Genomic DNA, 72,089 nt, shown 5'->3' with positions numbered 1-72,089 from the left:
CATGAAATTGGCATAGTCTACTGCAGTAACTGTTGCGGACAGCAGCAGTGAGATGAGATTGAAAAATCACTAAAAATAGTAGAAGTAGAATTAAATAGTGGGTAAATTATGAAATTGAACCTTGATGAATCTATTTTCATATGGATGAAACGAAACGACCATATGAGCAGTATACTGAGAAATATTAAAGTTCTCGTGAGACAGGGCCAGAACGGTTTCTGGGTCCCCTGACGCGACTTTGAAAATTTACCATAAATTATCCAGAAAGAATTAGGAGTCATGCCTTATATGTACAGATTCCATTTTGAGTCTAGTTTCATTAGAAACAAACGGCACCAGTATTAAAGCCCTGTACAGAGAGATATTCAAGTTGTAACGCGCAAAGGTCAGAGCAGTCGATCCCTGTAACATGGGTGACTTTAACTAATAAACTGTACTAATTGGCCCAACCAAAATTCTAGAAATAAATCCATGGATGGTTATGTGAGTCTAAATTCAGGTAAAATTTACGAAACCAGTTTCCGAGTTTTGAAACTCGAGATATGATTTTTAAGGCGACGGTGACGCAGTTTTCCAGCCTGACTGGAAATGACAAATTGGTTGGTACCCGAGAGGATTTGGCGTTAACCTCTCGTGTCCGACACGGCGGACGGTCACGAGTTAGGGGTGTTACAATTTTATTGGTATCGAGCTATGGTTTAGTCGGTTCTAGGACTACCATAGCGGCGTGTGAGTCTAGCTATACATGCCAAATTGTTAGTCTTGAATAATGTGATGACTTCGACGGTTGAAATTTTTGTTTTAAATAGCAATGGAACCCGGGATAGAGACCCTTGGCGGATGACGTTGAAGGTGTAGCTGCTGCTCCGCACAAGGGACACCGCCTGTTGAGCCTCGATCATCGCGAATAATCAAAATGAAGGGGCGAAACAAGCCTTCTTCACCATGATGAATGAGTGGGTCGCGAATATGCGAACCGACCCGGCTGTCCAACCATTCAATTTAAATACTCCACCCCAAGAGCCCGTAATGCCATGCCATTCGATTACGTGAGGCTGAGTAAACCACCGTGGACTTGATTAGGAAGCGTGGGGCCGAGGAGTTTAAGGCCATAGTTACCGACGATGCTTGAAAAGTAGGTTCGGCTTGATAACACCATTAGAGTGTTTGATGAATTGTCATGCACACCGATGAATGTCTTAAGTGTGCTATATCTTTGTTAAGTAGACTCAGCCTACTATTGGTGGAGGACCTTGATTTCCATAGTCCCAAAGGAACAAGTTACTTGGGATTTCTTTCAAATGGAATTTCGGAAGAAATATATTAGTCAACGGTTCATTGATCAGAAGCGTAAGGAGTTCTTGGAACTCAAGCAAGGCCGTATGACCGTATCTGAATACGAACATGAGTTCGTAAGACTTAGTCGGTATGCTCGGGAGTGTGTGGCTGATGAGGTTGCGATGTGCAAAAGATTTGAAGAAGGATTGAATGAAGAGTTAAAGTTACTAGTGGGAATTTTAGAGATAAAGGAGTTCGTGACACTAGTCGAACGAGCCTGCAAGGCGGAAGAACTTGGGAAGGAGAAGAAGAAGGCTGAATTTGAAGCAAGAGATTACCGTAAAAGATCGACGAGTAAAGCTCCGTTCTCGGCTGTAAAGAGGTTCGAGGAGGACACCGATGAAGTCGAGGACGATTGATGGGAATTTCCATTAGAGCTGACCATTGACGGACTCGAGCTACTTCAGTAGCTAGTGTGGGCAATAATCGTCAAGAGAGACTGAATGCCCCAATGTGGAAGACGACACCTAGGTGAATGTTGGGGTAAGTCATTAATAGGGCTGTTATGGATGCGGTTCGAAGGACCACTTCATTAGAGATTGCACGAGCTAGATGAGAGGAATAAGGCGCAAGGTGCAAGACCTAGTGGAATGACGGTGGAGGTAGGCCCCGAGAATCTCTGGAGGTAGGGGTGGTAATCGAAAGGAGCCTCTAATACTGCTTGTCCGATCCGAGACCCGTACTCTGCTAGAGCATATGCCATCCGCGCACGAGAGGAGGCATCCTCCCCGACGTTATCCTTTGGTACTTTTACTCTCTTTGATACTAGTGTGATTGCATTGATTGACCCGGCTCTACTCATTCATATGTATGTGAAACCTTAGCATCGATAAGACTCTACTGTTGAGTCTCTTGAGTTCATAATTCGAGTGTCAAACCCTTTGGGTCGATCACGCATTGTTGATAAAGTGTGCAAGAGATGCCCCTAATAATTCGAGAATCTGTTTTCCTACCGATCTGATGCTTCTACCATTTAATGAATTCGATGTTATTCTTGGTATGGATTGGTGACCGTACATGATGCGATGGTGGATCGCAAAGGAAAACCATTGATTTGAGGAGTGCAAATAATGAGGTAGTCCGAGTCGAGTCTCTTGATTTAAAGGAGGCGCCGGCGATAATATCTTCTATGATCGCTCGGAGGTATGTGAAAAAGGTGTGAAACATACCTTGCGTATGTGTTTGGAAGTAAAGAGATGGAAAGGAAACTCGAATCGGTACCGATGGTTTGTGAGTATTGGATGTTTTTCTGAGGAGTTCTGGGATTGCCACCGGTTCGAGAAGTGGAATTGACATCGAAGTTGTCCGGGTACTACGCCGATTTCAATAGCCCCGTGTCGTATGGCATTAACTAATTAAAGGAATTGAAGGTTCAATTGCAAGAATTGACGGATAGAGGTTTCGCCGACCGAGTTTTTCTCCATGGGCACTTTGTATTGTTTGTGAAGAAGAAGGACGGAACCATGAGGTTGTGCATCGACTATCGTCAACTCAATAAAGTGACGATAAAGAATAAATATCCATTGCCACGAATTGACGATTTGTTTGATCAATTAAAGGGAGCCTCGGTGTTTTCAAAGATAGATTTGAGGTCGGGTACTATCGGTTGAGGGTCGAGAATCGGACATACCAAAACCGCTTTTAGAACGAGGTACGGTCATTACGAATTCTTGGTGATGCCGTTTGGGCTCACTAATGCCCTGCGGTGTTTATGGATTTAATGAATAAAATTTTGAGCCATACTTGGATCGGTTCAGTAGTTGTATTTATCGATGACATTTTGGTCTATTCAAGAGATGAAACTAAGCATCTTGAACACTTGAGGCTAGTGTTGCAAATCTTACGAGATAAGCGCTTATCGCAAAGTTCATAAATGTGAATTTTGGTTGAAAGAGGTTAGCTTTTTGGGGCGCGTGGTGTCCGTGACGGATATCGTGGTGGACCCGAACAAAATTCAGCCATAGTCGATTGGAAACCACCAAGGAATGTTACCAAGTTAGGAGCTTTTGGGGCTTGCCGGTTATTACCAACGATTTGTAAAGGTTTTCGACGATAGCCACGCCAATGACGAAGCTACTCCAAAAGGATGTTAAGTTGAATGGACGGAGAAATGTCGAGAAAAGTTTCGATCAAGCTGAAAGCTTATTTGGTGAAGCCCCAATTCTAGTGCAACCCGAATCGGGCAAAGAGTTGTCATTTATAGTGACGCATCCCTACTTGGGTTGGGTTGCGTATTGATGCAAGAAAGGCGAGTTGTGGCCTATCGTCGAGGCAATTAAAGCCACATGAGAAAAATTATCCGACCCATGATCTCGAATTGGTTGCCATCGTATTCGCCTTAAAGATATGGCGACATTACTTATTTAGTGAGAAGTGCCATGTGTATTCGGATCACAAAAGTCTCAAATATTTGATGACCCAAAGAGACTTAAATCTGCGACAAAAGCGATGACTCGAGTTGTTAAAAGATTATGAGCTCGTCATTGATTATCACCGGGAAGGGCTAATGTGGTTGCGGATGCCTTAAGCCGAAATCACTATTTGCTTTATGGCGATGAATGTACACTTGTCTATCCTACCGACAATGTGTTAGTAGCTGAATTGAAAGCCAAACCATTATTGATACGTCAAATTCGTGAAGCTCGAGAAAGTCGACGATGAGTTGGTTACAAAGCGGGATGAGTGTGTTCGAACAAGGACTCGAATTTCAAATCGATGATGACGATTGTTTGAGGTTGAAGTCGTCTGTGTGTCCCAAAGAATTGAACTTATTCCAATAATTTTGAGCGAAGCCCTTTGTAGCCGAATGGCAATCCACCCGGAGTACGAAGATGTACAACGATTTGAAAGCGTCGGTTTTGGTGGCATGGTATGAAGCGGGACATCTCGACTTTGTTTGAGATGTTTAATATGTCAACAAGTGAAAGCGGAACATCAAGTGCCTTGAGATTGCTTCACCGATCACGATACCCAGTGGAAATGGGATCGAGTCACAATGGACTTTGTGTCCGGCCGCCATTGTCACTAATAAGAAGGATGCGATTTGGGTTGTTGTTGATAGACCGACTAAGCGGCTCACTTTATCCCGTCGCGACGGATTTTTCATTGGATAAACTAGCCGAAGGTTATGCGTTTCTCAGATTGTGAGATTACGGAGTCGGGTACCGATTTCTATTGTGTCGGATAGAGATCCGAGATTTACCTCGCGATTTTGGAAGAAATTTCAAGAAGCTTTGGGTACCAAGTTGCATTTCAAAGACCGCCTTCACCCCCAAACCGATGGTCAATCCGAGCGGATAATTCAAATACTCGAGGATATGTTGAGATGTTGTATCCTTGAGTTTAGTGGTTCATGGGAGCAGTATCGCCTTTGATTGAATTCGCCACAACAATAGCTTTCAATCAAGTATTAAGATGGCGCCTTACGAGGCTTTATACGATGCGTAAATGCCGTACCCCATTATTCTGGTGAACTTAGTGAAGGTAAATTCTTGAGGTTGATTTGGTTAAGGATGCCGAGCAAAAGTTCGAGTGATTCGTGAAAGTTTGAAGGTACTACGGATCGCCAAAAGTCGTATCGCGGATTTGAAAAGGAAAGACATTGAATATCGGGTTGGAGACAAGGTATTTCTCAAAGTCTCACCCGGAAGAAGGTGCTTAGATTTGGCCATAAGGGCAAATTGAGTCCGAGGTTCATCGGTCCGTATGAAGTATCCGAGCGAGTTGGGCGATGGCATCGATTAATTTTACCCCCGAGCTCGAAAAGATTCACAGCGTTTTCCATGTTTGATGCTTGACGATATAGGTCGACCCGGACGCGTAATTACTCCATCCGAGGTCGAGGTTGACCTAATTTGAGTTATGAAGAAGAAAATGGGTTCAAGCATTCGATGCGTGAAGTAAAAGAACTACGAAACAAGAAAATCCCATTAGTGAAGGTGTTGTGGCATAAACACGGAATTGAAGAAGCCACTTGGGAACTTGAGGACTCTATGAGAGAGCGATACCGAGCCTATTTACTGGGTAAGATTTTTGGGACGAAAAAATTTCTAAGTGGGGAGAGTTGTGACATCCCAAAATTTACCCTAGTCGGGATGTGGTTTGGGACCACAAAAGCGAGGCATAAAAATAATTTATAATTTATTTTGATGCCTATAATATGTGTTAATTCATGTGTGACATTTTGATATTTCGATTTAGAGTTATAAATGTGAATTTCACTAGAAAGGGCCTAGTAGTAAACATTGAAAGTATGATGGGGAAATGTGGGATGACTAGTTGATAATACATGCAAAAATAAAGGATTTGCATGTCAAATTTCCCCTAACATGAAGTGGCCGGCCATGACAAGGAATCATGGGCTAAACATGTCATGAAACATGTTTTGTTGGTGCACTAGGGAGAAACAATAAACAAATGAGTATGGGTAATAAAGAAAAAAAAAAATGTGTGTGTGTGAGTGAAACCCCCCTTGCCGTGCATTGTGGAAGAGAAAAGAAAAATTTTGTTCATCCATTTTCTCTTCTTTGGCTAAAAATACTAAGGAAAAAGGGAGGATTTTTGCTTCATGCTTGGTTTAGAAGAGAACTAGAAGGGATTTGGCTATACTTGCATCAAGATTAAGGTATGTTTGAGGTTGTGTCATGAGATTCATGCTTGTTTTGGTTGCTAACTTGATGTGCATGTTAGCCATGGTTCAAATCCTTGTTATGCCATGGAAATGGTATTTGGCCAAGGTGGATTTTGTGTTAATGCCATTGCATGTTAAATATGAAGCTTGTTAATGGTGTACGTGATGGGGATTGATGGCTCTTGGACTTTCTTTTTAGTATTTTGAGTGAGACATTAAGTTCTTTGCTTAATCATGACCAAAATGATGGTGTTGTGATGTATTCGGTCATGGTATATCCACAAGTATGATTCATGCATGTTGCATGGTAGGTAAGATTTGAGCTTTGAATATGTGTTTGCACATGATGAATTGGTATGACATATATACTATTTCAAGGTATATATTTGCTTGGGATGATGTTTTCGGTTATGTAGTACATGAGAGATGTGTATTGAGCTACAATATGTAATCGTTAGTTAGTAAAATGCATGCTGTTTTGTGTGGTATTAAGTGCATAATTGGCCTCAACATGGACATGCATATTCGCCACATGAGGGGAAATTGGTGTGCATGCATTTGGTTAGAGGCAAGCATATTGATGCCTATTCTTGGCTTAGAAAATTCGCTAAGAGGAATACTAACTAAGGTGTTGAGTTCGATTCATGATTTTGTACATATCGACTTTGATGCCTAATGAGTAGATATTTATATATTGGCTAGGCATCTTGAATTCCTCTTCCGATGCTCAAATGATAAAACCAATTTATTTGTTAAATTTAGCTCAAGAAGCTAGAAGTGGAGAATCAAGCAAAGGCAAAGGAAAGATAATCGAGTAGTCGATTGGAAATCGTTTCATCAATATAAGGTAAGTCATTAAGCATATATTTGGTGTTGATGTAAATGACCATAATATATACACAATTGTGTTTAAATGAATTGATGTGTAAATGGAAATGTATGTGTATGGAATGATGCCATTGTTGAATGTATAAAGGCAGCAAAATGCATAAGGTATTGGTCTCGGCACTAAGTGTGCGGGTATAAATGGACACGGTGACAAGATTGGCACTAAGTGTGCGGGTTTAAATTGTACAGCACTAAGTGTGCGAGTTTGATTATATAGCACTAAGTGTGCGAGCTGAAAATTATATAGCACTAAGTGTGCGAGCTGAAAATATATAGCACTAAGTGTGCGGATTCACTATATGCTCTTGTATTACAATTGGCACGAAGCGTGCGACATTATCGAGTTAATCCGGACAGCGGATCGGGTAAGTACCTCGAGCTCATGATGAATAGAGAATACGTTCATGCTTGGGGTTGAATTGGTAAGCCTTAAATCTATGTGATGATTGAAATTGTATGGTTGTGCTGGAAAATGAGTTAATGTGTAAAAATGCTTGATTATCTTGTTGTGTAGAATATGAAATGTGGATGTATGACTTGGTGCGAGATTGGACCGAAAGGTCCGAGGTATTATGGTATAGATTCGATATGGATGAGTACCTAGCCTCGTTTCTTTGTACATGTTGTAGTGATGTCGATGGATTGATGAATGCTTATGACTTACTGAGTTGTAAACTCACTCGGTGTTTTTTCTTGTCACCCATTTTAGGTCTCTCGGATTCGTATTGCTTGCGTGATCGGGACCGTCGTTGAAGTCATCACACGGCTGAAATCTTGTGGTATTGTTTTCGTTGTTGAAGAACATTTGGCATGTATAGGCTATTATATTTTGTCGAATTGTGGGTTGTAAACTTTAAGCCATGTGAAAATGACCTATGTGGTCGTCGAGTGGGATGCTAGAACCTATAGCCACGAGTCTTAGAAACTCTAATTTTGATAAGGTGGCCACAATTTGTGTCATGTATGATGGATGATTAAGGCCAAGGAAAGATTCATGAAATTGGCATAGTCTACTGCAGTAACTGTTGCGGACAGCAGCAGTGAGATGAGATTGAAAAATCACTAAAAATAGTAGAAGTAGAATTAAATAGTGGGTAAATTATGAAATTGAACCTTGATGAATCTATTTTCATATGGATGAAACGAAACGACCATATGAGCAGTATACTGAGAAATATTAAAGTTCTCGTGAGACAGGGCCAGAACGGTTTCTGGGTCCCCTGACGCGACTTTGAAAATTTACCATAAATTATCCAGAAAGAATTAGGAGTCATGCCTTATATGTACAGATTCCATTTTGAGTCTAGTTTCATTAGAAACAAACGGCACCAGTATTAAAGCCCTGTACAGAGAGATATTCAAGTTGTAACGCGCAAAGGTCAGAGCAGTCGATCCCTGTAACATGGGTGACTTTAACTAATAAACTGTACTAATTGGCCCAACCAAAAATTCTAGAAATAAATCCATGGATGGTTATGTGAGTCTAAATTCAGGTAAAATTTACGAAACCAGTTTCCGAGTTTTGAAACTCGAGATATGATTTTAAGGCGACGGTGACGCAGTTTTCCAGCCTGACTGGAAATGACAAATTGGTTGGTACCACGAGAGGATTTGGCCGTTAACCTCTCGTGTCCGACATCGCGACGGTCACGAGTTAGGGTGTTACAATTTTATTGGTATCAGAGCTATGGTTTAGTCGGTTCTAGGACTACCATAGCGCGTGTGAGTCTAGCTATACATGCCAAATTGTTAGTGCTTTGAATAATGTGATGACTTCGACGGTTGAAATTTTTGTTTTAAATAGCAATGGAACCGGGATAGAGAGACCCTTGGCGGATGACGTTGAAGGTGTAGCGGCTGCTCCGCACAAAGGACACCGCTGTTGAGCCTCGATCATCGCGAATAATCAAAATGAAGGGGCGAAACAAGCCTTCTTCACCATGATGAATGAGTGGGTCGCATAATATGCCCGAACCGACCCTACTGTCCAACCATTCCAATTTAAATACTCCACCCCAAGAGCCCGTAATGCCATCGATTCTTGATTACGTGAGGCTGAGTAAACCACTGTGGACTTGATTAGGAAGCGTGGGGCGAGGAGTTTAAGGCCATAGTTACCGACGATGCCGAAGGGTAGAGTTTCGGCTTGATAACACCATTAGAGTGTTTGATGAATTGTCATGCACACCGATGAATGTCTTAAGTGTGCTATATCTTTGTTGCGAGACTCACCTACTATTGGTGGAGGACCTTGATTTCCATAGTCCCAAAGGAACAAGTTACTTGGGATTTCTTTCAAATGGAATTTCGGAAGAAATATATTAGTCAACAGTTCATTGATCGAAGCGTAAGGAGTTCTTGGAACTCAAGCAAGGCCGTATGATCAGATCTGAATCTGAACATGAGTTCGTAAGACTTAGTCGGTATGCTCGGAGTGTGTGGCTGATGAGGTTGCGATGTGCAAAAGATTTGAAGAAGGATTGAATGAAGAGTTAAAGTTACTAGTGGGAATTTTAGAGATAAAGGAGTTCGTGACACTAGTCGAGCGAGCCTGCAAAGCGGAAGAACTTGGGAAGGAGAAGAAGAAGGCTGAATTTGAAGCAAGAGATTACCGTAAAAGATCGACGAGTAAAGCTCCGTTCTCTACTGTAAAGAGGTTCGTGGAGGACACCGAAGAAGTCGAGGACGATGCGGGAATTTCCATTAGAGCGACCATTGACGGACTCGAGCTACTTGAGTAGCTAGTGTGGGCAATAATCGTCAAGAGAGACTGAATGCCCCCAATGTGGAAGACGACACCTAGGTGAATGTTGGGGTAAGTCATTAATAGGGCTGTTATGGATGCGGTTCGAAGGACCACTTCATTAGAGATTGCACGGAGCTAGATGAGAGGAATAAGACGCAAGGTGCAAGACCTAGTGGAACGACGGTGGAGGTAGGCCCCGAGAATCTCTGGAGGTAGGGGTGGTAATCGAAAGGAGCCTCTAATCGGCTGTCCGATCCGAGACCGTACTCTGCTAGAGCATATGCCATCCGCGCACGAGAGGAGGCATCCTCCCCGACGTTATCTTTGGTACTTTTACTCTCTTTGATACTAGTGTGATTGCATTGATTGACCCGGCTCTACTCATTCATATGTATGTGAAACCTTAGCATCCGAGAAGACTCTACCGTTGAGTCTCTGAGTTCATAATTCGAGTGTCAAACCCTTTGGGTCGATCGCACTCGTTGATAAAGTGTGCAAGAGATGCCCCTAATAATTCGAGAATCTGTTTTCCTACCGATCGATGCTTCTACCATTTAATGAATTCGATGTTATTCTTGGTATGGATTGGTGACCAGTACATGATGCGGTGGTGGATCGCAAAAGGAAAACCATTGATTTGAGGAGTGCAAATAATGAGGTAGTCCGAGTCGAGTCTCATCGATTTAAAGGAGCGCCGGTGATAATATCTTCTATGATCGCTCGGAGGTATGTGAAAAGGGTGTGAAACATACCTTGCGTATGTGTTTGGAAGTAAAGAGATGGAAAGGAAACTCGAATCGGTACCAGTGGTTTGTGAGTATTCAGATGTTTTTCTGAGGAGTTCTGGGATTGCCACGGTTCGAGAAGTGGAATTCGCATCGAAGTTGTACCGGGTACTACGCCGATTTCAATAGCCCCGTGTCGTATGGCATTAACGGAATTAAAGGAATTGAAGGTTCAATTGCAAGAATTGACGGATAGAGGTTTCGCTCGACCGAGTTTTTCTCCATGGGCGCTTTGTATTGTTTGTGAAGAAGAAGGACGGAACCATGAGGTTGTGCATCGACTATCGTCAACTCAATAAAGTGACGATAAAGAATAAATATCCATTGCCACGAATTGACGATTTGTTTGATCAATTAAAGGGAGCCTCGGTGTTTTCAAAGATAGATTTGAGGTCGGGTACTATCGGTTGAGGTCGAGAATCGGACATACCCAAAACCGCTTTTAGAGCGAGGTACGGTCATTACGAATTCTTGGTGATGCCGTTTGGGCTCACTAATGCCCCTGCGGTGTTTATGGATTTAATGAATAAAATTTTCAGGCCATACTTGGATCGGTTCGTAGTTGTATTTATCGATGACATTTTGGTCTATTCAAGAGATGAAACTAAGCATGCTGAACACTTGAGGCTAGTGTTGCAAATCTTACGAGATAAGCAGTTATACGCAAAGTTCAGTAAATGTGAATTTTGGTTGAAAGAGGTTAGCTTTTTGGGGCACGTGGTGTCCGCATCGGTATCGAGGTGGACGAACAAAATTCGCCATAGTCGATTGGAAACCACCAAGGAATGTTACCGAAGTTAGGAGCTTTTGGGGCTTGCGGTTATTACCGACGATTTGTAAAGGTTTTCGACGATAGCCACGCCAATGACGAAGCTACTCCAAAAGGATGTTAAGTTGAATGGACGGAGAAATGTCGAAAAGTTTCGATCAACTGAAAGCTTATTTGGTGAAGCCCCAATTCTAGTGCAACCCGAATCGGGCAAAGAGTTGTCATTTATAGTGACGCATCCCTACTTGGGTTGGGTTGCGTATTGATGCAAGAAGGGCGAGTTGTGGCCTATCGTCGAGGCAATTAAAGCCACATGAGAAAAATTATCCGACCCATGATCTCGAATTGGTCGCCATCGTATTCGCCTTAAAGATATGGCGACATTACTTATTTAGTGAGAAGTGCCATGTGTATTCGGATCACAAAAGTCTCAAATATTTGATGACCCAAAGAGACTTAAATCTGCGACAAAAGCGATGACTCGAGTTGTTAAAAGATTATGAGCTCGTCATTGATTATCACCGGGAAGGGCTAATGTGGTTGCGGATGCCTTAAGCCGGAAATCACTATTTGCTTTATGACGATGAATGTACACTTGTCTATCCTACCCGACAATGTGTTAGTAGCTGAATTGAAAGCCAAACCATTATTGATCGTCAAATTCGTGAAGCTCGAGAAAGTCGACGATGAGTTGGTTACAAAGCGGGATGAGTGTGTTCGAACAAGGACTCGGAATTTCAAATCGATGATGACGATTGTTTGAGGTTGAAGTCGTCTGTGTGTCCCAAAGAATTGAACTTATTCCAATAATTTTGAACGAAGCCCTTTGTAGCCGAATGGCAATCCACCGGGAGTACGAAGATGTACAACGATTTGAAAGCGTCGGTTTTGGTGGCATGGTATGAAGCAGGACATCTCCGACTTTGTTTCGAGATGTTTAATATGTCAACAAGTGAAAGCGGAACATCAAGTGCCTTGAGTTGCTTGACCGATCACGATACCCGAGTGGAAATGGGATCGAGTCACAATGGACTTTGTGTCCGGCCGCCATTGTCGACTAATAAGAAGGATGCGATTTGGGTTGTTGTTGATAGGTGACTAAGCGGCTCACTTTATCCCCGTGCGTCACGGATTTTCATTGGATAAACTAGCCGAGTTATGCGTTTCTCAGTTGTGAGATTACACGGGTACCGATTTCTATTGTGTCGGATAGAGATCCGAGATTTACCTCGCGATTTTGGAAGAAATTTCAAGAAGCTTTGGGTACCAAGTTGCATTTCAAAGACCGCCTTCACCCCAAACCGATGGTCAATCCGAACGGATAATTCAAATACTCGAGGATATGTTGAGATGTTGTATCCTTGAGTTTAGTGGTTCATGGGAGCAGTATCGCCTTTGATTGAATTAAACACAACAATAGCTTTCAATCAAGTATTAAGATGGCGCCTTACGAGGCTTTATACGATTCGTAAATGCCGTACCCCATTATTCTCGGTGAACTTAGTGAAGGTAAATTCTTGAGGTTGATTTGGTTAAGGATGCCGAGCAAAAGTTCGAGTGATTCGTGAAAGTTTGAAGGTCGCTACGGATCGCCAAAAGTCGTATCTTGATTTGAAAAAGGAAAGACATTGAATATCAGGTTGGAGACAAGGTATTTCTCAAAGTCTCACCCTGGAAGAAGGTGCTTAGATTTGGCCATAAGGGCAAATTGAGTCCGAGGTTCATCGGTCCGTATGAAGTATCTGAACGAGTTGGGCGATGGCGCATCGATTAATTTTACCCCCCGAGCTCGAAAAGATTCTAACGTTTTCCATGTTTGATGCTTGACGATATAGGTCTGACCCGACGCACGTAATTACTCCATCTGAGGTCGAGGTTCAGCCTAATTTGAGTTATGAAGAAGAGCCGGTTCGCATTCTGATGCGTGAAGTAAAAGAGCTACGAAACAAGAAAATCCCATTAGTGAAGGTGTTGTGGCATAAACACGGAATTGAAGAAGCCACTTGGGAACTTGAGGACTCTATGAGAGAGCGATACCGAGCCTATTTACCGGTAAGATTTTCGGGGACGAAAAATTTCTAAGTGGGGGAGAGTTGTGACATCCCAAAATTTACCCTAGTCGGGATGTGGTTTCGGGACCACAAAACTGAGGCATAAAAATAATTTATAATTTATTTTGATGCCTATAATATGTGTTAATTCATGTGTGACATTTTTGATATTTCGATTTAGAGTTATAAATGTGAATTTCACTAGAAAGGGCCTAGTAGTAAACATTGAAAGTATGATGGGGAAATGTGGGATGACTAGTTGATAATACATGCAAAAATAAGGGATTTGCATGTCAAATTTCCCCCCCCCTAACATGAAGTGGCCGGCCATGACAAGGAATCATGGGCTAAACATGTCATGAAACATGTTTTGTTGGTGCACTAGGGAGAAACAATAAACAAATGAGTATGGGTAATAAAGAAAGAAAAAAAAAATGTGTGTGTGTGAGTGAAACCCCCCCTTGCCGTGCATTGTGGAAGAGAAAAAGAAAAATTTTGTTCATCCATTTTCTCTTCTTTGGCCGAAAATACTAAGGAAAAAGGAGGATTTTTGCTTCATGCTTGGTTTAGAAGAGAACTAGAAGGGATTTGGCTATACTTGCATCAAGATTAAGGTATGTTTGAGGTTGTGTCATGAGATTCATGCTTGTTTTGGTTGCTAACTTGATGTGCATGTTAGCCATGGTTCAAATCCTTGTTATGCCATGGAAATGGTATTTGGCCAAAGTGGATTTTGTGTTAATGCCATTGCATGTTAAATATGAAGCTTGTTAATGGTGTACGTGATGGGGATTGATGGCTCTTGGACTTTCTTTTTAGTATTTTTGAGTGAGACATTAAGTTCTTTGCTTAATCATGACCAAAATGATGGTGTTGTGATGTATTCGGTCATGGTATATCCACAAGTATGATTCATGCATGTTGCATGGTAGGTAAGATTTGAGCTTTGAATATGTGTTTGCACATGATGAATTGGTATGACATATATACTATTTCAAGGTATATATTTGCTTGGGATGATGTTTTCGGTTATGTAGTACATGAGAGATGTGTATTGAGCTACAATATGTAATCGTTAGTTAGTAAAATGCATGCTGTTTTGTGTGGTATTAAGTGCATAATTGGCCTCAACATGGACATGCATATTCGGCCACATGAGGGAAATTGGTGTGCATGCATTCGGTTAGAGGCAAGCATATTGATGCCTATTCTTGGCTTAGAAAATTCGCTAAGAGGAATACTAACTAAGGTGTTGAGTTCGATTCATGATTTTGTACATATGCGACTTTGATGCCTAATGAGTAGATATTTATATATTGGCTAGGCATCTTGAATTCCTCTTCCGATGCTCAAATGATAAAACCAATTTATTTGTTAAATTTAGCTCAAGAAGCTAGAAGTGGAGAATCAAGCAAAGGCAAAGGAAAGATAATCGAGTAGTCGATTGGAAATCGTTTCATCAATATAAGGTAAGTCATTAAGCATATATTTGGTGTTGATGTAAATGACCATAATATATACACAATTGTGTTTAAATGAATTGATGTGTAAATGGAAATGTATGTGTATGGAATGATGCCATTGTTGAATGTATAAAGGCAGCAAAATGCATAAGGTATTGGTCTCGGCACTAAGTGTGCGGGTATAAATGGACACGGTGACAAGATTGGCACTAAGTGTGCGGGTTTAAAATTGTACAGCACTAAGTGTGCGAGTTTGATTATATAGCACTAAGTGTGCGAGCTGAAAATTATATAGCACTAAGTGTGCGAGCTGAAAATATATAGCACTAAGTGTGCGGATTCACTATATGCTCTTGTATTACAATTGGCACTGGCGTGCGACATTATCGAGTTAATCCGGACAGCGGATCGGGTAAGTACCTCGAGCTCATGATGAATAGAGAATACGTTCATGCTTGGGGTTGAATTGGTAAGCCTTAAATCTATGTGATGATTGAAATTGTATGGTTGTGCTGGAAAATGAGTTAATGTGTAAAAATGCTTGATTATCTTGTTGTGTAGAATATGAAATGTGGATGTATGACTTGGTACGAGATTGGACCGAAAGGTCCGAGGTATTATGGTATAGATTCGATATGGATGAGTACCTAGCCTCGTTTTTGTACATGTTGTAGTGGTATATCGGTGGATTGATGAATGCTTATGACTTACTGAGTTGTAAACTCACTCGGTGTTTTTTCTTGTCACCCATTTTAGGTCTCTCGGATTCGTATTGCTTGCGTGATCGGGACCGTCGTTGAAGTCATCACACCGGCTGAAATCTTGTGGTATTGTTTTCGTTGTTGAAGAACATTTGGCATGTATAGGCTATTATATTTTGTCGAATTGTGGGTTGTAAACTTTAAGCCATGTGAAAATGACCTATGTGGTCGTCGAGTGGGATGCTAGAACCTATAGCCACGAGTCTTAGAAACTCTAATTTTGATAAGGTGGCCACAATTTGTGTCATGTATGATGGATGATTAAGGCCAAGGAAAGATTCATGAAATTGGCATAGTCTACTGCAGTAACTGTTGCGGACAGCAGCAGTGAGATGAGATTGAAAAATCACTAAAAATAGTAGAAGTAGAATTAAATAGTGGGTAAATTATGAAATTGAACCTTGATGAATCTATTTTCATATGGATGAAACGAAACGACCATATGAGCAGTATACTGAGAAATATTAAAGTTCTCGTGAGACAGGGCCAGAACGGTTTCTGGGTCCCCTGACGCGACTTTGAAAATTTACCATAAATTATCCAGAAAGAATTAGGAGTCATGCCTTATATGTACAGATTCCATTTTGAGTCTAGTTTCATTAGAAACAAACGGCACCAGTATTAAAGCCCTGTACAGAGAGATATTCAAGTTGTAACGCGCAAAGGTCAGAGCAGTCGATCCCTGTAACATGGGTGACTTTAACTAATAAACTGTACTAATTGGCCCAACCAAAAATTCTAGAAATAAATCCATGGATGGTTATGTGAGTCTAAATTCAGGTAAAATTTACGAAACCAGTTTCCGAGTTTTGAAACTCGAGATATGATTTTTAAGGCGACGGTGACGCAGTTTTCCAGCCTGACTGGAAATGACAAATTGGTTGGTACCACGAGAGGATTTGGCGTTAACCTCTCGTGTCCGACACGGCGACGGTCACGAGTTAGGGTGTTACAATTTTATTGGTATCAGAGCTATGGTTTAGTCGGTTCTAGGACTACCATAGCGCGTGTGAGTCTAGCTATACATGCCAAATTGTTAGTTGAATAATGTGATGACTTCGACGGTTGAAATTTTTGTTTTAAATAGCAATGGAACCCGGATAGAGAGACCCTTGGCGGATGACGTTGAAGGTGTAGCGGCTGCTCCGCACAAGGGACACCGCTGTTGAGCCTCATCATCCGCATGAATAATCAAAATGAAGGGGCGAAACAAGCCTTCTTCACCATGATGAATGAGTGGGTCGCGTAATATATGCGAACCGACCCGCTGTCCAACCATTCCCGAATTTAAATACTCCACCCCAAGAGCCCGTAATGCCATCGATTCTCGATTACGTGAGGCTGAGTAAACCACCATGTGGACTTGATTAGGAAGCGTGGGGCCGAGGAGTTTAAGGCCATAGTTACCAAGCGATGCCGAAAGGGCCGAGTTTCGCTTGATAACACCATTAGAGTGTTTGATGAATTGTCATGCACACCGATGAATGTCTTAAGTGTGCTATATCTTTGTTCGTAGACTCACCTACTATTGGTGGAGGACCTTGATTTCCATAGTCCCAAAGGAACAAGTTACTTGGGATTTCTTTCAAATGGAATTTCGGAAGAAATATATTAGTCAACGGTTCATTGATCAGAAGCGTAAGGAGTTCTTGGAACTCAAGCAAGGCCGTATGACCGTATCTGAATACGAACATGAGTTCGTAAGACTTAGTCGGTATGCTCGGGAGTGTGTGGCTGATGAGGTTGCGATGTGCAAAAGATTTGAAGAAGGATTGAATGAAGAGTTAAAGTTACTAGTGGGAATTTTAGAGATAAAGGAGTTCGTGACACTAGTCGAACGAGCCTGCAAGGCGGAAGAACTTGGGAAGGAGAAGAAGAAGGCTGAATTTGAAGCAAGAGATTACCGTAAAAGATCGACGAGTAAAGCTCCGTTCTCGGCTGTAAAGAGGTTCAGGGAGGACACCAGTAAGTCGAGGACGACTGCGGGAATTTCCATTAGAGCGACCATTGACGGACTCCGAGCTACTTGATAGCTAGTGTGGGCAATAATCGTCAAGAGAGACTGAATGCCCCCAATGTGGAAGACGACACCTAGGTGAATGTTGGGGTAAGTCTGTTAATAGGGCTGTTATGGATGCGGTTCGAAGGACCACTTCATTAGAGATTGCACGAGCTAGATGAGAGGAATAAGGCGCAAGGTGCAAGACCTAGTGGAACGACGGTGGAGGTAGGCCCCGAGAATCTCGGAGGTAGGGGTGGTAATCGAAAGGAGCCTCTAATACGGCTGTCCGATCCGAGACCCGTACTCTGCTAGAGCATATGCCATCCGCGCACGAGAGGAGGCATCCTCCCCGACGTTATCCTTTGGTACTTTTACTCTCTTTGATACTAGTGTGATTGCATTGATTGACCCGGCTCTACTCATTCATATGTATGTGAAACCTTAGCATCCAAGAAGACTCTACTGTTGAGTCTCATCGAGTTCATAATTCGAGTGTCAAACCCTTTGGGTCGACGTACTCGTTGATAAAGTGTGCAAGAGATGCCCCTAATAATTCGAGAATCGCTTTCCTACCGATCGATGCTTCTACCATTTAATGAATTCGATGTTATTCTTGGTATGGATTGGTGACCGTACATGATGCAAATGGTGGATCGCAAAAGGAAAACCATTGATTTGAGGAGTGCAAATAATGAGGTAGTCCGAGTCGAGTCTCTTGATTTAAAAGGAGCGCCAACGATAATATCTTCTATGATCGCTCGGAGGTATGTGAAAAGGGTGTGAAACATACCTTGCGTATGTGTTTGGAAGTAAAGAGATGGAAAGGAAACTCGAATCGGTACAGTGGTTTGTGAGTATTGGATGTTTTTCCGAGGAGTTCTGGGATTGCCACCGGTTCGAGAAGTGGAATTCGCATCGGTTGTACCGGGTACTACGCCGATTTCAATAGCCCCGTATCGTATGGCATTAACGGAATTAAAGGAATTGAAGGTTCAATTGCAAGAATTGACGGATAGAGGTTTCGCTCGACCGAGTTTTTCTCCATGGGGCGCTTTGTATTGTTTGTGAAGAAGAAGGACGGAACCATGAGGTTGTGCATCGACTATCGTCAACTCAATAAAGTGACGATAAAGAATAAATATCCATTGCCACGAATTGACGATTTGTTTGATCAATTAAAGGGAGCCTCGGTGTTTTCAAAGATAGATTTGAGGTCGGGTACTATCGGTTGAGGGTCCGAGAATCGGACATACCCAAAACCGCTTTTAGAACGAGGTGCGGTCATTACGAATTCTTGGTGATGCCGTTTGGGCTCACTAATGCCCTGCGGTGTTTATGGATTTAATGAATAAAATTTTCAGGCCATACTTGGATCGGTTCGTAGTTGTATTTATCGATGACATTTTGGTCTATTCAAGAGATGAAACTAAGCATCTTTGAACACTTGAGGCTAGTGTTGCAAATCTTACGAGATAAGCGATTATCATAAAGTTCAATAAATGTGAATTTTGGTTGAAAGAGGTTAGCTTTTGGGGCACGTGGTGTCGCGATCGGTATCGAGGTGGACCCGAACAAAATTTCGCCATAGTCGATTGGAAACCACCAAGGAATGTTACCGAAGTTAGGAGCTTTTTGGGGCTTGCGGTTATTACCGACGATTTGTAAAGGTTTCTCGACGATAGCCACGCCAATGACGGCTACTCCAAAAGGATGTTAAGTTCGAATGGACGGAGAAATGTCAGAAAAGTTTCGATCAACTGAAAGCTTATTTGACTGAAGCCCCAATTCTAGTGCAACCCGAATCGGGCAAAGAGTTGTCATTTATAGTGACGCATCCCTACTTGGGTTGGGTTGCGTATTGATGCAAGAAGGGCGAGTTGTGGCCTATGCGTCGAGGCAATTAAAGCCACATGAGAAAAATTATCCGACCCATGATCTCGAATTGGCTGCCATCGTATTCGCCTTAAAGATATGGCGACATTACTTATTTAGTGAGAAGTGCCATGTGTATTCGGATCACAAAAGTCTCAAATATTTGATGACCCAAAGAGACTTAAATCTGCGACAAAGGCGATGACTCGAGTTGTTAAAAGATTATGAGCTCGTCATTGATTATCACCCGGGAAGGGCTAATGTGGTTGCGGATGCCTTAAGCGGAAATCACTATTTGCTTTATGAGCGATGAATGTACACTTGTCTATCCTACCCGACAATGTGTTAGTAGCTGAATTGAAAGCCAAACCATTATTGATACGTCAAATTCGTGAAGCTCGAGAAAGTCGACGATGAGTTGGTTACAAAGCGGGATGAGTGTGTTCGAACAAGGACTCGGAATTTCAAATCGATGATGACGATTGTTTGAGGTTGAAGTCGTCTGTGTGTCCCAAAGAATTGAACTTATTCCAATAATTTTGAACGAAGCCCTTTGTAGCCGAATGGCAATCCACCCGGAGTACGAAGATGTACAACGATTTGAAACGTCGGTTTTGGTGGCATGGTATGAAACGGGACATCTCCGACTTTGTTTGAGATGTTTAATATGTCAACAAGTGAAAGCGGAACATCAAGTGCCTTGAGATTGCTTCACCGATCACGATACCCGAGTGGAAATGGGATCGAGTCACAATGGACTTTGTGTCCGGCCGCCATTGTCACTAATAAGAAGGATGCGATTTGGGTTGTTGTTGATAGACCGACTAAGCCGGCTCACTTTATCCCGTGCGTCGGATTTTCATTGGATAAACTAGCCGAGTTTATGCGTTTCTCGATTGTGAGATTACACGGGTACCGATTTCTATTGTGTCGGATAGAGATCCGAGATTTACCTCGCGATTTTGGAAGAAATTTCAAGAAGCTTTGGGTACCAAGTTGCATTTCAAAGACCGCCTTCACCCCCAAACCGATGGTCAATCCGAACGGATAATTCAAATACTCGAGGATATGTTGAGATGTTGTATCCTTGAGTTTAGTGGTTCATGGGAGCGGTATCGCCTTTGATTGAATTAAACACAACAATAGCTTTCAATCAAGTATTAAGATGGCGCCTTACGAGGCTTTATACGATCGTAAATGCCGTACCCCATTATTCTGGTGAACTTAGTGAAGGTAAATTCTTGAGGTTGATTTGGTTAAGGATGCCGAGCAAAAGTTCGAGTGATTCGTGAAAGTTTGAAGGTCGCTACGGATCGCCAAAAGTCGTATCTTGATTTGAAAAAGGAAAGACATTGAATATCGGGTTGGAGACAAGGTATTTCTCAAAGTCTCACCGGAAGAAGGTGCTTAGATTTGGCCATAAGGGCAAATTGAGTCCGAGGTTCATCGGTCCGTATGAAGTATCTGAACGAGTTGGGCGATGGCGTCGATTAATTTTACCCCGAGCTCGAAAAGATTCACAACGTTTTCCATGTTTCGATGCTTGACGATATAGGTCGACCCGACGCATGCGTAATTACTCCATCCGAGGTCGAGGTTCACCTAATTTGAGTTATGAAGAAGAGCCGGTTCGCATTTCGATGCGTGAAGTAAAAGAGCTACTGAAACAAGAAAATCCCATTAGTGAAGGTGTTGTGGCATAAACACGGAATTGAAGAAGCCACTTGGGAACTTGAGGACTCTATGAGAGAGCGATACCGAGCCTATTTACCAGTAAGATTTTAGGGGACGAAAAATTTCTAAGTGGGGAGAGTTGTGACATCCCAAAATTTACCCTAGTCGGGATGTGGTTTGGGACCACAAAAGCGAGGCATAAAAATAATTTATAATTTATTTTGATGCCTATAATATGTGTTAATTCATGTGTGACATTTTGATATTTCGATTTAGAGTTATAAATGTGAATTTCACTAGAAAGGGCCTAGTAGTAAACATTGAAAGTATGATGGGGAAATGTGGGATGACTAGTTGATAATACATGCAAAAATAAGGGATTTGCATGTCAAATTTCCCCTAACATGAAGTGGCCGCCATGACAAGGAATCATGGGCTAAACATGTCATGAAACATGTTTTGTTGGTGCACTAGGAGAAACAATAAACAAATGAGTATGGGTAATAAAGAAAGAAAAAAAAAATGTGTGTGTGAGTGAAACCCCCCTTGCCGTGCATTGTGGAAGAGAAAAGAAAAATTTTGTTCATCCATTTTCTCTTCTTTGGCCGAAAATACTAAGGAAAAGGGAGGATTTTTGCTTCATGCTTGGTTTAGAAGAGAACTAGAAGGGATTTGGCTATACTTGCATCAAGATTAAGGTATGTTTGAGGTTGTGTCATGAGATTCATGCTTGTTTTGGTTGCTAACTTGATGTGCATGTTAGCCATGGTTCAAATCCTTGTTATGCCATGGAAATGGTATTTGGCCAAGGTGGATTTTGTGTTAATGCCATTGCATGTTAAATATGAAGCTTGTTAATGGTGTATGCGTGATGGGGATTGATGGCTCTTGGACTTTCTTTTTAGTATTTTTGAGTGAGACATTAAGTTCTTTGCTTAATCATGACCAAAATGATGGTGTTGTGATGTATTCGGTCATGGTATATCCACAAGTATGATTCATGCATGTTGCATGGTAGGTAAGATTTGAGCTTTGAATATGTGTTTGCACATGATGAATTGGTATGACATATATACTATTTCAAGGTATATATTTGCTTGGGATGATGTTTTCGGTTATGTAGTACATGAGAGATGTGTATTGAGCTACAATATGTAATCGTTAGTTAGTAAAATGCATGCTGTTTTTGTGTGGTATTAAGTGCATAATTGGCCTCAACATGGACATGCATATTCGCCACATGAGGGGAAATTGGTGTGCATGCATTCGGTTAGAGGCAAGCATATTGATGCCTATTCTTGGCTTAGAAAATTCGCTAAGAGGAATACTAACTAAGGTGTTGAGTTCGATTCATGATTTTGTACATATGCGACTTTGATGCCTAATGAGTAGATATTTATATATTGGCTAGGCATCTTGAATTCCTCTTCCGATGCTCAAATGATAAAACCAATTTATTTGTTAAATTTAGCTCAAGAAGCTAGAAGTGGAGAATCAAGCAAAGGCAAAGGAAAGATAATCGAGTAGTCGATTGGAAATCGTTTCATCAATATAAGGTAAGTCATTAAGCATATATTTGGTGTTGATGTAAATGACCATAATATATACACAATTGTGTTTAAATGAATTGATGTGTAAATGGAAATGTATGTGTATGGAATGATGCCATTGTTGAATGTATAAAGGCAGCAAAATGCATAAGGTATTGGTCTCGGCACTAAGTGTGCGGGTATAAATGGACACGGTGACAAGATTGGCACTAAGTGTGCGGGTTTAAAATTGTACAGCACTAAGTGTGCGAGTTTGATTATATAGCACTAAGTGTGCGAGCTGAAAATTATATAGCACTAAGTGTGCGAGCTGAAAATATATAGCACTAAGTGTGCGGATTCACTATATGCTCTTGTATTACAATTGGCACTGAGCGTGCGACATTATCGAGTTAATCCCGGACAGCGGATCGGGTAAGTACCTCGAGCTCATGATGAATAGAGAATACGTTCATGCTTGGGGTTGAATTGGTAAGCCTTAAATCTATGTGATGATTGAAATTGTATGGTTGTGCTGGAAAATGAGTTAATGTGTAAAATGCTTGATTATCTTGTTGTGTAGAATATGAAATGTGGATGTATGACTTGGTGCGAGATTGGACCGAAAGGTCCGAGGTATTATGGTATAGATTCGATATGGATGAGTACCTAGCCTCGTTTCTTGTACATGTTGTAGTGATCATGTCGGTGGATTGATGAATGCTTATGACTTACTGAGTTGTAAACTCACTCGGTGTTTTTTCTTGTCACCCATTTTAGGTCTCTCGGATTCGTATTGCTTGCGTGATCGGGACCGTCGTTGAAGTCATCACACCGCTGAAATCTTGTGGTATTGTTTTCGTTGTTGAAGAACATTTGGCATGTATAGGCTATTATATTTTGTCGAATTGTGGGTTGTAAACTTTAAGCCATGTGAAAATGACCTATGTGGTCGCCGAGTGGGATGCTAGAACCTATAGCCACGAGTCTTAGAAACTCTAATTTTGATAAGGTGGCCACAATTTGTGTCATGTATGATGGATGATTAAGGCCAAGGAAAGATTCATGAAATTGGCATAGTCTACTGCAGTAACTGTTGCGGACAGCAGCAGTGAGATGAGATTGAAAAATCACTAAAAATAGTAGAAGTAGAATTAAATAGTGGGTAAATTATGAAATTGAACCTTGATGAATCTATTTTCATATGGATGAAACGAAACGACCATATGAGCAGTATACTGAGAAATATTAAAGTTCTCGTGAGACAGGGCCAGAACGGTTTCTGGGTCCCCTGACGCGACTTTGAAAATTTACCATAAATTATCCAGAAAGAATTAGGAGTCATGCCTTATATGTACAGATTCCATTTTGAGTCTAGTTTCATTAGAAACAAACGGCACCAGTATTAAAGCCCTGTACAGAGAGATATTCAAGTTGTAACGCGCAAAGGTCAGAGCAGTCGATCCCTGTAACATGGGTGACTTTAACTAATAAACTGTACTAATTGGCCCAACCAAAAATTCTAGAAATAAATCCATGGATGGTTATGTGAGTCTAAATTCAGGTAAAATTTACGAAACCAGTTTCCGAGTTTTGAAACTCGAGATATGATTTTTAAGGCGACGGTGACGCAGTTTTCCAGCCTGACTGGAAATGACAAATTGGTTGGTACCACGAGAGGATTTGGCGTTAACCTCTCGTGTCCGACACGGCGACGGTCACGAGTTAGGGTGTTACAATTTTATTGGTATCAGAGCTATGGTTTAGTCGGTTCTAGGACTACCATAGCGCGTGTGAGTCTAGCTATACATGCCAAATTGTTAGTCTTGAATAATGTGATGACTTGACGGTTGAAATTTTTGTTTTAAATAGCAATGGAACCCGGGATAGAGAGACCCTTGGCGGATGACGTTGAAGGTGTAGCGGCTGCTCCGCACAAGGACACCGCCTGTTGAGCCTCATCATCCGCGAATAATCAAAATGAAGGGGCGAAACAAGCCTTCTTCACCATGATGAATGAGTGGGTCGCATAATATGCACGAACCAAACCCGGCTGTCCAACCATTCGAATTTAAATACTCCACCCCAAGAGCCCGTAATGCCATCGATTCTCGATTCTCGTGAGGCTGAGTAAACCACGTGGACTTGATTAGGAAGCGTGGGGCGAGGAGTTTAAGGCCATAGTTACCGAACGATGCGAAAGGGCCGAAGTTCGCTTGATAACACCATTAGAGTGTTTGATGAATTGTCATGCACACCGATGAATGTCTTAAGTGTGCTATATCTTTGTTGCGAGACTCAGCCTACTATTGGTGGAGGACCTTGATTTCCATAGTCCCAAAGGAACAAGTTACTTGGGATTTCTTTCAAATGGAATTTCGGAAGAAATATATTAGTCAACGGTTCATTGATCAGAAGCGTAAGGAGTTCTTGGAACTCAAGCAAGGCCGTATGACCAGATCTCGAATCTGAACATGAGTTCATAAGACTTAGTCGGTATGCTCGGAGTGTGTGGCTGATGAGGTTGCGATGTGCAAAAGATTTGAAGAAGGATTGAATGAAGAGTTAAAGTTACTAGTGGGAATTTTAGAGATAAAGGAGTTCGTGACACTAGTCGAACGAGCACGCAAAGCGGAAGAACTTGGGAAGGAGAAGAAGAAGGCTGAATTTGAAGCAAGAGATTACCGTAAAAGATCGTGAGTAAAGCTCCGTTCTCTACTGTAAAGAGGTTCGTGGAGGACACCAAGAAGTCGAGGACGATGCGGGAATTTCCATTAGAGCGACCATTGGCGGACTCCGAGCTACTTGATAGCTAGTGTGGGCAATAATCGTCAAGAGAGACCGAATGCCCCCAATGTGGAAGACGACACCTAGGTGAATGTTGGGGTAAGTCTGCATTAATAGGGCTCATTATGGATGCGGTTGAAGGACCACTTCATTAGAGATTGCACGGAGCTAGATGAGAGGAATAAGACGCAAGGTGCAAGACCTAGTGGAACGACGGTGGAGGTAGGCCCCGAGAATCTCTGGAGGTAGGGGTGGTAATCGAAAGGAGCCTCTAATACTACTGTCCGATCCGAGACCGTACTCTGCTAGAGCATATGCCATCCGCGCACGAGAGGAGGCATCCTCCCCGACGTTATCACTGGTACTTTTACTCTCTTTGATACTAGTGTGATTGCATTGATTGACCCGGCTCTACTCATTCATATGTATGTGAAACCTTAGCATCCGAAGAAGACTCTACCGTTGAGTCTCTCGAGTTCATAATTCGAGTGTCAAACCCTTTGGGTCGATCGTACTCGTTGATAAAGTGTGCAAGAGATGCCCCTAATAATTCGAGAATCTGTTTTCCTACCGATCCGATGCTTCTACCATTTAATGAATTCGATGTTATTCTTGGTATGGATTGGTGACCGTACATGATGCATGGTGGATCGCAAAAGGAAAACCATTGATTTGAGGAGTGCAAATAATGAGGTAGTCCGAGTCGAGTCTCATCGATTTAAAAGGAGCGCCAATGATAATATCTTCTATGATCGCTCGGAGGTATGTGAAAAGGGGTGTGAAACATACCTTGCGTATGTGTTTGGAAGTAAAGAGATGGAAAGGAAACTCGAATCGGTACGATGGTTTGTGAGTATTCAGATGTTTTTCCGAGGAGTTACCGGATTGCCACCGGTTCGAGAAGTGGAATTCGACATCGGTTGTACCGGTACTACGCCGATTTCAATAGCCCGTATCGTATGGCATTAACGGAATTAAAGGAATTGAAGGTTCAATTGCAAGAATTGACGGATAGAGGTTTCGCTCGACCGAAGTTTTTCTCCATGGGGCGACTGTATTGTTTGTGAAGAAGAAGGACGGAACCATGAGGTTGTGCATCGACTATCGTCAACTCAATAAAGTGACGATAAAGAATAAATATCCATTGCCACGAATTGACGATTTGTTTGATCAATTAAAGGGAGCCTCGGTGTTTTCAAAGATAGATTTGAGGTCGGGGTACTATCAGTTGAGGGTCCGAGAATCGGACATACCCAAAACCGCTTTTAGAACGAGGTACGGTCATTACGAATTCTTGGTGATGCCGTTTGGGCTCACTAATGCCCCTGCGGTGTTTATGGATTTAATGAATAAAATTTTCAGGCCATACTTGGATCGGTTCGTAGTTGTATTTATCGATGACATTTTGGTCTATTCAAGAGATGAAACTAAGCATGCTGAACACTTGAGGCTAGTGTTGCAAATCTTACGAGATAAGCAGTTATACGCAAAGTTCAGTAAATGTGAATTTTGGTTGAAAGAGGTTAGCTTTTTGGGGCGCGTGGTGTCCGCGACGGTATCGTCGGTGGACCGAACAAAATTTCGCCATAGTCGATTGGAAACCACCAAGGAATGTTACCGAAGTTAGGAGCTTTTGGGGCTTGCGGTTATTACCGACGATTTGTAAAGGTTTCTCGACGATAGCCACGCCAATGACGGCTACTCCAAAAGGATGTTAAGTTCGAATGGACGGAGAAATGTCGAGAAAAGTTTCGATCAATGAAAGCTTATTTGATGAAGCCCCAATTCTAGTGCAACCCGAATCGGGCAAAGAGTTGTCATTTATAGTGACGCATCCCTACTTGGGTTGGGTTGCGTATTGATGCAAGAAGGGCGAGTTGTGGCCTATGCGTCGAGGCAATTAAAGCCACATGAGAAAAATTATCCGACCCATGATCTCGAATTGGTCGCCATCGATTCGCCTTAAAGATATGGCGACATTACTTATTTAGTGAGAAGTGCCATGTGTATTCGGATCACAAAAGTCTCAAATATTTGATGACCCAAAGAGACTTAAATCTGCGACAAAGGCGATGACTCGAGTTGTTAAAAGATTATGAGCTCGTCATTGATTATCACCCGGGAAGGGCTAATGTGGTTGCGGATGCCTTAAGCCGGAAATCACTATTTGCTTTGCGAGCGATGAATGTACACTTGTCTATCCTACCCGACAATGTGTTAGTAGCTGAATTGAAAGCCAAACCATTATTGATACGTCAAATTCGTGAAGCTCAGAAAGTCGACGATGAGTTGGTTACAAAACAGGATGAGTGTGTTCCGAACAAGGACTCGAATTTCAAATCGATGATGACGATTGTTTGAGGTTCGAAGTCGTCGTGTGTCCCAAAGAATTTGAACTTATTCCAATAATTTTGAACGAAGCCCTTTGTAGCCGAATGGCAATCCACCCGGGAGTACGAAGATGTACAACGATTTGAAACGTCGGTTTTGGTGGCATGGTATGAAGCGGGACATCTCCGACTTTGTTTCGAGATGTTTAATATGTCAACAAGTGAAAGCGGAACATCAAGTGCCTTGAGATTGCTTGACCGATCACGATACCCGAGTGGAAATGGGATCGAGTCACAATGGACTTTGTGTCCGGCCGCCATTGTCGACTAATAAGAAGGATGCGATTTGGGTTGTTGTTGATAGGTCGACTAAGCCGGCTCACTTTATCCCGTCGTCACGGATTTTCATTGGATAAACTAGCCGAGTTATGCGTTTCTCGGTTGTGAGATTACACGGGTACCGATTTCTATTGTGTCGGATAGAGATCCGAGATTTACCTCGCGATTTTGGAAGAAATTTCAAGAAGCTTTGGGTACCAAGTTGCATTTCAAAGACCGCCTTCACCCCCAAACCGATGGTCAATCCGAACGGATAATTCAAATACTCGAGGATATGTTGAGATGTTGTATCCTTGAGTTTAGTGGTTCATGGAAGCAGTATCGCCTTTGATTGAATTAAACACAACAATAGCTTTCAATCAAGTATTAAGATGGCGCCTTACGAGGCTTTATACGGTCGTAAATGCCGTACCCATTATTCGGGTGAACTTAGTGAAGGTAAATTCTTGAGGTTGATTTGGTTAAGGATGCCGAGCAAAAGTTCGAGTGATTCGTGAAAGTTTGAAGGTCGCTACGGATCGCCAAAAGTCGTATCTGGATTTGAAAAGGAAAGACATTGAATATCGGGTTGGAGACAAGGTATTTCTCAAAGTCTCACCCGGAAGAAGGTGCTTAGATTTGGCCATAAGGGCAAATTGAGTCCGAGGTTCATCGGTCCGTATGAAGTATCTGAACGAGTTGGGCGATGGCGCATCGATTAATTTTACCCCCGAGCTCGAAAAGATTCACAACGTTTTCCATGTTTCGATGCTTGACGATATAGGTCGACCGACGCGCGTAATTACTCCATCCGAGGTCGAGGTTCACCTAATTTGAGTTATGAAGAAGAGCGGTTCGCATTCGATGCGTGAAGTAAAAGAGCTACGAAACAAGAAAATCCCATTAGTGAAGGTGTTGTGGCATAAACACGAATTGAAGAAGCCACTTGGGAACTTGAGGACTCTATGAGAGAGCGATACGAGCCTATTTACTAGGTAAGATTTTCGGGACGAAAAATTTCTAAGTGGGGAGAGTTGTGACATCCCAAAATTTACCCTAGTCGGGATGTGGTTTGGGACCACAAAACCGAGGCATAAAATAATTTATAATTTATTTTGATGCCTATAATATGTGTTAATTCATGTGTGACATTTTGATATTTCGATTTAGAGTTATAAATGTGAATTTCACTAGAAAGGGCCTAGTAGTAAACATTGAAAGTATGATGGGGAAATGTGGGATGACTAGTTGATAATACATGCAAAAATAAGGGATTTGCATGTCAAATTTCCCCCTAACATGAAGTGGCCGCCATGACAAGGAATCATGGGCTAAACATGTCATGAAACATGTTTTGTTGGTGCACTAGGGAGAAACAATAAACAAATGAGTATGGGTAATAAAGAAAAAAAAAAAATGTGTGTGTGTGAGTGAAACCCCCTTGCCGTGCATTGTGGAAGAGAAAAGAAAAATTTTGTTCATCCATTTTCTCTTCTTTGGCCGAAAATACTAAGGAAAAGGGAGGATTTTTGCTTCATGCTTGGTTTAGAAGAGAACTAGAAGGGATTTGGCTATACTTGCATCAAGATTAAGGTATGTTTGAGGTTGTGTCATGAGATTCATGCTTGTTTTGGTTGCTAACTTGATGTGCATGTTAGCCATGGTTCAAATCCTTGTTATGCCATGGAAATGGTATTTGGCCAAGGTGGATTTTGTGTTAATGCCATTGCATGTTAAATATGAAGCTTGTTAATGGTGTACGTGATGGGGATTGATGGCTCTTGGACTTTCTTTTTAGTATTTTTGAGTGAGACATTAAGTTCTTTGCTTAATCATGACCAAAATGATGGTGTTGTGATGTATTCGGTCATGGTATATCCACAAGTATGATTCATGCATGTTGCATGGTAGGTAAGATTTGAGCTTTGAATATGTGTTTGCACATGATGAATTGGTATGACATATATACTATTTCAAGGTATATATTTGCTTGGGATGATGTTTTCGGTTATGTAGTACATGAGAGATGTGTATTGAGCTACAATATGTAATCGTTAGTTAGTAAAATGCATGCTGTTTTGTGTGGTATTAAGTGCATAATTGGCCTCAACATGGACATGCATATTCGGCCACATGAGGGGAAATTGGTGTGCATGCATTCGGTTAGAGGCAAGCATATTGATGCCTATTCTTGGCTTAGAAAATTGGCTAAGAGGAATACTAACTAAGGTGTTGAGTTCGATTCATGATTTTGTACATATGCGACTTTGATGCCTAATGAGTAGATATTTATATATTGGCTAGGCATCTTGAATTCCTCTTCCGATGCTCAAATGATAAAACCAATTTATTTGTTAAATTTAGCTCAAGAAGCTAGAAGTGGAGAATCAAGCAAAGGCAAAGGAAAGATAATCGAGTAGTCGATTGGAAATCGTTTCATCAATATAAGGTAAGTCATTAAGCATATATTTGGTGTTGATGTAAATGACCATAATATATACACAATTGTGTTTAAATGAATTGATGTGTAAATGGAAATGTATGTGTATGGAATGATGCCATTGTTGAATGTATAAAGGCAGCAAAATGCATAAGGTATTGGTCTCGGCACTAAGTGTGCGGGTATAAATGGACACGGTGACAAGATTGGCACTAAGTGTGCGGGTTTAAAATTGTACAGCACTAAGTGTGCGAGTTTGATTATATAGCACTAAGTGTGCGAGCTGAAAATTATATAGCACTAAGTGTGCGAGCTGAAAATATATAGCACTAAGTGTGCGGATTCACTATATGCTCTTGTATTACAATTGGCACTGGCGTGCGACATTATCGAGTTAATCCGGACAGCGGATCGGGTAAGTACCTCGAGCTCATGATGAATAGAGAATACGTTCATGCTTGGGGTTGAATTGGTAAGCCTTAAATCTATGTGATGATTGAAATTGTATGGTTGTGCTGGAAAATGAGTTAATGTGTAAAATGCTTGATTATCTTGTTGTGTAGAATATGAAATGTGGATGTATGACTTGGTGCGAGATTGGACCGAAAGGTCCGAGGTATTATGGTATAGATTCGATATGGATGAGTACCTAGCCTCGTTCTTTGTACATGTTGTAGTGATATGTCGGTGGATTGATGAATGCTTATGACTTACTGAGTTGTAAACTCACTCGGTTTTTTCTTGTCACCCATTTTAGGTCTCTCGGATTCGTATTGCTTGCGTGATCGGGACCGTCGTTGAAGTCATCACACCGGCTGAAATCTTGTGGTATTGTTTTCGTTGTTGAAGAACATTTGGCATGTATAGGCTATTATATTTTGTCGAATTGTGGGTTGTAAACTTTAAGCCATGTGAAAATGACCTATGTGGTCGTCGAGTGGGATGCTAGAACCTATAGCCACGAGTCTTAGAAACTCTAATTTTGATAAGGTGGCCACAATTTGTGTCATGTATGATGGATGATTAAGGCCAAGGAAAGATTCATGAAATTGGCATAGTCTACTGCAGTAACTGTTGCGGACAGCAGCAGTGAGATGAGATTGAAAATCACTAAAAATAGTAGAAGTAGAATTAAATAGTGGGTAAATTATGAAATTGAACCTTGATGAATCTATTTTCATATGGATGAAACGAAACGACCATATGAGCAGTATACTGAGAAATATTAAAGTTCTCGTGAGACAGGGCCAGAACGGTTTCTGGGTCCCCTGACGCGACTTTGAAAATTTACCATAAATTATCCAGAAAGAATTAGGAGTCATTACTTATATGTACAGATTCCATTTTGAGTCTAGTTTCATTAGAAACAAACGGCACCAGTATTAAAGCCCTGTACAGAGAGATATTCAAGTTGTAACGCGCAAAGGTCAGAGCAGTCAATCCCTGTAACATGGGTGACTTTAACTAATAAACTGTACCAATTGGCCCAACCAAAAATTCTAGAAATAAATCCATGGATGGGTATGTGAGTCTAAATTCAGGTAAAATTTACGAAACCAGTTTCCGAGTTTTGAAACTCGAGATATAATTTTTAAGGCGACGGTGACGCAGTTTTCCAGCCTGACTGGAAATGACAAATTGGTTGGTACCCTGAGAGGATTTGGCCGTTAACCTCTCGTGTCCGACACCGGCGACGGTCACGAGTTAGGGGTGTTACACTCATATTATCAAAACATTAACGTTTGACATCACTTTCTCATACACAATATCACTAACATATAACTCAATTCAATCTTAGAAAGATAAGTTTCAAATATATTAGCAATAATACGGATAACATGCTTAAATTTGTCACATGGACTTACCTCGAATGCAATTTTGGCGAATTACGCCATTTTAGTCCATAACCTTGTACTTTCTGATTTAAGCCCAAATCTCGATTTTCTTGATCTATCATGATGAAATTCACTCATTTAATCATTACATTAATTAAAGTATTCTAAAATTCACAATTTGGCAAAATGACCGTTTTACCCTTATACTGTAAAAAAATTACGATTTTACCCTTAAGCTCATCAATTGATTTTTATCGAATTTCCTCCTTTACCAACCTAGCTGAATTCTTTTTATAACTATAGAAACTCATAATTTCAATTATTACACACATTTACTCTCTATTTTACAACCTTTATAAAATGGTACTTTTAGGTGTTTTCATGTTAACACCTTTCACAAAAGTTGTTTATTTCACAACTAAGATTCATTTTCTTCCATAAAAATACAGGAAAAAATATGAATATTCTCATGGTAAAACCTAGATTTTCAACCGTTTTGTAAAATAATCCCCCATTAGCTAAATTAAGCTATAAGGGTTCCAAAAATACAAAAAATATCAAAAATAAGCATCTAAATCACTTACTTGCAAGGGATAATAATGGCTGATATTTTTGAGTCTTCAAAACCTCTTCTTTTCTGGTAATTTCGGTGGGGAGAAGATGAGGAAAAAGATGATATCTTTTTCTCTGTCTTTTATTTCTATTTTATTCAATTTTAAGTCACCAACCCACCTAACATTGACAGCTTGGTCAAATCTTGTCCCTATGGCCAGCCAAGCTTCTTTTAAGGGCCTATTTGCACTTTAAACACCTCCAATTTTGGTTCTCTAGCAATTTAACACCTCTGGCTAGTAAAACAAAACTTTTTCCCTTTATGCGATTTAATCCTTTTTCGAAATTAAGCTCATAAACGCTAAAATTAATTCACCAAAATTTTCATGCACTCGTATAATCATACTATAACACATAAAATAATATTAAAAATAATTTCTCCAGCCTCAAAAAAGTGATTTTGAAACCAATGTTCTGATTAGGCCCAAAATCGGGATGTTACAATTTCCTTTCCACTTGAGGTGGCCTAGAGAACTTAGCCTTGTTTCCCTTAGCGTACTTTCCCTTTCCTTTAGAGGAAGAAGAAATACCTAAGTTTGCTTCTTCTTTATGGATCGGTTGATCGCCATTCAACATCAACTCGTAGGATTGTAGTTCCTTCATGAGTTGTGTAAGGGTTAAATTCTTGTTCCCAATGTTATATGCGACTCGAAATCCTGTAAAATCCTTGGACAAGCTTTTGAACACCATTCCAATTTGTGTGTTTTAGTCCATATTGACCTCATTATTTTTGGCCTCGGTAATGTATCCCATAAGAGTAATCATATTATCTTTAATCAGAGTGTTGGGCTTTTGTTGGATATTCATAAAACTAGTAATAGTCGGATGTCGAGCCAAGGCAGCTCGGCGTCCGAACATGTCTTCTAGATTTTTTAGAATTGCTTTGGCAGTCTTACATCTCTCTAGCTGCTTATAAAGGGTACTAGTCACGCTTGTCAGCATATAGCAACAAGCTATCTCATCAGACTCCTCCTAACATTTTTTAGCCTAAACTTTAGTAGCCAGAGGGCATTTATTATCAAGGACTTTTTTAGTTTCTCACAGCTTAAGATAATCATCAAGTTCCTTTTCCATTCCTTATAGTTATTTCCATTAAGTTTGTTCTCAGTGAGTATATTTAATAAGGGAGTAGGTTCCATTTTCGAACTAAAAATAAAATATTCATTCATTAATATCTTGGTATTAAGCAAATATTTGAAAACATTTTGTAACTTACGATACACTTTAAGATGATGCATGCGTCTTACATTAAACCTTGAAAAATTTTGAAAGTCATTGTAATGATAATTCCTAAACCCATTGAATCAAGTCATCTTAGGGCAACCTTGACCAATGAGTAAGAACGTGAATTTCCATCCAATTAGTAAATTAACCTAATTCCTTAGGCATTCACACATACTAATAATCGTTTAACATTTGACCATCATTCTAGCTTAAGCATAACTTATTGGGAAGTTACTTAACTAGAATACCTTGAGTGTATAACCATTAACTGAACACCCATCACATTATGCACCATAAATGAGGCATCTTTGTAACAACTCATTTTCAGTAGTGTCAAAAAAAGGTGGTTTCAGACCACAATTCTGACGAGTGAGCTAATATTGTGATGTTTATTTAATGGCTATAGCATTACATTGAAATTGTATTAATGTTTAACTTAGAAATTTTGAAGTTTAGATGGTTAATAAACTTAAAAGGATTAAATCATAAAAATTGTAAATGTTAGTTTTGGAACGACGAAAATGTGCAAGTGTACATGATAAACGCCAAATTATACATATCTATACACCAAATACTTAGCATATTTATGGATGTTTATTACTAGATTTGTGGATTTTGGTGCTCTTAATTCAGTTATTTCATGTTTTGTACTCAGGAGAGCACCAAGAGTCGAAAGGAGCCAAAAACGAGCTAAAAAGGGATAAAAACAGACCAAATCGAGAAGATGACACGGTCTAAGCCTTGCCACACAGGCATCTCACACGCCCGTGGCCTTCGGGAGTGTCGACCAAGGTTTTCACGATTCACATGGCCTGGCCATTGAGCCCACATGGCCGCGTGCAATTCAACGGATCAAACACAGCTTGGTAATCACGTCACACGGCCGTGGCACACGGGTGTGTCCCATTTTCAAAGAGTTGTATTTTACACGGAAAAGGTTACTTAGGGAGGAAGAAAGCCAATCCAAAGCCTATATAAACACCCTAAGTGTGACCTAGAAGAAGGCCGTTCTTTCTAGAACTTTTCTGGAATACAGAACCACACGCAAGGAATTACTTGAAGAAAGCCAGACGATCCATATCAAAAGCTGGAGCTACTCTAAGACTGAAGATCTCTCTCAGAATTCCTTCAGGGGTTTTAGAGTTTTCTTTATGTTTTGTTATTTTCATACTCTTGAGATGTACTCTTATTTTATTATGAACTAAACCCCTTAGATACCTAAGGGGGATAAAACCTATAATAGATCTTGTTATTATTATCTGAACTATATGATAAATACTTGATTTGTTCTTAATTATGTGTTCTTAATGCTTGAGTTAATATTTCGAGTATTAATTCATGATTTGATGTGCTTATACAGAGGAGGAATAGACCCTACCTAAGAGTAGATTTGACATAATTAGTTGATCGAATGCCTAGAAATAGGGTTACGAGATTTTTCCGGATTAGGATGAAACCTAATATTGGAGTCCATAGAGTGATTTACTGCTTCCCTAGGGGTTTTAATTAAGAAAGAAATTTTGATTAATTCAACAGAGGGTTAGACGTTATTAGTCTCGAAAGGGATAATAACATAGGTTAGAGAGTCTTACGGATCAAGTCAAGTGAATAAATCGTTCGGTTCAGAGTCAGATAACAAGTGAAATCTAGGTGGATTCCTCTTTGGGTGTCGTCTTCATCAATTGCTTTTCTTCAAGTCTTTTTCCAAATTTTCTCTTTGCTTTATTTAAATTAGTTAATTAGTTTAGATAATTAGTTTAATAAACAAACCCTTTTATTTTTAGGTTAGATAATAAAAAGATAGTTATTACTAGTACTTTTGGTTCCCTTGGGTACGATATCTCGGTCTTGCCATTACTATACTATTGTTCGATAGGTGCGCTTGCCTTTTCGTCGTGATAATAGTTAGTCTAGGTTTGATCTTCATTATAAATATTTATTACTTGTTACGAATCATACGATCAAGTTTTTGGCGTCGTTGCTGGGGAACTAAAATATTAGGAATACTAAATTTTTATTACTTTAGCCATTTATTTTTTTTGCAATTTTATTTTATTTTATTATTTATTAATTTACTTTTTCTCTCTCTTGGCAGGTTTTTATAGTTTATGACTAGAAGAAACCCGTCAGGACCATTACTCTTTGATGAAGAAATCGATCGTACAATTCACAAAAATCAAAGAGAAATAAGGCATAGTTTACGATACACGGAGAACGAGCGAGAAGACGATACTCAACCCCCAACCGAAGAGATGACTGAAAACTCAGGCGATCAGCTGCCTCCTGCAATTGCAGCTAATCAAAATCCTGCTCCACGTACTATGTATGATTATGCTAAACCTTCTTTAACAGGAACCGAGTCTAGTATAGTTAGACCTCCTATTGCTGCGAATAATTTCGAACTAAAACCTAACACAATTCAGATGATAGAGTAGTTTGTTCAGTTTGATAGTTTGCAGGATGAAGTCCCAACACGCACTTGGCAAATTTTCTTGAATTTTACGATACATTAAAATCAATGGTGTTTCTGATGATGCCATCCGTCTTCAGTTATTTCCCTTTTCACTGAGAAACAAAGCTAAACAGTGGTTGAACTCGTTACCACGAGGGTCTACCACTACTTGGGAACAAATGACCGAGAAATTTTTACTAAAATATTTTTCGCCAGCTAAAATGGCTAAATTGCATAATGATATCTCTTCTTTTGTGCAGATGGATTTAGAAACACTTTACGATGCATGGGAGAGATACAAGGACTTACTGAGAAGGTGCCCTCACCATGAGTTACCGCTTTGGCTGCAAGTTCAAACGTTCTATAATGGTGTGAATCCCTGAACAAGACAAATGATTGACGCAGCTGCTGGCGGAACCATCAACAATAAAACACCGAAAGATGCCTATGAATTTATAGAGGAGATGTCACTGAATAACTATCACTGGCAAGTTATGAGGACAAAGCCAATGAAAACAACCGGCATCTATAACATCGATTCAGTCACCATGCTCTCAAATCAGGTAGAACTTCTCAATAAAAAGATTGATAGTTTTCTTGGTTCTACACAGGTACATCTAGTAATGAGGTGTGACTCAAGCGGAGGAGGTGTGCATACAAAATATCAATCCTTCAATCCCACAACCGAAGAGGAACAAGTCAACTATATAGGTAACAATAACTTTAGATCTCAAAATAACCCATATAGTAATACTTATAATGCAGGTTGGAGGAACCACCCAAATTTTTCCTATGGAGGTCAAGGAAATCCAAAGCCACAAAATCCTTAAGGTTTTCAACAGCCACTTTATCAACAGGAGAAAAAAGCAAACCTTGAAGAGATGCTTTCTAAATTCATCTTGATAACAGAAACCCATTTCCAAAATACCGAGACAGCACTTAAGAATCAAAAAGCATTGATCCAAGGACTCGAAACTCAGATAGGCCAGCTGTCCAAACTAATCTCCGAACAACCACAAGGTAGCCTACCAAGAAATACTGAACCTAATCCGAGGGAACACCTCAATGCAATTAGCACTCAAGATACGGAAGGGTTCATTACACCTGAGCCAGAAATACAGCAAGACAACGCGATGAACAAAGGACGAGAAGAGGTAAACAATAATGATCCCAAATAGGTAAGTAAGAATCATGAACCTCGTGTGCCATATCCTAAAGTGATGACGAAAGACAGAACAGAAGAACAATTCGGTAAGTTTGTCAAACTCTTAAAGAAATTACATATTAACTTACCCTTTATAGAAGTTCTTTCGCAGATTCCCAACTCAGCAAAATTCTTAAAGGAACTTCTGAGCAATAAAAGGAAATTAGACGCTACATCGCATGTGGAACTCAATACAGTTTGCTCAACTATTCTAAAGAATGAGCTACCTAATAAATTGAAAGATCCAGGGAGTTTTACAATTCCTTGCTTAATTGGTAGTTTATCTGTGAATAATGCTTTAGCTGATCTAGGGGCATGTACAAATGTTAAGCCATATAAAATGTTTAAATGACTAGGTCTCGGTAAACCCAAACAGACTAGGATGAGCATACAATTGGCTGACAAAACAGTTAGATTTCCTAAGGGTATTATTGAAGACGTTCTCGTTAAAATTGATAAATTTATTTACCCAGTAGACTTCGTTGTCTTAGATATAGATGAGGATAACGAGGTACCTTTAATTTTAGGACAACCATTTTTAGCAACTGCCAGAACCATTATTAATGTAGGCATAGGAGAGCTAACACTTCGTACAGGTGACGATGCAGTAACACTCCAAGCACGCGACTCAGTCAAAACCTCTAAGACTCAAGATAATGCTATAAAAACTGTTGATGATAAAACTAATATTTAATCGTCCTTACAGGAACTTCCTCGAACAAAGACAACAGAGACAGTGCGCTACTATAATGAAGAGAACAAAGACGTCCATGAAGAACGAAGACTATGGAGAGAGGAGCTAGACGAATGGCGAGAACATAAACCGAGCACACATGATAAATCGAAACTACACAAAAACAAGCCCGATACCTCTCCTAATCGACTTCAGGTCGGTGATACATTCTTACTAGATACCGTTGATCCTCACATTGTCACTACCACACCAAATGAGAAAATTCCTCTTACGGTACTTAGTATTTTTCCATTTGGTACAGTGGAGGTGAGTCATCCCAAGTTCGACACTTTCAAGGTAAACAACACCCGTTTAAAACCTTATTTTAAAATTGACAACAGGAATGAGGAGTATGAACTCCTCGAACCACCATGATCATTCAACAAAGAGGTAAGTCGAGCTTAGACTATAAATAAGCGCTTCTCGAGAGGCAACCTGAGCACTAACATATTTTGATTTCTTTATTTTTATTTTCTCACACTTCGAATCAATTAACTTAATCTTTGAATTGCAAAGTTTTTCAGCACACACGGCTAGGCAAACGGGCATGCCTAAAGCCGTGGCCAAATAGGGGAAGAGACACGGCCATACGATACGGTCGTGTTGAAGCAAGACATGAATTCCCCAAAACACGGGCGTGGGAATGAAAACCCACAGGCGTGCTAGGGACAAGGCTCGATTCTATTTCTTCGACATGAGCGTGCCGTGTACAACAACCAACGGGCGTGCTACCATAACACACGGGCGTGGGAGAAGCAAAAAAAGCTAGGCACGGCCGTGCGACATGGCAATATGCCACACATGCCCAAGACACATGGGCGTGGGACAGTAGCCGGACACAACCTAAATTGAAAAATTCGAAAAAAACAGGCTCACCGTCAAAGTACATGGGCATGGCCCTAGGCTGTGTGACCCTCTGCTATATAAACAAACCACTGTTCATCTTCTTCCCCCTTTCAAAACCCTAGCCGAAAACTCCTCTTCCCCACTCCCTAATCCTTATTTCGACCACCATTCCCAAGATTCTCACTTCCCCAACCCTCAAACCACCCTAAAATCCATTCCCCTTGCATTAATCGCCACTTTCCCCTCTCTATACCCTCCATTTTTCCTCCACACGGCTATACCCCCACGTCACACGCCCGTGCTCGACATCAACACGCCCGTGCGCCACCATACAGAAGTCTTTGGTTCACTTTCTCAACTTTAATTTTCCAATTTGTATTGCTACATTAGTGTTCTACATGCTGTACATAGATATTGTAATATTTTGCTTTAGACAAGTAAAGAATTTGCCTTAGAATTTTCTATATTTGAATTATTTAAGCCACTTAATAGCATATACTAGTTTTGGGGCCTTTTGCTTAACTATCGATGTATCTTGGATTCTATCAATGCTCATATATTTTCAGGTACATTATGTCGTCATCAAGAGGAAAGAACGTTGCGGTCCTATCCCCAAAGAGATGCAGGGGACCGTGTTCTTCCTCGGTGTGTGCTACAGCTGAAGTTCGACACCCAATCCTTGAATTTCTACAAGCTTCGTAGGAGGAGCTATTTCAGATACTACGTGCACGACCCATCACCACAGGTCACTGCATCGACTGGGCTACCGTAGAGCAAGTCCAACTCGTTGACGCCATCTGTGACCTCCTATCCATAGACCCATGGGAACGATTCTTCGCTATTACTGAGCCCACTTATTTAGAGCTAACTTTAGAATTATGCTCTACTTTTCATTTACAGGTGGTGATGATGAACAATGACGACCCAGGCACCATTCACTTCCGATTAGGCAGTCTAGTTCGTTCGATGAGTGTCTTAGAGTTTGGAGTTGCTCTAGGACTTTACACTGATGAGTTTCTAGAGGAGGAGGACATGAATGCACTACCACGCAATAACCACATCTCCCCCTCCTTGTGCTGGAAGGCTTTGGCACCACTCTCTTCCACCTATAACCCCAGCCGCTCGAAGGCCTCAGCTCTCCCCCATTCTCTATGATATCTCCATGCCATATTGGCACACACCTTGATCCGAAGGAGAGAGAGCACCGGTGTCGTTATCACCCATGACGCCTACTATTAATGGTGCTAGGCGAATGCACATGTGACCGACTTAGCATACTTCATTGCTTTCGCCATTCGCCATCAGACCGAGCGGCATAGGAAGGGAGTGATCTCCATCGGCCCTTATGTGATGCTCCTTGCCAGACACTTCGGCCTCCTCAACACTGCGGCCCAATCATCAGCGCTTACCTTGATAGGTCAGATGTCCCTACTGGGCATCACGACTATGTTACACATGAGAATGATCGAGCACTGACGTGGGATCGATCCTCCTCAGTATTGTCTCTCGCATGCCATTGACGAGGAGGATCTTGAGGACATCCCTGATGATGTTCCCCCACAGCATGAGGAGCCTTCTACCGCGCCACCTAGGGAATGACCAGCTCATGCGGTTGCTTCATTGGCACACCTTTCTGACCGACTCGCCCATTTCGAGCAGTATTGCACTACACAATTCGAGATGATCCACGAGCGAGATCGGCGACGGGACCGATAGATGGACGATATGCAGGCCATGATGCAGCAACTGTGCCAACACTTTCACATTGCCACTCCAGCACCACCACCTGAGGGTCCCACTGACGAGGATCATTGACTCCTCCTATTTTTTTAATTATTTATTCTTATTTTTATTTTATTTTATTTTTATTTTTATTTTCCTTTTGATTTTTATTTTCATTTCAATTTTATTATTTTATTTTGAAAGACATATCTATATTAGTAAATTTTACTTTTTCCATTTTCCGGTATTTCTAACAAGTAATTCCACTACGCTCTCTTCCACACCAACTCTTAATAAACTCTTCATGATTTTACAGACTTCCAAGCAAAGTTGCTAGGAATATTTTACGGAGTGAAGAAACAAAAGGGAAATAATACCTCACGAGTGCCATGTTCAACGACCCAAATTCTTCATCTAGCTAAGAACAATGGCAGCCACCACTTTCCCCGAACACTCCATCCTCAAAATCAGGCTCCACATCTATATAACAGGGAGTTTCACCTCCTTTCCTCTTATGATTTTCTTTATTTTGAATAATATATCTTTGTACATTGAGGGCAATGTACATCTTAAGTGTGTGTGGGGGGTGAACATGAAACCTAACTTTTTGCATTATTCTCAAATCCCTGAAGTTGGTCTTGTGCTTAAGTGGTTTTCTCATAATCTTGTTCGAATAAATTTTGATTGATCTATAATTATTGTTGGTTTGTCATGAATTAGACCATGGGAATTATGCATGATTATTTGATTATAGGACATTAGAGAATCGAGCATGATAAGTTGATATTTTGAGAACTAAAATTTTTTAGATTATTTTCCTAAATTGAGGTATTATCTTGAAATCTTAAGTATACAGGAATGACATCCAAAACCCAAATTTTTGGTGAGATTTTTGAGCCTTTTGAGCATATAGCTTTCTTTCTTGCTTACTTCTTTTGTGGTTTGAGTGAGTCAACATTGAACTGTTATTCTAGAACTTGCTTCGATTATACATATCGAGATCACACGTATGATTTGATATACTGATATGATAAAGGCACCTAGGATTTAACCCATTTACTCCAAAAAAAGCCTTCCCACATAATTAAACCCTTAGTGAAACCCCTTGAGCCTACTAACCCTTTTTCATTGATTAACCCTCATCATTAACCCATTAACCCATTATTGTTGAAATCCTCCTACTAAATTTGACCCTTTTTATCGAGATTGAATTTAATATTGTTCCTCGCTATGTTTACCATATTTTTTGTTACTGAATCATGAAGTATGATTTCTATATTGTATCGACTTGAGTTAAAAAAAAATCAGTATTATATTGTAATTCTCAGCAAGCTAAAGTTGTCATGAACTCATGTAAAATAGTTCTAGATATTTGTTTGTGGTTCAGTAATTAAGTTTTTGATAGTGGGGTAATATATTGAAATTATCTCGATTTTAACCTTTATCTCTTCAGCTTGTATCCATACCTGTAACCTAAACCCCGTTACAACCATGCAAAGACCTTTTGATTAGTGTATCATATCATTTACAAGTCGTGGATATTTGATTTTCATGCAAGCCTATGGTAATAACTTTCCATGTTAGATAATCGAGTGCTTAATCTTTAACCTTAAACACTTTGAGTGATTTGAGTGAATCTTTAGTGAGGATGTCATCTCTTGTATATTTAGGACTAAAGTTAATTGCTTAGAGGAAAGAGATTACCTATGATTTTATTATCAAAATATTCGATTTAGATTGTTTGAGGCTTTTAATGCCCCTATAGTTGAATTCTCACTGAATGATTTTCTGTGGAATAACTTGTAACATTATTAGTAATGATTATGTGATTGAGAAGAATGAATTCTAGAAGTAAATGAGATATTTGCTTGAGGAAAAGCAAATGCTTAAGTGTGGGGGTATTTGATAAACGCCAAATTATACATATCTATACCCTAAATACTTAGCATATTTATGGATGTTTATTACTAGATTTGTGGATTTTGGTGCTCTTAATATGGTTATTTCATATTTTGTACTCAGGAGAGCACCAAGAGTCAAAAAGAGTAAAAAACGAGCTAAAAAGGGACAAAAATGAACCAAATCGAGAAGATGACACGGCCTAAGCCTTGCCACACGGGCATCTCACATGCCCGTGGCCTTCGGTGGTGTCGACCAAGGTTTTCACGATTCACACGACCTAGCCATTGAGCCTACATGGCCGTGTGCAATGCAACGGATCGAACACAGCCTGGTAATCACGTCACACGGTCATGGCACAAGGGCGTGTCCCTTTTTCAAAGAGTTGTATTTTACACGGAAAAGGGTACTTAGGGAGGAAGAAAGCCAATCCAAAGCCTATCTAAACACCCTAAGTGTGACCTAGAAGGAGGCTGCTCTTTCCAGAACTTTTCTGGAATACAGAACCACACACTAGGAATTACTTGAAGAAAGCCAGACGATCCATCTCAAAAGCCGGAGCTACTCAAAGACTGAAGATATCTCTCAGAATTCCTTCAGAGGTTTTAGAGTTTTCTTTATGTTTTGTTATTTTCATACTCTTGAGATGTACTCTTATTTTATTATGAACTAAACCCCTTAGATACCTAAGGGGAATAAAACCTATGATGAATCTTGTTATTATTATCTGAACTGTATGATAAAACTTGATTTGTTCTTAATTATGTGTTCTTAATGCTTGAGTTAAAATTTCGGGTATTAATTCATGATTTAATGTGCTTATGCAAAGGAGGAATAGACCCTGCCTAAGAGTAGACTTAGCATAATTAAGCGGAGTTGATCAAATGCCTAGAAATAGGGTTATGAAATTTTGCCGGATTGGGGTGAAACCTCATATGGGAGTCCATAGAGTAGTTTACTGCTTCCCTAGGGGTTTTAATTATGAAAGAAATTTCGATTAATTCAACAGAGGGTTAGACGTTATTAGTCTCGAAAGGGATAATAACATAGGTTAGAGAGTCTAACAGATCAAGTTAAGTGATTAAATCGTCCGGTTCAGAGTCAGATAACAAGTGAAATCTAGGTGGATTCCTCCTTGGGTGTCGTCTTCATCAATTGCTTTTCTTCAAGTCTTTTTCCAAATTTTCTCTTTGTTTTAATTAATTAGTTAATTAGTTTAGATAATTAGTTTAATAAACACACCCTTTTATTTTTAGGTTAGATAATAAAAAGATAGTTATTACTAGTACTTTTGGTTCCCTTGGGTACGATATCCCGGTCTTGCCATTACTATACTATTATTCGATAGGTGCGCTTGCCTTTTCATCATGATAATAGTTAGTCTAGGTTTGATCTTCATTATAAATATTTATTACTTGTTACGAATCATGCGATCAGTACACAATTGCAACAAGTAATAATATGACAAGTAAATGTTGAGTTATCATACCCACAGGGACTGTGAAAAGAATTATTTATGAGCGCTATTTAAAACACTTTGGTTAAGAAAAATATTTTATTTGAAGAGGGTGATTAAAAACTAAGATTTTAAACTAAGTAAATTAAAGAATAAATCTCAAATGCACGATTTCAAAATATGATTTAATCAAGATGACATAATTGTGTTGATTTAATTACATTTCTTTAACTTAGAATTACGAAACTCATGCTTATGCTGTTACGAATAAATTCACGGCAACTCAGTAATTTGCTAACTTATAAACATATTCACCTACACAAATCCATTCATCTCTTAACATATCCCTATTTTATTTCAAACGATTAAACATATTTTAATAAGCAAACATATTATGGCACATACATACTTATTAAATTGAACTAATCTCTTGCATATCCCTATGTCAATTCAAACGATTAATTAAATCTAATAAGAACATAAAAGACTATGTGAGGTAATAAGGTATTCTGACCTTGAAATGGTTTAATCACAATAATCTTGCAAGTTATGCAAGGCAAGTGTATCGCCAGATACATTGCTAATTTAACCTTTAGCTACCTTAGAAGAATAAACATGTACTGATTAAGTATTGTGTCCCTTAATTACAATTTCAATCCGTTTAAATAATTAATTCATTAGTTACCTAACAATTGTAATGCAATAATAACTTAGTCATGATTTTACTTAATCAAGAGTTTTACCGAGGCTTATAACAGCATATACACAATTTTAATAATTTAAGCAGATGAAATGCAATCAAACCAACACAAAGTAAATTCAAGATAAATTGATTAAATTAACCATTCCAACAACATTCATAGATACGTTCATCATAATAACAAAAAAAATTAAAAAGATAGGGAACATGAATCAAATCTGGTGATTTTCGCGTGGCTTGACTAAGTTGCTCCGTCGTTGTTCCTTGTTGTCCTCACCGATCAAGGTTGCTATGAAAACTTCAATTTTTCACCAAAATGGCTGAAGAATAACCCTTTCCCAAGGGGAGAAATTGACACAGGAGAAAGGGATTTTGAAAGGGAAAATGAGAGGAGGAAGTGTGAGAGGAGAGAAGAAATGTGAATGAATTGAGGTGTGCCTTGAATGATCAGGCAATGGGGGATTTTATAGCTGAATGTTGCAGCTAAAATTTGCTAAAAATAGCAACCAAAGAGCCACCCCTTGGGCGGGCATCTATGTGACAAAGTTGATGGCTTCAACTTTGCTAAATATGGCTTGGGGCAAATCCATAAAGCCACTAATTGTAGAGGGGCTTGAATGCAACTTTGACAAGTCTTCAAGGGCTTCTTAACAAGCTTAATTAATCAGCTAATAAGCTGATTTGGGTCAGCATATGGACGGTTTTGAGCTGCCCAATCCTTGGCCGGTTCAGTTCAATCGGTTCGGTTCAATTAGACCATTTTTTTCATCATTAATTAATAATAATTTATTTAGCCCAAATTAAATTGGGTATAAATTAAAATTAATTATATTATGAATTAATACACATAATTGGACCATTTTAGGCTAGAAATTAATTCGTCTCGATACTTCAAATTGCTTCTCAGGTTTGTGCTTCTGGCAGTGTCTGCCGAGCCATTTTTTGCCCATTGTGCAAATCTGTCGAAAATAACCAAAATTCATCAAAAATAAGTATAAAATTAACTAAATTTCAACATGTTCATATTTTAAGTGCACTTTAATTATTTTATAAAAATTAATTATTTTTCGACAAGAATTTAACCGAATTCACATGAATTTAAGTTAAAAAGGGTATGAAAAAGTGTGTAAATTTTGTGTTTCCAAGTTTCTAATAGGTAAATGAATTAAGTAGATAAATAATGATGAAGTGGTGGACCGTATTAGTAAATAGAACATATTAGTTATAATGGGTGATGTTGGCTTGGTTATTTGGAAAATTTCATTAATTTTAAAGGTTATTTTGGTAATTAGTTAAAAAACTAAATTAGACAAAGATGAAAATCTATCATCTTTTTCATGTTTTTCATTTCTTTGGCCGAATGCCATTGTTGGGGGAACTCAAACCTTTAGTTTGTTTTTGAATCTTTGCATGTAAGCTATTTCTTATCTGTTTTTGGTGATTTTTATGTTTTTGAGTTCGTATTAGCTTAATCTAGCTAGCCCGGGTGTAAATTTGTAAGGTTGTTAAAGTTTGGGGACTTTCCATGATAGAGTTTGAATGTGTTTTGAATTTATTGATAGATTATTAAGTTTTGTTGTTAATTAGTCAAGTTTTGTCAAATGAAACTTTATGATTTTAAGGTTTATGGATTTATTTGTTAAAAGGGTAAAAATTCATGGTAATAAATGTGAAATTTTGCTAGATATGAGTTGTTTGAGACTAGTAAAAATCAACTATTATTCTGGTGACAAAAAAATTATGAAATTTTAGGTTAAAAGATTTGGGGATTTAATTTGATTATAAGATAAATTATTGGGGTAATTTAGTAATTTTACATTAATATGTAAATTAGTTTGAAATGGAAAATTGAGGTTATGGAATTAATTGTTTGAGTTAAATGACAATTTTGATTAATAGTTAAATTCGTTGATCATTAATCGGGTAAAAGAAAAGATCGTTGAGTAGACATAGTCGCGTATCCACAATTGTGGAATTTTGGTAAGTTAGTTTTATGTATATGCATGGTTATATTAAATTCCTTGTTAAGGGTTTAATCTTTCAGTTCTATTTTGTATTGTTATTAAAATTATGAATCGTAATGTATATTCGAATTAGGTGTTATTCAAGCTTAGTGCCTAGCTGGATTCGTGGTGGTGTTATTCAGGCTTAATGCCTAGCAGGCTTTGTGCCAGTGTTATTCAAGCTTAATGCTGGTGTTATTCAAGCTTAATGCCTAGCAAGCTTCGTGCCGATGTTATTCAGGCTTAGTGCCTAGTAGGCCTAGTGCTAGTGTTATTTAAGTTTAGCGCCTAGCAGGATTTGTGCTTGTGTACCAAGTTCTTTAGTCTATTGATGTTTTATTAAAATTTAAATTGAGATGTGAAGTAATTAGGTTAATTTTTGAACTTACTAAGCTATGTTAAGCTTATTAGGTTGATTTTATTTTGTAGGTCTCTTAGAATCATGTCGTCAGTTGGACCAGTTAGAGAGTTCACACACTATCATCCATACATTGGTAGTTATTTTGTGTTTTGTTTTAGGGTTTAGGGTTACACAGATTGTGTGTCTTTTAAGTTTCAGGTGCGGGTTTCACACGGTCTGGCACACAGCCTACGACATGACTGTATGTCCTAAAATAGTGATTTACACAATTTGAGACAAGGTCTGCAACACAGCCGTGCGGCTCTTTTTGAATATACACATGAGCTTGGACACAGCCGTATTGCCCTAATTAGTGAGTTACACGGTTTGAAAACACGAGCGTGTGTGTTAGGCACAAGACCATGTTTTGGCCATACGGGTTGGCTTGTGTCATATGGCTTGACCACACGGCAGTGTGACACTTGTTTCCAAAATTTTCAACTTTTTTCCAATTTTTCTAGTTTGTTTCAGATTGACCCCAGTATGTTTCCAAATTATGGTTTGGGATTAGTAAGCTTGGTTTAAGGCCAGTAAAAGCATGTTTGACTTAAATTGAATATGATTTGTTATTAATATTTACATAGAAATATAAATTGTAGGTAAGGTTAACTATTGGTAAATTCCTTATAATCTTAGTAATTAGTGAGTTAGGGGTGTTAAATTTAGTGGCATCAGATCTACGGTTTAGTCGGTTCTCGAATTGAACGTAGAATGTATTGAGTCTAGAAATAAATGCCACTTACTAACCGATGATACTATGATGACTCTTGATTATTATTTTTAAATGTTTTCATATAGATAAAAGATGTCATCCGGATCTAATCGAGCAGATTTTGACAAGGTAGAAAGTTTTATTCCAGCTACGGATGAGGGTAGTAATCGAAATGAGACAAAATTACAAGGGCTTAGAGATATGGCACTGAATGCTTTCCTCCGTATGATGCATGATATGTATGAGGCATATTTAAAGGTAAATTCAACAGCTCAACAACCTATTCCCCTTCATCCTCAAAGTTCGGCTCAACAAAATGTTTTGAGAATTACTATCGATAAAGTTAGAGAATATGGTGCCATGGATTTTATGGTAATGTGGGTGATGACCCAACCAAGGCTGAGTATTAGTTAGAGCATACTCAGAGGGTGTTCGATGAAATGTTATGTTCTCCAGAGGATTGTTTGCGGTGCACAGGGTCATTACTAAAAGAAGAGGCATTTCAGTGGTGGTCCACAAAAACATCAGTGGTATTGAAGGAAAGAGTCAATTGGGATTTCTTTAAATCTGAGTTCCATAAGAAGTATGTTAGTAAGCGATATCTAGAGTGAAAGAAGAAAGAATTTCTGGAACTGACCAAAGAAATAGAACCTTGGCTGAGTACGAGAGACAATTTGTGCAGCTAGCAAATATGCTCGTAAGATTGTACCTACGAAAGAAGACATGTGTGCATGTTTTGAAGACAGATTGAATGATGAAATCAAAATGTTAGTTGGAGCCATGGAGATTTATGAGTTTGTGATTCTGTCTAATCAGGCCCAAAAGATGGAAGAAACTTGTTCTAGCAAAAGACAAAATAAGGTGAAAACACGTAACTTTGGAAAACGCATTGGACCTAAAACTTTCTCTGGTATCCAATGATGTATTATTAGCACCATCAGAGTTCTCGGGAATGGATCATTTGAAGAAGAGTGGCATGAAAGTTCTAACTCCTTCAGTGGCTAGTACGGGCAGTGTGCAAAATACCAATAGGACAGAGTGTAAACAATGCGATCGATATTATTTTGGAGTATGCAGAGTTATTGACTGGACATTTTTATGTGTGGATCCCATGATCACGTTAAAAGGGATTGCCTGAATCGAAATGAAACTAGTAAATATCAAAATGCAAAATTTGTGACTACTACTACATGGGGTTGACATCATGGAAATAACAATTCAATTTGAGTTGACTGGAGTAGAGCTAAAGTCAAGTCGAATAGACCTGAAGCTAGAGCTCCTATTGAAACCTATGCTATTCGTGCACGAGAGGAGGCCTTGGCTCCCAACGTCATTGCTGGTACCTTTTTTGTAATATCCCGAAATAGGGCCTAGTCGGAATAGTGGTTTTGGGACCATAAATCCTATGTAAAAATATTTGTTTTATGATTATTTTGAGGTCTAGGATATGAAAACATGCTTGTTTAAAGTTTCATGAAGAAATTCTAAGTATAAGGTGTCCAATTGGTAATTAGGGACCCAATTGAATAAGTTGCAAAACTTGGGTTATAGAAGCAATTTGAATGAAATTTCTTTGAATTATTAATTAGAAGGTCTTAAAGAGTAATTTGCCCAATTTCTAAGTTTTTGGACAAAATGGACATGTATGAAAAATTTTGAAATGTTTGACATTGCCTACGCTAGCTATTGATGTAGCCCGAGACTTAAAATCTGAATCTTGTTTCCTACGATCTTGGTACGAATGTCTAGCTGATACATGAGAACGAGAGTAAGCGTCCTTGGATTTCTTAAACTGTGATGGAAATGACTTGCTCGCATGTGTCTTCCTTACATATCTAGTTTCTGCTTCGGTTTTCTCCTTTTCCTTGATTAATTCCTCGACTTTACAGTCCCGATCAACGAGTACTACAAAATCTTTCAACTCAAGGACACCCAATGACAGTCTAATGTCCTCATTAAGTCTGTCTTTGAACATTCTATAGATCTTGGCCTCGGAGGATACACACTCCCGAGCATACTTACTAAGTCGGACGAACTCTCTTTCATATTTAGTGACCATCATGTGGCCTTGTTTCAAGTCAAGGAATTCCTTACACTTTTGATCCATAAATCTTTCACTGATGTATTTCTTCCAGAATTCCTCTTGGCAGAATTCCTATGTGACATTTTCCTGAGGTACCACCGAAACTAACGTTTTCCACCAGTAGTATGCAGAGTTCCTCAACAAGGATATGACACACTTCAAGCATTCTTTGGAAGTGCAAGATAATTCATCGAGTACCCTGATGGTATTCTTAAGCCAGAATTTTACCCTTTCAAGGTCATTATCTTTATTAGCATGGAACTCCTCGGCTCCATGCTTCTGAATCTTATCCACTGGAGGTCTATTTCGCCTCTCAAGGTCCATACCCTAGGGTACTACGGGGACAGGTTGAGGGATAGGTGGGGGTGGAGAGGGTTGAGCATTCGGGTTCGCTCGGACGAACTCTGTGTACCACTCATTCATCATGTCGAGAAAGGCCTCTCGAGCCCCTTCTCCTCCTCCCTTGACTAATTGTGGGAGGTCGATTATCAGATGGCACCGCCCCTTCAGCTGGGGCCGGTGCATTACTTTCTATGTCGTCCGCCATAGTTCGATCGGGATCCTTTACTATATGAAAACACAATTTAAAATATCAGGATTCATCACACTATCACAATTTTTTTTATGGCATGTATAGCTAGACTCATACACACGCTACGTGTAATATCCTGATTTTGGGCCTAGTCGGAATAGTGGTTTCGTGACCACAAAATCCGAGATAGAAATAATTATTTTATGATTATTTTAAGGTCTATGATATGATTGCATGATTGTGTGAAAATTTCGTGAAGAAATTTTATGTATAAAGTGCCTAATTTGAAATTTGGGACTAAATTGAATAAATTGCAAAACTTGTGTTCTAGAAATATTTTGCATAAAATTGAATTAGATTATTAATTAGAGGTCCTTAAAGAGTAATTTTACCAATTTCTAAGTCTATGGACAAAAATTGGACATGGATGGAATTTTGGAAAGTTTAGTAGTAAGGGCATTTTGGTCATTTAGGGTAAAATGAATTAAAATACAAAATTAAAGCCAATTTTGCTCATCTTCAACCCCATGGCCGAATATAGCAAGGAGAAACCATGGCTAGGGTTTTCAAGCTTCCAAGCTCGATTGTAAGTTCGTTCTAGCCTCGTTTTAATGATTTTTACGTTTTTGGAGTCCCTTAGCTCGATTTAGCTTATGCTAGCAATAATTTAACCTAGGGTTTATATTTGGAAAAATATCCATAGGTGAAATTTGTGTATTTTGGTGTTTTATGATAGAATATGAAGTTTTAAATTATGTTAGACAACTTGTGCTACTCGGTTTTAAGTGAAAGCGAGCAAAAGGGCTTAATCGGTAAAAATACCTAATAGTCATAAGTACATGTTAGAGTGAGAATTTGATGTTGCCATAGAAGGAAAAATGATCAGCATGTCATAAAACATAAGAAAATAGGCTGAATTTTAATTTACGAGCTTTGGGGCAAAAGTGTAAATATGCAAAAGTTTAGGGGCAAAATTGTAATTTTTCCAAAATATGATTTTGGGTCAATTTGAATAATGTGAGTCCTAATTAGACTATATTTTAAATGATAGAGCAAGGAAAACTGAAATTGGGCTAAAATGGGGAAAATACCAAGTGGTGGGACGAAATGGTAAAAATAGCCATTTTAGCATACGAGGTAAGTTCATATGTAAATGTTGGTAACATAGTTATTATTTTAAATGTTTTAATGTTTTTAAATGATATGATAATTATTATGAAATATTATACTTGTGATAATTGTTTGATAATATGTCAAATTATGTGATATACTTGGAAAATGTGAAATACTACCGAGTATCGATATCGGCATTCCGTAGAAGATGGTTGAGACACATGATTGGGAAAAAGGTCCGTTGAACCTCGGGAATGGATTAGGATATAAGTGACATGTCACTGGGATATTTGAGCATCCGAACTCGTTGAGTTGAGTCCGAGTTCACTTATGGATGCGAGCGTCCAACTCGTTGAGTTGAGTCCGAGTTCGTGAGATGTAACTAGGCATCCGAACTCGTTGAGTTGAGTCCGAGTTCACTTATGGATCTGACGCCGAGCTCGTTGAGTTGAGTCCGAGTTCACTTATGGGCGGGTTACATGGTAGCATGGCTACATATGTGGCACTTATGTGCAAACTTTCCATGTATCCGAATTATATTCGATGTGTTCAACGGGTAAAGTTCTACTCAAATGGAGGAATACTCAAGATGAAAGGGACGTATTGGTAAGTGTTGTGAAATGGATAATTTGAACAGGTATGTACTTAACCCTCGGGTTGAAAACTCGATATAACAACAATATGGTAAGATGATAAATGAAAAGGTGATATGAATGTCTTGGTGATGATTATGCAAATGATGTTTTATGTTTGCTTATATGGTTATGTTACTTGCTATTTGCATGTGAGCTTACTAAGCATTTATGCTTACTCCCTCCTTTTCATTCCTTGTAGTGTTGACAAGCCAGCTCGGAAATCGGAAACGGTTGGAGGCACGCTCACACTATCCGTATACCATCTTGGCATAATGGCTTGTATATTTTGAGTATGGCATGTATAGCATTATAATCATTTTGTATATATGGTCTTATGATATGGTTATTGAGTTGTATGGAAATAGAAATGCTTGGTAATGATTAGCCATTGGAATGGCTAATCATGATCATATTTGGTATTATGTATGTCAAATTGCTAGCTAATCCATGGAAACCATGAAATAGGTAAAATTTACCATAAAATAGATTCAGACAGCAGCAGTGACGTGAGTTTAAAAAATCACTAAAAATAGTAGAAATGGAATTAAATAATGAATAAGTTATGGAATCGAAGCTTGATGAGTCTATTTTCATATGGAATAAGCGAAACAGGTATATGAGCTATATTTTATGAGATGTTTAAATTTTTGTGAAACAGGGCCAGAGCGATTTCTGGATCCCCTGTTCTGACTTTGGAAATTCACCATAAAATTTACAAAGATAATTAGAAGTCACGCTTTATATGTACAGATTCCTTATTGAGTCTAGTTTTATTAGAGACAAACAGCATAGTCATTGAATCTCTGTACAGGGATATATCTGATTCGTAATACACAGAGGTCAGAGTAGTTGAACCCTGAAACAGGGGAGACTTTAACTAATAAACTGTACTAATTGGCCCAACCAAAAATTCTAGAAAAAAATTAGTAGATATATATATGAGTCTAGTTTCAGGAAAAATTTACGGAATTGGATTTCGAGTTTCGTAACTCGAGATATGATTTTAAAGCGACTGTGATGCAGTTAGCCAGCTTGTCTGGAAATTTTAAAATGAATTGTATGATTTGTTTAATTAATGAATTAAGTTCGTTAACACCTTGTGTTCGACTCGGCAATGGTCTCGAGTGCACGGGTGTTACATTTAGTGGTATCGAGCAGGTTTAGTCGGTTCTCGGACTAACCTAGCATGTGTAAAAGTTTAGCTATACATGCCAGCGATGCGTGATAGTGTGATGTCTTCCGACGCGTATAAGTATCGTCTTATTTAGGCAGGTACTCTCCAACCGAAATTGTGCCGACCATGTTCAATGTTATGTGAAGATATTTGAGTAAAATTATGATTATGATAAGTCTCGGTTCAGAAAAGTATGAATAAAAGTTTATGATACATATGTGATAATATGTGAGATGAAAGTTCATGTTGTGATAAATATCCATATTTGCTTAATGCTCATACGATGTAGTGTATGTGGCTTACTTGATAAGATGAACGGAATAAATAGAAAGTAGTAGAGGTATGAATAAAGGTCATAATATCATAATACGGATGAAAATGTCCTTGTCTTGATTGGACGTTGAATGTTGATGAATGTTAATGATATACAATTTTTATGAGATAAAGGATTATAATGAAATGAACTTATCTATGTTAAATTGTTGGACTGAATTGTATGATTGTAATGATATGTACATGATGATGCACGAAATGAAAGTTGTGATTGTGATGCAAATATTTATGCTTGTTTGGCCTTATATAATGTCATGAGCATGAATTAATTTAATTAAATGAATGGATAAGTAAAGCTATCTAGAAAACATAGAATGTATGCATAAGTATATTGTCTAAATGGGACAATAGGAAAATTGGTGTAAGCCAACATGAATGAATGACATGATTTTGATGATGTTACTATGATGATGGAAGTTGTGTCATATGTGTATGTATAAGAAAGTCAAGTTAGAGGTCCTACAACCCCTCCCCCTTACCAAAGTGGTACTTATAATGGAATTTCATGAGATTTGTATTGAATAAGTTTCCTGTTGAAAACCCAAAGAGTTCAGTGATAGAATAATTATAAGTATGATCCGAGATTGAAAATGAGCTGATAAGTAAAGTCGAGCAGAAAGTATCTCGATTGATATAAAGATTATTGGAATTATGCCTTGTCCCGCTTAGAGAAGGAATTCTCTTTGGTAAATCGAAATTTATTCGAATGACATTCTTTAGTGAATGATTTAATATGAAATTTGTGTGGCAGAACTAGTTGGGGAAATGATATTTCAAATGTGAATTATCTGAGTGTGACAGTTATGACCGAGATGATTTAGCGATCTCTTTTGAGATGTTCTATGTGTTCACCCGTTCTCGAAATATTTCTATGGCTATTGATCTTGAAGAAATTCTTGTTATATGGGAATGTCTTCTAATTTGGTGTTGGATGAAAGCATTGGTAGTCTGATTGGTTTATAATTTATATTGCTCTATTTCATCGGGTATTCTATTTCATTTAAATCGATAAGAATTGATGAGAGAATTCATATGATATTATGATTCTGCTTTCTTCTACTTGATGCTTCATCGATATATATGTATGGGAAGATATATTGATCTTGTTATATTTGATTTCGATGGGATTAAATAATGTTTTCTTTTGGACTTTCTTTCTTTGAAGAATTATCGAGGTATTCTGTATTTTCTCTATGAATTTGGTTTTCGATTCTCGGCATAGTATCGTATCTTGGGTTTCTTTATCCGGATCTCTTTATTCGGATTTCTTTATTCGGGTTTCTCTATCTTGGATTTCTTTATTCGGTTTTCTTGTTATCTTTGTTCCATAATTTGTCAATTATGACTCATGTTCAAATCGTTCTTCACTCGTGATAATCATGTCAAATATGACTATACTTCTAATTTGATCTTGGTAATGTGGTGATTTTAGTATTGGGATTTTTCTAATTTACGTGTAAGGATTTGACATCGGTAAAGGCATAGGTGATAAAAGCGCGAGTTTTAGTCGGTATGGTAAATTATTTATTTGAAAGATTTCATGTGACAATTATGTCGGGATTATTTTCCCAAGTCGATAATAGAATTTCATTTTGTACGGATAAAAGAGTAAATAGTTTGAGCGAGAAGTGTATATTTAATAGAAAGAGTTGAATATTAGTTTAAGTCACTACGAATGATAAGGTTTCCATCTTGTGAAAGCTGAAAAGTTTATTACATGTTGATGAGTTCGGATAGATGAGAATATTGGTAACAAGGCGTCTGAACTAGACTAGTCTACATTGAGCAAAGACTTCGACTTTCAAGTAATGTATTGTTGTATGAATTGTGATGTGTTTCAAGACGGTGAGGTAATGTGATAGTTTAGAGCATCCGATGTTACATAAAATCGGAGTTGTTAAAGGGGTTAAAGCGAGCATTGGGATCTATCAAAATTATCCTTGTCAATGTTGATATTGGGATGGAAATGAGAAGGATTATTCTTGAGGCCATATCGAATTATTTCTATGGCGGAAAGAGGAAAATGTGATGTATCTTATTGTTAAATGTTTGGCGAGATCTATAAATCACATCGTATTGAATGAATTCCTACTCATCGATTCATGGAATTTCGGTCTCTTTGATTGTCGGATTTCTTGGAATTCGGTCTCCATTAAATCAAGTTGAGATCCGGTTTTATGTCATGATATCATGGGAAATTGAGAAGGGTTGAAAATTTAAGAACAGTTGAGAGTTGAGACCGTAAGCTTTTAGATCATATGAGAAATTGAAGAGATGTATTGGAGGTGCAGTCTAAGTGCAAGTTCTTGACACCAAATATTAGATTAAAAGTGAAGACCACTTTTACGGTAAGATTTTTGGGGACGAAAATCCACGAAGGGGGAGAGTTGTAATATCCCGATTTTGGGCCTAGTCGAATAGTGGTTTCGTGACCACAAAATCCGAGATAGAAATAATTATTTTATGATTATTTTAAGGTCTATGATATGATTGCATGATTGTGTGAAAATTTCGTGAAGAAATTTTATGCATAAAGTGCCTAATTTGAAATTTGGGACTAAATTGAATAAATTGCAAAACTTGTGTTCTAGAAGTATTTTGCATAAAATTGAATTAGATTATTAATTAGAGGTCCTTAAAGAGCAATTTTACCAATTTCTAAGTCTATGGACAAAATTGGACATGGATGGAATTTTGGAAAGTTTAGTAGTAAGGGCATTTTGGTCATTTAGGGTAAAATGAATTAAAATACAAAATTAAAAGCCAATTTTGCTCATCTTCAACCCCATGGCCGAATATAGCAAGGAGAAACCATGGCTAGGGTTTTCAAGCTTCCAAGCTCGATTGTAAGTTCGTTCTAGCCTCGTTTTTAATGATTTTACGTTTTGGAGTCCCTAGCTCGATTTAGCTTATGCTAGCAATAATTTAACCTAGGGTTTATATTTGGAAAAATACCCATAGGTGAAATTTGTGTATTTTGGTGTTTTATGATAGAATATGAAGTTTTAAATTATGTTAGACAACTTGTGCTACTCGGTTTTAAGTGAAAACGAGCAAAAGGGCTTAATCGGTAAAAATACCTAATAGTCATAAGTACATGTTAGAGTGAGAATTTGATGTTGCCATAGAAGGAAAAATGATCAGCATGTCATAAAACATAAGAAAATAGGCTGAATTTTAATTTACGAGCTTTGGGGCAAAAGTGTAAATATGCAAAAGTTTAGGGGCAAATTGTAATTTTTCCAAAATATGATTTTGGGTCAATTTGAATAATGTGAGTCCTAATTAGACTATATTTTAAATGATAGAGCAAGGAAAACTGAAATTGGGCTAAAATGGGGAAAATACCAAGTGGTGGACGAAATGGTAAAATAGCCATTTTAGCATACGAGGTAAGTTCATATGTAAATGTTGGTAACATAGTTATTATTTTAAATGTTTTAATGTTTTTAAATGATATGATAATTATTATGAAATATTATACTTGTGATAATTGTTTGATAATATGTCAAATTATGTGATATACTTGGAAAATGTGAAATACTACAGAGTATCGTATCGGCATTCCGTAGAAGATGGTTGAGACACATGATTGGGAAAAAGGTCCGTTGAACCTCGGAATGGATTAGGATATAAGTGACATGTCACTGGGATATTTGAGCATCCGAACTCGTTGAGTTGAGTCCGAGTTCACTTATGGATGCGGCGTCCAACTCGTTGAGTTGAGTCCGAGTTCGTGAGATGTAACTAGGCATCCGAACTCGTTGAGTTGAGTCCGAGTTCACTTATGGATGCGAACGCCCGAGCTCGTTGAGTTGAGTCCGAGTTCACTTATGGGCGGGTTACATGGTAGCATGGCTACATATGTGGCACTTATGTGCAAACTTTCCATGTATCCGAATTATATTCGATGTGTTCAACGGGTAAAGTTCTACTCAAATGGAGGAATACTCAAGATGAAAGGGACGTATTGGTAAGTGTTGTGAAATGGATAATTTGAACAGGTATGTACTTAACCCTCGGGTTGAAAACTCGATATAACAACAATATGGTAAGATGATAAATGAAAAGGTGATATGAATGTCTTGGTGATGATTATGCAAATGATGTTTTATGTTTGCTTATATGGTTATGTTACTTGCTATTTGCATGTGAGCTTACTAAGCATTTATGCTTACTCCCTCCTTTTCATTCCTTGTAGTGTTGACAAGCCAGCTCAGAAATCGAAAACGGTCGGAGGCACGCTCACACTATCCGTATACCATCTTGGCATAATGGCTTGTATATTTTGAGAATGGCATGTATAGCATTATAATCATTTTGTATATATGGTCTTATGATATGGTTATTGAGTTGTATGGAAATAGAAATGATTGGTAATGATTAGCCATTGGAATGGCTAATCATGATCATATTTGGTATTATGTATGTCAAATTGCTAGCTAATCCATGGAAACCATGAAATAGGTAAAATTTACCATAAAATAGATTTAGACAGCAGCAGTGACGTGAGTTTAAAAAATCACTAAAAATAGTATAAATGGAATTAAATAATGAATAAGTTATGGAATCGAAGCTTGATGAGTCTATTTTTCATATGGAATAAGCGAAATAGGTATATGAGCTATATTTTATGAGATGTTTAAATTTTTGTGAAACAGGGCCAGAGCGATTTCTGGATCCCCTGTTCTGACTTTGGAAATTCACCATAAAATTTACAAAGATAATTAGAAGTCACGCTTTATATGTACAGATTCCTTATTGAGTCTAGTTTTATTAGAGACAAACAGCATAGTCATTGAAGCTCTGTACAGGGATATATCTGATTCGTAATACATAGAGGTCAGAGTAGTTGAACCCTGAAACAGGGGAGACTTTAACTAATAAACTGTACTAATTGGCCCAACCAAAAATTCTAGAAAAAAATTAGTAGATATATATATGAGTCTAGTTTCAGGAAAAATTTACAGAATTGGATTTCGAGTTTTGTAACTCGAGATATGATTTTTAAAGCGACTGTGATGCAGTTAGCCAGCTTGTCTGGAAATTTTAAAATGAATTGTATGAGCTGTTTAATTAATGAATTAAGTTCGTTAACACCTTGTGTTTGACTCCGGCAACGGTCTCGGGTACGGGGTGTTACACTACGTTAGTCCGAGAATCGACTAAACCATAGCTCTGATACCACTAAATGTAATAGCCCACACCTGTGCCCACGTCGGGTCAAAATATGAGGCATTACCCCTAACTTAAACTTATGCATATAGACATTTTCATAACACTAAAACATGGTCAAATTAAAAATTTTTAAATTTTATTTATAAACTCCTTAATAAGAGCCTACTAAGCGCAGAACATCCATTGGAACCCATTCGGAAACAATCCGAGTCCTTTAAAGAACTCTGAAAATAACTCTTGACACAGGGGCAGACGCTTGTGTAGGAGGGACAACACGCCCGTGTGACATTTCAACATGGTTGTGCTATTGGTCCGTGTGGCTCACACAGCCTAAGAAATACAGGGACACGTCTGTGTCTTATACCCATGTGGAATTAATTCTAAATTCACACCTACAGGGGTTTCACATGGCCTGGAACACGCCTGTGTCTCTAGCCCTTGTCCTAGCCCGTATGCAAAAACTTGGCCATTCTGTTTCTGACATCAGCAATCTTTAAGGGCCACACGGCCAAGGCACACGTCCGTGTGCTAGGTCGTGCCCTTCACACGGCTGAGACACATGATCATGTCTCTGCCCATGTGTTTACTACCATGCATAATGACTTACAATTCTTACGTGCAGGGGGACACACAGCCATATCACACGCCTATGTGGTGAACCGTGTGTCACACACGGCCTAAACACACGCATGTGTGCCTGCCTGTGTGGAAAAAACAAGGCTATTTACCAAGCCTTTTTGTCACCTATACTTATGTAACCTGCATAGAAATCACTCTATACTAACATAAGGGCACATCACATAGCCAAAATAACCACAATGGACAACATTTCATTTATGCAATTTACTCATCCATGAAAATATCATCTTCTATTTGTAAATCAAAATGAGTATTGACCATCATCTATGGCCTTATACAAAATGAGTATCATATTCATCATATGAGCCAACACATTATGGCTAACTAAAAAAACACTAAACAAAGACTCAAGTCCCTATACATGCCAGAAAACAAAATAATAAAACTAGCTATACCAAGGTCTTGAGTGATAGTGTGATCGAAGCTTTTGATGTCACTGGATCCCCAATGCTAGCTTGGCAGCACTATAAGGAAAGAAAAGAAAGGAGGGTAAGCGTGGGAGCTTAGTAAGTACATATATGCAAATAAAGTGTAATTATAAGAAAATCATATTCATCCAACGATAGCTTGTCATGCTTAAAAGATATAAATCACTTAACGTCTCTATCTTACTCTTCTTTTCATTCATGTATTCTTAATACACCTAGTTCTTTACTCAGGTCCTAACCATGAGTTCAGTATACATACCTCATCAAAGTATTCACCAACTAAATCTTCGGGTTACCGTTGAACTCTCGAAATACATATGGATACGCAAGAAATTTGCGTCTAAATGTCATATAAGAAATCAGGGCTACCTCGTGCTATGAAACACTCACATTTGAGCTACTCACATGCCTTTTATCAAGTCAGGACCTGGAGCCCATAGCTATCATGTAACGTATGCTCATTGAGCCACTCACGGGTTTGTACACAAAGTCAGTACCTGGACCCACCTTACCTATAACATTTATCTCATGAACTCAGACTCTATTTATGAGTTCAGACCACATAATTTTCATAACATGCCCCTTTGTATCCTATGCTATGTCTAAGGTTCAATGGGGCTTCATATCTAATCTAATAGCATCGCATTTGCTCACATTGTAATTTACTTGCATAACATGTCATTTAAACATTCATGGCGACAATTAGAATTTAGATACATAACAACAATAAAGCTAATTACATATGTATATTATTAAAATATACCAAAGTAAGCTTCAATAACACATTATTTACATATGTACTTACCTCGATACAGAATGATGAAGAAGAGCTTAATCCTTGTAAACTTTGTTCTTACCCCGATCAAGACCCGAATCACGTTTCTCTTGATCTAAATTAATAAAATTCATTTATTTCATCAGCATATCAATTTTAGATGCCCAAAAGTTCATAATTGGGCAAAATGACTATTTTTCCCCTAGACTTTCACAATATGACCATTTTACCCCTATGCTCGAAAATTAATTTTTATCAAATTTCTTTATATTATAAGCCTAGCTGATTACTTTTTATACTAGAAGGAACCCAAAATTTCCATTATTTCTCACATTTATCAACAAATTTCCAACTTATGCAAAATAGTCCTGATAAACCGTAATTTATACATATTTTTACCCCATGTTTAACGCATTTTATGGATGATTTCCCATTAGAATTGGTGAATTTGATGCTCTTAATGCATTAATTTCATGTTTTATACTTAGGAGAGCATAGGGGAGCGAAAGGAATGAGAAATGGGCCAAAAACGGAGAAAATGGGCCAAAGTATGAAATCAACACGGCCTGGACCTCCTCACACGGGCAGATCACATGGTCGTGTCAATTTGGTAGGCTCGAGCACGGCCTGAAGTAATCGCACATGGGCGTGTCACACGGGCGTGTCCCTGTCGAGCCCAAGTTGAGTCCAATTCAGAAAAGGCTAATTTTGAGGGCTCTTAGGCATTCTAAAGCCTATAAATAGACCCTAGAGGAGGAAGAAAAGGGAGACACAGAAGAGGGAGTAAGGAATTACTCTAAGGAAGCCGATTGATCCATCTCAGAAGCCGAATTCACCATCAAGATTGAAGATCTCTCCTCAATTTCCCCTTCAGGAGTTTTGGGTTTTCTTTATGTTTTGTATTCTTTATTATTCTGAGATGTTTTCTTATTTAGTTAAGAACTAAAACCCCTAAATACCTAAGAGGAATGAAACCTAAGATGAATCTTGTTATTATTTTCTGAATTGTATGATAAATATTTAACTTATTCTTAATTATGTGTTCTTAATTCTTGTTTTGATATCCTAGGATACTGATTCAAGATAAGCTCTTATTCAGAGGAGGAATAGACCTGTCTAAGAGGACATTTGTCATAATTAAGCGGAGTTGTTTGCGCGCCTAAACATAGAGTGAGAAGATTTTGCCAGATTAGGGTGAAACCTAATAAGGGGATCCATAGATCGAGTTAATGCAACCCTAGGGTGTTAATTAGAGAAAGGTTTAAAATATTCAATTTAGGGATTATACGTTATTAGTTTTGAATAGGGATAATAACATAACTTAGGGATCTTTACGGAACAAGTTAAATGAATAAATCATCTGATTCGGAGCTAGAATAACAAGTACAGTCTAGATGGATTTTTCCTTAGGTATTGTCTTAATTCAATCGATTTTCTCAAAAGCAATTCCCAAATTCTATTCTCTGTGAATTCTTAGTTTAGATAATTAGTTAGTTAAAACAAAACCTCTTTATTCTTAGCCTAGATAATAAAAAGACAGTCATTACTAGTACTTTTAGTTCCTTTGGGTTCGACAATCCGGTCTTGCTAAAACTATACTACTGTTCGGTAGGTACACTTGCCTACATCGCGATAATAGTTAGTTTCAAGAACGATTAATTATAAATATTTAAAACCTATCATGAAATCACGCGATCAAGTTTTTGGCGCCGTTGCCGGGGAACTAAGATATTAGGAACGCTCAATTTTTATTACTTTAGCCATTTATTTTTCTTGCATTTTAATTTAATCTAATTTATTATTATTATTTATTAATTTAGTTTTTTCTTTCTCTTGGCAGGTTTTTATAGTTTATGACTAGAGGAAACCCGTCAGGACCACTACTTTTTGACGAAGAAATTGATCGCACAGTTCATAGACATCAAAGAGAAATAAGGCGAAGCTTAAGATACACAGAGAACGAGCAAGAGGACGATACTCAACCCCCAACCAAAGGGATGGCTGAAAATCGAGACAATTAGCTACCTCCTACAATTGCGGTTAATCAAAATCCTGCTCCACGCACTATATATGATTATTGTAAACCTTATTTAACAGGAACTGAATCGAGCATAGTTAGACCTGCTGTAGCTACAAATAATTTTGAACTAAAACCTAACACTATTCAAATGATATAGTAATTTGTTCAGTTTGATGGTTTGCAGGATGAGAATCCCGACGCTCACTTAGCAAACTTCTTAAAACTATGTGATACATTTAAAATTAATGGAGTTTCTGATGATGCCATTCGTCTTCAATTATTTCCTTTTATATTGAGGAGCAAAGCTAAACAGTGGTTGAACTCATTACGACGAGGGTCAATCACTACTTAGGAACGAATGACTGAAAAATTTCTATTAAAATATTTTTCGCCGGCTAAAACGACTAAATTACGTAATGATATCTCTTTGTTTGTGCAGATGGACCTAGAAACGCTTTACGATGCATGTGAGAGATACAAATACTTACTGAGAAAGTGTCCTCACCCTGGGTTACCGCTTTGGCTACAGGTTCAAACATTCCATAATGGCCTGAATCCTTCGGCTCGACAAATGGTTGACGCAGCTGCTGGCGGAACCATCAATAATAAAACACCTGAAGATGCCTATGAGTTTATAGAGGAGATGTCACTGAATAACTATCAGTGGCAAGTCATGAGGACTAAGCCAACTAAAACAGCAGGCATTTATAACATCGATTCCGTTACTATGCTGTCAAATTAGGTAGAACTTCTAAATAAAAAGATTGATGGTTTACTTGGTTCTACTCAGGTACATCCAGTAATGAGGTATGAGACGAATGGATGAGGAGCATGCACAGAGTATCAACCCTTCAACCCTAGCATCGAGGAGGAACAAGTCCAATATATGGGTAACAATAATTCTCGATCCCAAAATAACCCATATAGTAACACTTACAATCCAGTTTGGAGGAACCACCCAAATTTCTCGTGGGGCGGTCAAGGAAATCAAACACCACAACATCCTCCGGGTTTTCAACAGCCACCCTATCAACAGGAAAAGAAGTCGAACCTTGAAGAGATGCTCTCAAAGTTTATATCGGTGTCAGAAACCCATTTTCAAAACATCAAGTCAGCACTAAAAAATCAACAAGCGTCGATCTAAGGGCTCGAAACTCAGATAGGCCAGCTTTCCAAACTAATCTTCGAACAACCACAAGGTAGCTTGCCAAGTAATACTAAACCCAACCCAATGGAACAGCTCAATGCAATTAATATTCAAGATGACGAAAGAGTCATTGAGCCTGAACCAGAATCGAGGCAAGAAACTGTGGTAAGCAAAGGTCAAGGTGAGGTAGGTCATAATAAAAACAAATCAGTGAATGTCGAATATAAACCTCGTGTGCCATACCCCAACGCGACAAAGAAAGACCGCTCAGATGAAAAATTTGGTAAATTCCTTAAACTCTTAAAAAAATTACACATTAACTTACCGTTTATTGAAGCTTTATCGCAGATGCCAAACGCAATGAAATTTTTAAAGGAGCTTTTAGCAAATAAGCGGAAGTTGGACGAGGCGTCGCATGTGGAGTTAAACGTAGTGTGCTCAGCTATTCTGCAAAATAAGCTACCGAACAAATTAAAAGATCTAGGGAGTTTTACGATTCCTTGCTTAATCGGTAGTTTAGATGTTAATAATGCATTAGCTGATTTAGGGGATAGTATCAACGTCATGCCTTACAAAATGTTCAAACAGTTAGGTCTTAGGAAACCCAAACAGATTAGGATGAGCATTCAATTAGTAGATAAAACTATAAGATTTCCTAGGGGTATTTTTGAAGATGTGCTAGTTAAAATCGATAAATTTATATTTCCAGTTGACTCCATTATTCTAGACATAGAGAAGGATAGCAACACGCCTTTAATTCTAGGGAGGCCCTTTTTAGCAACTGCTAAAACAATTATTGATGTTGGCACAGGTGAACTCACACTCCGTGTGGGAGACGAAACAATCACCCTTCAAGCTCGCAATTCGACAACACATTGGAAATTGAAGGTGATCATCTAAACCATTCTACTAAAACTGACAATATGGTGCAACCTTCTTTGCAGGAAATGAGTTTGAAAGAAGTACATGAGTCATTCTCAAGCAATAGTAGAGGACCTATTCATGAAGATCAACGGCTACAAATCGAGGAGTTAGATGAATGGCGGACTCATAAACTGAGAACACCCGACAAACTGAATCTATGACAGAACGAGCTCCATACCTTTCCAAATCAACTTAAGGTTGGAGATAGAGTCTTATTAGAGGCCGCAAATCCCACATTGTTGCTACCACACCAAATGAAGAAATCCCTCTTATGGTACTCAGCATTTTCCCATTCGGTACGGTCGAGGTGAGTCATCCCAAGTTCGGCACTTTTAAGGTAAACAACACCCATTTAAAACCTTATTTTGATGAGATTGATAGTAGGAATGAGGAGTATAAACTCCTCAAACCACCATGATCATTCAACGGGGGTAAGTCGAGCTTAGACTATAAATAAGCACTTCTCGGGAGGCAACCCGAGCACTAACTGTATTAACTTCTTTAAAATTTAGTCTTCAACACCTAACTTACTAACGGAGTTCTTGAATATAGGTTTTCCACAGAGACACGGCCAAGCACACGGGCATGCTTAGGGCCATGTGAAAATAGGACAAAGATTTCCCCAAACACGGGCTATGATAAAATGCCACGGCCGTGCGACATGGCTTTGGTCGAGCCTGCCAAAACAACACGAGCGTGCGACACGCCTGTGTGGAAGAACCGTGGGTGAGCCTATTAAAATAGCACGGGTGTTTGACATGCCCGTGTTTAGCACTCGTAGTCGAACTTGTTAGATTGACACGGACGTAGGTCTTCATACACGGGAGTGGGAGAAGCGAACAACGCCAGACACAGCCGTGTGCACCCACATGCCCAAGGAACACGGGCGTGTACTAAATGTCAGATGCGCCTAAATTCAAAATTCGCGAATCACACGAGCTGAAATTGGGGAACACGAGCGTGTTACCTGGCCGTGTGCCCCAAAATCTATAAATACCTTGCACTATTCATTATCTTCCCCACTCAAAAACCCTAACCCTAGCCGCTGTAATTCCACACAGCCTCCCCTCCACGCCCGTGTGCCTTCTTCAAGTCCATTTTTGACGCTTAATCCTCCATTTCTAGTATTTGTTTTCTTTTTTCTTGTCTATTTTAATGATTTCTAAGGCTTTTTATCATAATAATATGCAAGTTTTTATGTTATTTTCATACTTTTAAATGTCATAATCTAGAATAATTTTCATTTTCTTTCATGTTCAAGTTTTTTTTTATTTCATTACAAGATTTCTTTACTCCATTTGATTAGTTAAAAGTAAAATATTCATGGTTAGGATAGGTGGAATACTCATGCTTTTTTCAAATATTCTAACTCAATCCTTATACTTTTCAAATGCTTCTAGTCAGGTTAGGTGGAATACTCATGCCTTTTTCAAATATTCTAACTCAATCCTCATACTTTTCAAATGCTTCTTATTATTTGCCAATTTTTTTATTATTATTCATGCTATTATCATACAATGCCACAAAAAAGTATGCTATAAAATGGATTAGTTTTATTAGAATTGTTAAGTGATGATATTTGTGGTTGAAGTATTAGTCATAATCTATGACTTTTTGAATTTAGATACATTCTTCCTTGTCCACTCATCAAAACAAAGTAATGGTTTTGATTGCAGGTTCAGAATGTCGTCTTCACGTGGTAAAAAAACCATCGTACCTGCTTCGAAGAAGAGGAAGGGAGCGTCATCTTCTGCAGGTCCAACCACGAAAATTTGTCACCCTCTCCTACAGTTCCCTCGAGGGCCCCAAGAAGAACTTTTCCAAATACATTGGGCCTGACCTTTAATTGCAGGCCGCTGCATCGACTGGGCTGCCATAGAACAAGTTCAGTTGGTTGATGCGATTCGGGCCCTCCTAACCATCGACCCTTGGGAGCTGTTCTTTAGGATCATCGAGCCAACATACTTGGAGCTCACGATGGAACTATGCTCAACGTTCCATCTTTAGACCGTAATGACGAACTACGATGATTCTGGCACAATCCAATTTCGCCTAGGCAGATTAATCTGCCAGCTAAGCGTCCTAGAGTTTAGTGCAGCACTGGGATTATATACGGAGGAGTTCAAGGAGGAGAATGAACTACATACTCTCACTCGCCACATACACTTCTCTCCCTCAAAGTGCTGGCACACTTTGGCCCCTGACGCTGCCTCCTACAATCTTAGCCACTCCAAGGCATCAGTTCTCCCACCATCCCTGAGGTACTTACACACCATTTTGGCTCACACGATAACGGGGAGGTGAGAGAGCACTGGCGTCGTCAATACCCACGACGCCTACTTTTTATGGTGTATGTCGCACGGGCACGTCATCGACCTTGCCTATTTCATTGCCCTCGTGATTCAGCACCAGACGGAGTGGCATAGGAAGGGGTTCATCTCCATTGGCCCCTATGTGACGCGATTGGCTTGGCACTTCCGGCTCCTCAGCACTGCAGCCCAAGAATCATCCTTAACCCTCATTGGCCAGATGTCTCCACAAGGTATCTCGAGCATGCTTAGCATGAGGATGATCGAAAAGCGCCGAGGAACCTACCCTCCTCGATATCGTCTCGCCCAATCTACCGAGAAAGAGGCTTATGAGGACATTCCTGATGATGTCCCTCTACAGCATGAGGATCCACCGACTCAGCAACCACCACCCTCTCGTCCAATTTATGCGGCAGCTTCATATGCTGACATCTCTGAGCGCCTCACTTGATTCGAGCAGCAGTGTTTTCAACGCTTTGACAACATTGATACTACACTACAGCAGATTTGTCAGCACTTCCACATCTCATCGCTAGTCTCACCTCGCGAACCATCCAGCGATGAAGATGTTTAAAAACATTTATTTATTATTTTATGTTTTTAATTTTTATTAAAACTACTTTTTATTTTTATTAGATTTTAGAATTTTATTTTTAATTATCAATTTCGGTTATTTCTTTATGTGTAATTATTATTCCTAATATCCCCTAAAAAGTTCTTGATTTTATCATAATTATATAGAGCTCTTAAGCTCATCATCGCATAGGAACTAAAAACTCCACCGGGAAAGGTTCTCCACGACTGCCATGTCCTGATCGACCATGACCATAGCTACCACTAGATATAATATTCTTTTGGCGCAGGACTTATGGACTAATGAACCTCTACCACCGCCAGAGTATCCTCCTCCACTCTCACACTAATTACTCTCCAAAACTCTAGTTCGAGGAATTCATCATACAAGAAGTTTCACTTCTCTCCCTATCTTATTTTTATATTCTAATATCAATCTTTGTACATTAAGGGCAATGTACATCTTAAGTGTGGGGGGGTATTTATTTCATTATTAGAAAAATCCCTGAATGACTGCCTTGTTCTATTGGAAAGCTCTCATATCGTATTTAGGATAAATTTTGATTGATTTATGACGTTGATTGATATATCTTGAATTAAAACATAGGCATTTATGCATTGATTGTTTAAACCTCAAGACATTAGAGAATCAAGCATGATAAGTTGATTTTTAAGAATTTAAAATCTTAGGTTGTTTCCCCAAATTCACAAGTTTTAAACATCAAAAACCCATAATTTTTGTGAGATTTTTGAGCCTTTTGAGCATCTATTAATTCTTTCATGCTCACTTATATTATTGCTTTGAGTGCGTCAGTATTGAACTGTTATTCTAGAACTTGCTTGATTATGCATGTCGAGACCACACCATTTGATTTGATATGTCAAAATGATTAAGGCACTTAGGATTAACCCACTCATGCCATGAAAAGCCTACCTCCATGATTAACCCTTAGTAAACCCCCTTGAGTCTAACAACCCATTTCTTGTATTACCCTTAATATTAACCCTTAACCCATTATTGTTGAAATACCCTAAATTAAATTGATCCCCATTTTTTGTCGAGATTTGAGTTGAATAAATTGCTTAGCTATGTCTTGTTCTTAATAGTTAGTCTATGTTATTTAACTTGTTCTTAAAAAAAAAACATGTATACATATTAGTAGTGATCTTCTGTTTGTAAGCTTCAGTATTTAAATTCCATAGTCAGAGAAGGAGTTATGTTGTACGTAAGTGATGTTTAAATATTTTTCTAGTTAAATAAATTTTCCACTCAATGTAGATTCTAACCCTTTCTTTCAGCTTGTGACCACACCCCCTAACCAAGCCTCATTACAACCCTCTAAAGACCTTTTGATTGATGTATCATCTTAAATTATAGTGATGGAGATTTGATTTTCATGCAAGCCTATGGTAATGACTTTTCATTATTGACTATTGAGTGCTTCATTTATTGTCCTTAAACACCTTGAGTGATTTGAGTGAATCTTTAGTGAGGATGTGAAACTCTGTGATATTTTGAATTAAAGGTAATTACTTAGATGAGGGGAGACACCTATGTTTGCATGATTAAATACTGAACTTGGAATGTTTGAAACTTTTATGTTCTTTTAGTTGAATTCTCAATGTATGATTACCTATGGATTATTTTGAGATATTATCGATAGAAATTATAAGTTGAGAAGAATTTATTTTGATTATGAGTTGAGAATTTTGCTTGAGAACAAGCAAATGCTTAAGTGTGGGGGTATTTAATAAACCGTAATTTATACATATTTTTACCCCATGTTTAACGCATTTTATGGATCATTTCCCATTAGAATTGGTGAATTCGATGCTCCTAATGCTTTAATTTCATGTTTTATACTTAAGAAAGCATAGGAGAGCTAATGGACTGAGAAACGGGCCAAAAATGAAGAAAATGGGCCAAAGTACAAAACCAACATGGCTTGGACCTCCTCACACGGGCAGATCACGCAGCCATGTCAATTTGCCAGGCTCGAGCACGGCCTGAAGTAATCGCACACGGGCATATCACACGGGCGTGTCCCTGTCGAGCCCAAGTTGAGTCCAATTCGGAAAAGACTAATTTTGAGGGCTCTTAGGCATTCCAAAGCCTATAAATAGACCATTGATCCATCTCAGAAGAGGGAGTAAGGAATTACCCTAAGGAAGCCGATTGATCCATCTCAGAAGCCGGATTCACCATCAAGACTGAAGATCTCTTCTCAATTTCCCCTTCAGGAGTTTTGGGTTTTCTTTATGTTTTGTATTCTTTATTATTCTGATATGTTTTCTTATTTAGTTATAAACTAAAACCCTAAATACCTAAGGGGAACGAAACCTAAGACAAATCTTGTTATTATTTTCTGAATTGTATGATAAATATTTAACTTGTTCTTAATTATGTCTTCTTAATTCTTGTTTTGATATCCTAGGATATTTATTCAAGATAAGCTCTTATTCAAAGGAGGAATAGACCCTGTTTAAGAGTACATTTGTCATAATTAAGCGGATTTGTTTGCGTGCCTAGACATAGGGTGAGAAGATTTTGCCGGATTATGGTGAAACATAATAAGGGGATCCATAGATCGAGTTAATGCAACCTTAGGGTGCTAATTAGAGAAAGTCTCAATTATTCAGTCTAGGGATTAGACGTTATTAGTCTTGAATAGGGATAATAACATAACTTAGGGATCTCTACGGATCAAGTTAAATGAATAAATCGTCCGATTCGGAGCCAGAATAACAAGTACAGTCTAGGTGGATTTTTCCTTAAGTATTGTCTTAATTCAATCAATATTCCCAAAAGTAATTCCCAAATTCTATTCTCTATAAATTCTTAGTTTAGATAATTAGTTAGTTAAAACAAAACCTCTTTATTCTTGGGCTAGATAATAAAAAGACAGTCATTACTAGTACTTTTAGTTCCTTTGGGTTCGACAATCCGGTCTTGCTAAAACTATACTACTGTTAGTTAGGTACACTTGCCTACATCGCGATAATAGTTAGTTTCAAGAATGATTAATTATAAATATTTAAAACCTATCACGAAATCACGTGATCAAGTCCCTGTTAGGCTTTTCATGAAAAATCCTTTCATAAAAGTTATTTATTACACATCTAATACTCATTTTTTTCCATAAAATTTTAGAAAACTACATATATGCTTTCATGGAAAAACCCTAATCTCTCAACCATTTTGTAAAATAATCCCTTTCATAGAAAGCTTATGTTACAAGGAGTCCAAAAATACAAAAATCATCAAGAATAACCTTATAAAAGACTTACTTGTAAGATATGTTAATGGCTAATATTTTAAGCTCTCAAAACCCCTGTTTTGAAGATGAAAATCGGTTGAAGAAGAAGAAATAAAAAGATGAAGCCTTTTTTTGATTTATTTTATTTAAAACTAGTCTAAATTGGTGACCAAAACACCACCTAATTTTGACTTTCCCATCAATTTGTCCCCCCTATGGCCGGCCACCCTATTCTCTAAGGGTCTAATTGCTCTTTAAGGCCCCCAATTTAGGTTCTTTAGCTAATTGACACTCTTATCTAACAAAATAGGACTTTTGCACTTTATGCGATTTAGTCATTTTTCACAATTAGGCAATCAATCGCTAAAATTAATTCACCAAAATTTTCATGTACTCATCTAATCATGATACAATACATAAAATGATATTTAAAATAATTTCCTCAACCTCGGTTTAGTGGTTTCAAAATCACTATTCTGACTAGCCCTAAAATCGGGCTGTTATATTCCAGGTAAGTTCGTGTAACTCAAATGTAGACTATTAGATACATTAAAAATGTATATTCATGTATGAATTATAATATTAATATTTGTTGTGAAATAATCTATGAAAATATTACGTTGATGAAAAGTTAATAAATTGTTTCGGTTGAATAAAAAGGATATCTGATGGATTTCTCGGAAATGAATTAACGGTAGAAAGGATCTAGCCCGAACGGCTGATCCTATAGTGTGTCTAGCCTCTCGAAGAATTTGTGTGCTGAAATGAATTTAGCCCGGACTAGTAAT

General features: G+C 38.6%; 1 non-coding gene across 1 annotated transcript; it reads right to left on the bottom strand.

Annotated features, from left to right (window-relative positions):
- Positions 1-36,734: 36,734 nt before the first annotated feature.
- Positions 36,735-36,840, bottom strand: LOC128289650 (small nucleolar RNA R71). Its single transcript, XR_008279294.1, has one exon. It is a non-coding gene; the product is annotated as a small nucleolar RNA R71 (small nucleolar RNA).
- Between the last annotated feature and the right edge of the window lie 35,249 nt (positions 36,841-72,089).

Source organism: Gossypium arboreum, chromosome 2, assembly GCF_025698485.1.
Source record: "Gossypium arboreum isolate Shixiya-1 chromosome 2, ASM2569848v2, whole genome shotgun sequence".
Taxonomy (NCBI): Eukaryota; Viridiplantae; Streptophyta; class Magnoliopsida; order Malvales; family Malvaceae; genus Gossypium; species Gossypium arboreum.
This window is presented reverse-complemented; position numbering and strand designations above follow the sequence as displayed.